General features: G+C 40.7%; 2 protein-coding genes across 2 annotated transcripts; both read left to right on the top strand.

Moving 5' to 3' along the window:
* Positions 1-5,300: 5,300 nt before the first annotated feature.
* On the top strand, positions 5,301-16,167 carry LOC308703249 (E3 ubiquitin-protein ligase TRIM39-like; the record flags this gene model as incomplete). The annotated part of the gene is made up of 7 exons (XM_081386569.1): positions 5,301-5,328; positions 6,174-6,730; positions 7,038-7,133; positions 7,729-7,959; positions 14,308-14,455; positions 15,468-15,494; positions 15,617-16,167. Exons 2-7 carry the CDS (start codon positions 6,176-6,178, stop codon positions 16,165-16,167), a joined length of 1,608 nt encoding a protein of 535 aa, XP_081242695.1. The 5' UTR covers positions 5,301-5,328; positions 6,174-6,175.
* A 27,260-nt stretch (positions 16,168-43,427) lies between these two features.
* Positions 43,428-65,139, top strand: LOC308703386 (E3 ubiquitin-protein ligase TRIM39-like). The gene is made up of 7 exons (XM_081386827.1): positions 43,428-43,640; positions 45,058-45,608; positions 46,450-46,545; positions 47,230-47,451; positions 54,908-55,058; positions 64,042-64,068; positions 64,191-65,139. The coding sequence occupies exons 2-7, from the start codon at positions 45,060-45,062 to the stop codon at positions 64,745-64,747; spliced, it is 1,602 nt and encodes a 533-aa protein (XP_081242953.1). The 5' UTR covers positions 43,428-43,640; positions 45,058-45,059; the 3' UTR covers positions 64,748-65,139.
* Positions 65,140-72,089: the final 6,950 nt, after the last annotated feature.

Raw genomic sequence — 72,089 nt, 5'->3', positions numbered from 1 at the left:
CTTTCTACAGTAACACCCTGATGAAGGCCCGTGGGCCGATATGCGTTGGTGTTTTAATGCTTTAGCCCCTTAAAATAATAAAGGCTTTTTAACTTTTGCATCCTACTGAGTGCCTGGACCTGGATTTTTTTCCAATTCTTTTGTATGAACATTTAACCCTTCCACAAGCACCAGAGGATACAAGGGATACCAGCAGCGCTCCAGTTCCCCTTTGTCTAGCTTTCTACAGTAATTGTTATGCAAATACACATTGGAGAACGATGAATATCTATTTATACAACAGACAGAAAGGATATGAATAAAACGGAGGAACTTTATTGTTGACTTACATCAGTTGTGAATGAAAATACTGAATTATTATTCAATGTAGATAGAATAGAATAGAATGAATAGAATGAGGCATTTATATAGCGCTTTCATATGTACTACTGTACACCCAAAGCGCTTTACAATCATATCAGGGGTCTCTCCTCAACCACCACCAGTGTGCAGCATCCACTTGGATGATGCGACGGCAGCCACAGAACAACGGCGCCAGTGCGCTCACCACACACCAGCTATAGGTGGAGAGAGGAGAGAGAGTGATAGAGCCAATTCAATGTAAGGGGATTATTAGGAGGCCATGATTGGTAAGGGCCAATGTGTGGAATGTGGCCAGGACACCGGGGTTACACCCCTACTCTTTACGAGAAATGCCATGGGATTTTTAATGACCACAGAGAGTCAGGACCTCGGTTTTACGTCTCATCCGAAGGACGGTGCTCTTTGACAGTATAGTGTCCCCGTCACTACACTGGGGCATTAGGACCGACACAGACCACAGGGTGAGCGCCCCCTGCTGGCCTCACTAACACCTCTTCCAGCAGCAACCTGTTTTTTCTCAGGAGGTCTCCCATCCAGGTACTAACCAGGCTCAGCCCTGCTTAGCTTCAGTGGGCAACCAGTCTTGGTCTACAGGGTGATATGGCTGCTGGCTGATGATCCTTAAATCTAGTTCATATTCTTCAAGAGAAGCGAGAGCATTAGAAGACTTCACAATGCCAGTGTTTTTGACTTTGGTTTGAGCCCAATATCAGTGAATCCGTGCACCTGAGTGAGCAGACGGCAGTCCATCGATGCCAGGAGCTTCTGAGAGCCGGAGACGGTGGGAACAAACTTCTCCATCAGTGTAACCGTCGCAAGCTTCTCCACATCACTGACAGACACAAAGACAATATCAACTCTCTGGAAGCTTCACTCTTTAAATATCATATTTAATGCAGTACAATTTATGTTTTGAAGCATATCTACAGTGCATGAACACGTCACAGCTGAAATTAAACTGCTGTTAAACACTGAAAGTCTTACCCATACTGGATCTTTCTGATGCTCTGCATTCCCAATCCCTCTATATGGAACAAAACGTTCCTCAACACTTGTGACAGCGGGTTCTGGAACGTGATCTTGACCGTCAACTCTTTACCCACCACAGCGCCCTCAGTGGTTCCCAAACTTTTTGAAAGCATGGCACCCCTTTGTGGCATTTTTTTTCCCCATGGCACCACAACCCAATTAAACTAAACGTACATGTGTACATATACATATCTTTAATATTATTTTGAAAATAGCATATAAATGGTCAAATTTACTTGATTTATCGAACAACTTACTGAGAAAAATAAGAATATTAAAAAATATATTTTAATTTAGTGTCATTTAACCACTTTTTACACTCACTGAAGTTAGCTGAGCAGAGTGTGGGACATGCCAAAGTCACGTAGGCATCCAATCAAAGAAAATGGTATAAAATGAGAAAGATAAAGAGTATTTTGTTAATCAGTTTTTGTCCTTACCAACCCCTATGCAATGATTCCATTTTAATAACGGTTTCTATCTCTGCGACGTCGCGGCTGGAAAAACGACATAAAGTATGATAAGCTCAGGTACTGTTTATGTGCTTTATTTAATGTTAAAAGCATCTGTATGAGTTTGAAAATCATTTTGTGTGTATTTTATAGCCGGAAAGCAACAATTCACCTCAGATCATCAAAATAAATAAAAGTGAACAAGAACGTTCAAACTGTCAACTCATTGTTAACAGACAAGTGTATTTTATGACAACAATTGTTTCAGTAAGTGATTTCAACCAATTAGCCTGGCTTAAACCAAAGGCTCGGTGTCTTTGTGCAAGAGTATTTGCCAAAACCCAGATGTGGCGTCTAATTTCGAAAACACAGCTGCTCCTCTAGCTGCAATTCTCTACACACACTCTTGTTCAATCTTGTTAGATCAAAGCAAAACCTGATATTGCCGTTAGGTTTTGACACGACTACTATTGCTGCGCACCACTCAGTAGGCTCTTCAATTCATCGAATGACTCTCACTTCTTCCATTTTTGCAGTCCCAGTTTTACTTTTTCCACGAGTGGCAGCTGTACTTGTCGTGGCCGACTGCTCCTTCCATCAGTTTGATCTCTTAGCTGCCCTCTAATTTCCCAAGTCCTGAGAAAACCTTGGAGAACATCGCCTTGTACTGCTCTCCAGGTTCGTGTCAGTTGGCTACTTGATGCAGTAACTGTAAACTTTGGATCACAGGCAGTCCCAGGAGCGGCATCACTAAATCCTTTACACCACATATATCCTGCTGGATCCTTTTGCAGGCATGCACTGAAAATACCCATCACTTATAAAGGAGAACTGTTAGGGCCCAAGATTGTCTTTTTGGAATCTTTCAGTTTCCCCTGTTTTTCAGCTGAATACATAGGAATCGGCGTAACTACTGCACCTGTATCTAGTTTAAAGGTGCTGTATGTAACTTTTTACATTTACATTTATTCATTTAGCAGACACTTTTATCCAAATCGAACTAAAAACAGTTAAACTATCAATAAGACAACAATATGCAAGTGCTACAACCCTTCCCATGTACTTTTTTATTTATTTTATTTATTTATTTATTTTTATAAATACTGTAGATATAGAATAGAAGATAAAGTTGTAGTATTAATGGATCGAGTTCATATACTAGTTTCTCTGAAAAACACTTCTACAGCCAGTTATTTTACTTTGAAATGTGCATTTCCAGGCTGGAATGTTTGTTTTTGTTTTGGTCTGTTTGATAGTGCACGTTGCCAGTTTTCATTGTCCATTGTGCTCGTTCTTAGAATTTGGTCTGCAGTACCTATTTTGACCACTAGTTGTCATTCTTACAGACTGCACCTTTAAAGGTGATCGGTTCTTTATTCACCAGGTTTTTCTGTTGCCACATTTTGTCTTGGTTTGGGGTCTGATGGCTCCGAAGAAAGCTGACTCATATGAGCTGTTGACTATTGCTTCTGGACATTGAGCTGACCGGCACAATGCAGCAAAATGTCCTTTCTTTCAGCATTTTCCTCATTCTGATTCTCTATCTGGACACGTTTTCCAAGAGTGCTGAGGACATTTCCCGCATCTCTTAAAGCAATCAATCTGATCTGTCCTCTCTACTCTCTGCAAAGTCGTTTTTGCTTTAGACATTCTTTGTCATGACTTCATCGACGTTCACTTCTCTCACATTCATATTATTGATGTTTTATTTCCTTGTTTTGCCTGAGCTGAGTTAGTCCAATATCAAATTTGGATCTAGTTGCAGTTTCTCCGAGAGCTTTGCATCTCTTATGCCCAAACGATATGATATGTGACTCTGATCATTCACTATAAAAAAAAAATTCTGTTAAATTTACTGGAAAAAACAGCAACTGTGGTTGCCAGGAATTTACCGTTAAAAAATACGGTAGCAACATTTTAGGTTTTACAGGCTTAACTTAAATTTACAGTAAAAAAAAATATTTCATTATCTGCTATAATGTTGATTTACCCACCTATTGAATAACTAATATCTGTTTTGTACCATTATAATACACTGACATCCACCAATCACAGCGGAGATGAAAGTCACATTATCAATCAAAGCTCATCACAACCAGCTTTTCCACAAGAAAGTTAATACTAATATATAGAAGCTGCACAGTGTCATTCACACACACACTAAACACACATGAAATAAAAAAAAATGCAATAAACATTCATTTAACAACATTAAATGTAACATAAAAGCCTAATGTACATAACCGATTAGAAAAACAAAGAAAAACTATGAAGAAACAGTTATTTCAACAAAAATGCATCAAATGTGAAGTGACACGCAAGGAATTGTGGGAATGTTAATTTACGGTTTTTCACTGTAAATTATACAATGACTTGCTCTTTTTCACTTCCAAAAACTATAAATGTAACCGTATTTTACTGTAAAATTACATTACATGTACGATTAGATCACAGTTATTCACCGTATACAGTGCGGAAACTTTCTGTTAACCAATTAACAGTCTTTTACTGTTAAAATCACGATCATTTTTTACAGTGTTTCCTCATGTAGATCGCACCATATCTGCAAAATTCCATGAGCTTATACACATTCGTGATGAAACTCTCTGCTGATTCACCAGGCTGCTGGAGTCTGCTGTTGAATTTCACTCTCTCGTAAATGACGTTATGTCTGCCAATAAAGTGCTCACTTCAAGCCTTCTTGACCTCTTCATAACTCCTTTTCTCTTCCTCACTTTAGGGGTAACGTATTTAGATTATCGTCTCTTTTCTCCCCCATTATATACAAGAGCGAGTGTACCTGATAGACTGAGTCTTCGTCTGCTAGACCCGATGCTACTCTGAATCGCTCGAAGCGGCTCATAAACTGTGGCCATGAGCTCGGCTCGGCGAAATTAAAACTACCTGGAGGTGTCAGCAAAAATATCCGATCCATCTTTTTACCGTTTATTTACTCTTTATCCCCGGTGCACTGCTCCGCTGTTTCCTTTTTTTTTTTTTGCACAGGCTAGATCTCTATCGATCTCTATTCTCTACCTATACACATGTCCCTCTCGAAAAAACTTTTTTTTTTTTTTTTAATTGTATGCCTTTAGGATAGGCTACATAAAATGCTAGTTATGAAATTAACCTTAACAAGACTGCATTTATGCAATATACCTGCCCTTTCCAAAATATACTAAATTAAGTACTCAATTATTTGTTACATTACAACTGTGATAACTCGATATTTTGCCACTTCTGTAATAAAAGGAGAAACTAAACAAAACAACACATGCATTCTAGAAAACACTCAGCTGTGATGTGAATTAGGGACTAATCAATATTCATGAAGGGCGGAGCTACTGTATGACATCACTGTAGTGAGTGAAAGAATTCAGTGAAGGTGACACTATATTAACCAGATGAACTGGAAGCTTCTTCAAATGAACACTTCTTTATTCACACACACTGAAACTAGTGATCACAGCTAATATTCACTCAGGTAAGTGATGGAAATGTAAGAGCTTGTCCAGCAGTTTTAAACAATAAAATAGTATCAGATTATATTATTCAATTTGCTGTAAAGTTTGATGTCTTCTGTCATGTTATACCACTATAAGACTTCAGAAACAGAAAGTACTTGAACTTCAGACAGAATGAAAACGGTCAAAAAATTCTACAATTAAAAATCATAATTGAACTACATTCAATTAAATACATTTTATTTTTGTGGTGGATTCTCTGGGATATTTGCTTGAAAAATAAAAATAGCTTTTTTTTGTGCGTTGTCTTTAATGTAAAAACTTGTGTTATGATAGTCTATAGACGAAAATCAATTACTTTGACTTTAATATAAAAAGTGGTTACTAGTTTAACTTTTATGAATAGGATCAATGTATTATTTTAACTCCAAACATAAAAAGTATCTTATTTTGTTACCTTTATAGATGTTTGTATGAGATAAACATGAGCATGATGACCATGAACTTACTTGAATGTCAGCTTTTTGAAGGGGAAATGCACAAGTTACTCCACAAGTTAGACCAGTTTACAAGAATGAATGAGTTTATCTGCTGAAGTGCTGTCATACATGTGTGCATAACCTAGAGTTAGGGTTAGTTGTTAAAGAACTGAATTGGAGTCCATGAGCCGTGGATGTCAAAAGAAGCAGACGGATACAATGAAATATTTGTGATTTACATGCCACTTGGAAAATACATATTTTGTCAGAATATACAGCTACTTTTGAAGGGCCGTCAATGGAGAAATACATAAAATATTTATTTACCTTAGTATTATCCTAATGCCTCTCTTCAGAAATTCCATATATTGTCATTGTTTTGTCAGCCATGGCGTCCTCCAGTGGCCCATCACTAAATGAGGAGCTCCAGTGCTCCATCTGTCTGGAAGTGTTCACTGATCCAGTCACCACTCCATGTGGACACAACTTCTGCAGAACCTGCCTGATCAAGTGCTGGACGAACTCACAGACCTGCTTCTGTCCACTCTGTAAAGAAACATTCAGCAGAAGACCTGATCTCAAGGTTAATACAACACTCAGAGAGGTTGTGCAACACTTTAAGGAGAAGCTCAATCTAGGAGAATCTGGGGTGTTGTGTGACTTCTGTGATGGAAGAAGGCAGAAAGCAGTGAAGACCTGCCTGATGTGTCAAAGCTCTTACTGTGACTCTCATCTGGAGCCTCATCGCAGAGTCCCACGTCTAAAGAAACACACACTGATCAACGCTGTGGAAAATCTGGAGGATTATATATGCCAGAAACACGAGAGACCTCTGGAGCTGTTCTGCAGAGATGATCAGACGTGTGTTTGTCTGTCCTGCACTGAAGGAGAACACAGGACTCACAACACTGTTCCTATAGAGGAGGAGAGTCGAGAGAAGAAGGTAAAGAGTTACAGACAAAACTCTTTAAACTCACTGTGAAATGCAGATGTCTTTCCTGTGTCATGTTTCCATGTTGAAGAACCTGTCCCTTTCATTTAAACAGCCAAATCCAGTAGTCTTTCATTACATTAAAAACTGATTTTGTTACCCTCAAAGCTGTCAGACATGGGCTAAAAGATTAAAACTATAATTTTGAATTCATATGGCCTTTAAATGGTTAAAAAAATCAATATTCAAATAAGAGTTTGTCAGAAGATGGAAAGCTATATTCAGTGATAAATGTGTCTGTGTTTTTCTCTGTATGTAGAATCAGCTGGTTCAGACACAGACAGACGTTCATCAGATGATCCAGGACAGAATGAAGAAGATTCAAGAGATCCAGCACTCAGTAGAGCTGAGAAAGGTTTGTGCTTCGATCAACCCGAGTTCAAATCCTGACTCATGGTCATTTCCCTCTCTCACATTTCACTTTCTGATCACTCTCTAACTATCATAGGAGTTGAATTACATTGTGAGGTCTGCCATCATCTAGTAACCCTTATGTTGCTCCAAACACACATGTTTTCCCCATAGAGCATAGGTCTTCAACCCTGCTCCTGGAGGCCCACTGTCCTGCAGAGTTTTACTCCAACCCTAATCAAACACACCTGAACCACATTCAGTCTGTGATTTCAAGTGATCCTGAAGAGTTTGACTAGCTGGTTCAGGTGTGTTTGATTAGGGTTGGAGTAAAACTCTGCAGGACAGTGGGCCTCCAGGAGCAGGGTTGAAGACCTCTGCCATAGAGCACAAATCTGGGTGTTTTGCACATGAGTTCTACTGGAGTGCTTCAACAGCTCGTCCTCATGAGCAGCACAAACATTTATTTTGTGTCCCACTGAAAACCACACATTAAGTGACATAAGGTTAAAAAGATGATAGAATTTTAATTTTGGGGTGAACTATCCCTTTAAATAATATTTAATAGATTATTAAATATAACTGTTCTCATTCATCAGAGAAACACAGATAAAGAAAAATCCTCCAGTTTTAATATCTTCACTGATCTGATCCGCTCCATTGAGAGATGTCAGTCTGATCAGCTGAAGATGATGGAGGAACAGCAGAAAGCAGCAGAGAAACAGGCTGAAGATCTCATTAAAGAGCTGCATCAGGAAATCACTGAGCTGAAGAGGAGAAACACTGAGCTGGAGCAGCTCTCACACACTGACGATCTCCATCTCATACAGGTCTGTCAACATCTGTCTCAGTCAATATGTACAATATTACAGGACAAACAGTTCTTTAAGGTCCACTCAATTGACGGTGTCCAATGGTGTGGCTGAAGGTTTCCTGTGTGTTGGTCGCTTGAGGGATTTAATTTCAATTACACTTTTATCTGACTCAATTTTATCTTGACCTCAAATTTAGGTTGGAATGCCAATGGATTGTTGGTCATTTATAATTTATCTAGATATTTGATCATTCTATTTAACTCTTTTCTTTAGATTGTACTTGTTTATTTGGATTCCAATGTTGTTCAGAGTCTCACACCGGCCGTTAACGTGAATCTCACGGTCACAAACTCGCCAGTCTGATCATTAGTCAGAGCAGAGGTTATGACTAATACTATTTAATAGGCTGACCATGCTTGCCATTATTTAAATAGTAATTCCGTTTAGTCCCTTACTGTTATGAACTGCTCTGAGACTCAAAAGGTTGGAGATCCAAACGCATCTTTAATAATAGGGACAATCCAAAGAGTAATTTGTAATTCAAAGTACAGACAAGGTCAAACACAGGCAGGCCGTCCACGCAAACAAACACAAGGCAGGGAACATGGGCAAAAGAGTAATCCAGAAACAGGCAAGAAATCCAAAATACCAAGAGACATGAAACCAGGGAGAATGCTCAGAATTGCAATGTAACTACTAACAAAACCTCACAGTGAATGAGGGTTATCAAGGCTATTGAACCACAGGTGGATGTAATCATGGCTGATTAGTCTGTGCAAGACGCGTAGGTAGGGCGGCCATCTTGGCCAAAGACTCAGGTGCGGCGGCGGGCATCTTGGCTGAAGACTCTGGCGCGGTGGCGGCCATCTTGGCCGAAGACTCTGGCGCGGCAGCGGCCATAAATGGACGAGACTGGTAGGGTGGCCATCTTGTCCGAAGACACCTGGGGGCCAATAGGGTTGGAGATGCTGGTGACCGTGGTAGGCCAAGCTCGGTGGCCATCAGAGCTTGATCTCCCTCCACAGTAAGCAAAGTATTTCTAAACTCTCTAACTTCTACCTTTTGGTCTATTTCTCTGGACATGAGACCATTGTACCAATCGCACTGAGACATTTCAATTGATACCAAACATGACTGTTAAGTCACTTGCATTGACAGAACATTATATTTTTCATGTAATCTTTCTGATTGAACTGAGTGAAGGGAAGAATGGGTGAAGGGAAGAAATAAATTGTGAAGGAAGGACAAGAGTGAAAGAAGCTTTCCCACATATTCACTCTGAGGGGTGTGGAGACGGATGCCTGCTTGTGTTTGTTTCTTGTGCTTGAGAGTACGTTTACACGACAACGATATGCTTAAAGGCTCCCTGAAATCAAAATATATGGTTTTTAGCTTTTAGTACGAATATGTTAGCCTTAAGGTTATGAATAAGCTGGTGTTTTCCAAAACAATGACAAAATTCACATTTAGGAGATATAAGCATTCAAAACTTAAGGTGATGATACACAGGGCAACTTTTTGAGCAATGTTGCTGGGCAATGTTGCCATCAATGGGCAACCAGATGAGACACAGGGCCCACGGCCAATCTAAATTATCCAGATAGAAATTTATAGTCCATTTTCAATGGGAAAGTGCCCAAGCAACAATCGCTCTGCAAAATTGCCCAGCAACATTGCTCAAAAACGTGCCCTGTGTATCATCACCTTTACAGTCTCTCACTTAAGCTAATATGGATCACGTATTTTTATGACTTCACCGCAGACTTCAGCTTCTCATCACATCTTCTGTTCAATCAAATGCTCTCTAAAATCTAACGCGTCATGCGACTCCCATCACCACCTGGCCAAAGCGACCGTGGCTGGCTGTACCTGACTGTGCGTTCGGTTGTACACGCATGCTCAGTATCAGCTGCTCAGTTCAGTGAACTGTCGGAGTTACTGGAGTAATATATACTCCGGGATATTGGTTTATTTCGAGTCAGAGTGACTGTCAGCCACAAACTGTTGATCAGCACTGACTCACGACACAAACTGTTTAGAATGATTCAGTTCGATTTGGTAAATTTCGTCACAAAAAAGAACCAGTTCAAATAAATTTCCGTTCACGAACCGGACATCACTACCTTTGACACGTCATGTAGCAATATGGGTTGGAGATGTGAGTTCGGTTGCTCAAACGCTCGAGTTTTATTCCGTTTTCCAACTAGTTGGTTAAGAATGTTAACCAACTAGTTGGTTAAGTTGGTTAAGAATGAAATGGCTAGAATTATTCACACCTCTACTATTGAATCCAACATACAGTATCATCAGCGCTCGGATTCGTTTCCATGGTGCTGTCAAGTACGACTCACAGTCTGTGAGACTGTCAATATGTTCCGCCTTAGCTTCCTGTTTTAGTGGAAATTACGTCAACGCATCATACAAAGCCACGTGTTTCAAGGCACTTCAGTGGGCCGTTAAAATGGAGAAGTTTTTCCTTTGAGTTTCTGCATACAGACGACACCATTATCAAAACAATCCCCATTCACATGGATCCGCGGAAACGACTGAAAACCCTGTATTCTGGCCATGAAACACTATAGACTGAACACATAATACGCATGTGCATGACGTCATTGTCTTCAGAGATTTGCATTTTTATTGTTTACACGGAGACCGTTTTTAAAAGCTTGTACTTTGAAACCTGTTTTCAAAAGTTTGCATTTTCAGGAACCCAAAACTCAGTGGTCGTGTAAATGAACGGCCAAAACACATGACAAAACGGTGTCATTAAAACAGCCCCTGAGTTCATATTAGTCTTTATTGCATCCTAGTTTGTCTCATTGGTAACTAATGTAGGGGTCTGTCAATTTAGCTCAAATGGAATTATGAATTAATTTATAGGGAATTCAAAAGAATCACTTATTACGGCAGAGCAAATGACTCGTCCAGTGTTCATTTGAACCGGCCATAACTATCAGCTCTGCAGCGGAAATAAATATCCAAACTATAGTGAAACACTATTTATTAGCAAGGTAACTTAGATAAGCAGTTTAAGACATTAAATTCGTAAGCACATAACACAAGTAACACTTCTCTTTAAAATACAAACAAGACTTTATTGATTATTCTAATACATAAAACTAATATCTAACACAAACACACGCACACACATTCATACGAGTTGCAGAAAGAAAGAGAGTGAGGAAAGAATGAGTTTTCAGAGTGAGATGATGAAATCCCAAGTTTCTAAATGCACTTATAAGACATGACCTGAACGAACCATCAATCATTAATTTAACCCTTCTGGGGATTTTTGGGGATTCCCTTTGTCAGTGTAAAAGGGGTTTCCCGGCTTTCCCGGGTTTCCCGGGTTGGCGGGCGTCTCCTCGTGCCTGGATAGATGTCTTGGACGGCCAATCACGTGGTGTGCTGGCGGATGGATGGAAAGTCTTTGAAGTTGGAAGCGGGTTTTGCAGCCGAATCGTGGACCAAAACTTTGCAGCTCTACATTTGCGCGTCTCTGTCAAGTCAAAGTTAGCCGCGGACGCTAGCTCTCGGCATCTCGAAAACGGCACGTAATATTGATCCTCGTTTTAGTTCTCCTTTTGTCCCAAAGTCTGCTTGCCATGGTCCATAATGTTTGAACAAAACAACAACAGTGTGAGCGTGCCGCTAGACGTAACGCAGTTGTCCACTTCTGTCGCCATGGTTACTATGGCAGTACGAGCGGAAACCAGGGATAACGCGGATATTAGATCATTGGCAGGCGACAAGTGAACAGGGACGAGCCATTATTTAAAATTGGAATTTCTCTGAAATTAAAAATCTTTGGGAACTTTTGTGATATTGTAAGTACACAACTGCAGGAACAGGAAGCTGACCCAGGCGGCCCTCCGTCGGCGTGCCAGCTCTTGGTTGTTCTTGTGCCCAACAGTCAGCTCCTGGCCAAGGTAGACGTAGCTGTCGACCTGCTCGATCTCCTTCTGGCCGATGTGGATGATGTTGTTGGCAGCCTGGGGGTTGCGCATCCACTTTGTTTCGGCCAAGTTCATCTTCAGGCCGACCACTGCGCCGGCCTGGTCGAGCTGGTCGAGTCACAGCTGCACGTCGGCCACTGACTCGCCGATTAGGACGATGTCGTCAGCGAAACGCAGATGGATGAGTCACTGGCCGTTAACGCTAATACCTTTGTTGTCCCAGTCGAGCTGTCGAAAGTGTGCTCCAGACATGCCGTGAACAGCTTGGGCGAGATGGGGTCGCCCTGCTTAACGTACTCGTCGGCGACGCCCTGTTGTTGGAGGGCGAACAGTAAGGTGTTGATCTCCACGCTGTCGAAGGCCTTCTCGTAGTCTACGAAGGCCAGCACCAAGAGTATCTTGTACTCCCGGCAGCGTTCAAGCAGTTGATTCAGCACGTGGATGTGATCCATCGTGCTGTAGCCAGACCGGAACAGCACCTTGTTGAAGACCTTGTACGCGGTCGGCAGGAGCCAGATGGGCCGGTAATTACTCAGCTGTTCGCGGTCACCCTTCTTGTACAGCAGCACTGTCTTTGCCGTCTTCCATTGATCTGGTGTTCGTCTCTGCACCATATAGAGGCTGAAACGGCTGGCCAATGCTGCCCAGAGCGTCGGTCCGCCCTCCTTGAGCAGATCGGCCTCGATTCCGTCCAGCCCTGGCGCCTGGTCTTTCGGGATGTTCTGAATAGCTTGCATGGCCTCACTGGTCAACACTGACTGGATGGCTAGTATGGCGTCATGCTGCATTTCGGGCAGGTCGACTGGCGTCTTGCTGGCGTCTTGCTGGCGAACAGATCCGTGTAGAAAAGGCTGCACTCAGCCTCGATGCCCAGCCGGGTTCTTGTCGTCTGCCCATCTGGTGTCTTTAACGCAGACACCCGAAAGTGCTTCAGCTGCATCAGCCGTCTCCACTTCTTTAAACTCCTCTTCTGCTCGGCCGCCGCTAGCTTGTACTGCTCCAGGTCGGTTTTGAGCCGCACCCTGACCAGCTTGCTCAGCAAACCATATTCCATATGGTCTGCGACGTCCGATCTCATTTGCCGCCTTTTCAGCAGGAGGGCTTTGGTGTTGTCCGATATTCGGCTAGTCTGGTCTTTTTTGCGCAGCTTTGCAGCAACGTTGCACGTCTTTCGCAGCTATTCTGTGAATTGGTCCCAGTCACTCATGATGTCCTCGTCGGTCTGCACCCAGTCGGTAATGTCGACATAGTGCCGGAAGACGATCGGGTCAATGGCATCTGCTGTTGTGCCTGGTTGCTGGCTGCCAGTGCACGCTTCTCCATCCTGGAGTCGATGGTCAGTTTGGCACGCAGTAGTCGGTGGTCGCTGCCTGCTGCCTGTGCAGAACGATTTGCCAATGATAGAAACATCTTGGAAAAGGCGACGGTGGCTGCAGAGGATGTAGTAGATTTTGTTTTTCGTACTGCCGTTTGGCGACAGCCTGGTCCAGCGACGGCCAAGGCGCTTCTGAAAGAAGCTGTTGCCGATGTAGAGACGACTGGACTCGGCCATGGCCGCCAGTCGCTCACCCTGGTCGTTCCGGTCGCCACTGCCGAAGGGGCAGACGGACTTCTCTTTGTCAAGCCCCCGCCTGACCTTGGCGTTGAAGTCGCCCATCAGGATGTGGTATGTTGCGTGGGGGGCGATGGCTGCTTCGACATCCTTGTAGAACTGCTAAATTTCGTCGTCCTTGGCTGCTGTAGTTGGCGCATATACCTGCACGATGTGGATGGTCGTCTTGTTGGTCAGCGCCAGGGTGAGCACGCCGACTTGTGGGTTGGTCACGTCGACCATGTCAATGGACGTCACCCATCGTCTGGAGACAATGAAGCCGACGCCACCGACAGTCCTATTCCCTTCGCCGGCTCCTAGTGCCACCGTTGACCCGTCTTCCCGTGGGGTCGTGGGGTCGTGGGGTCGTGGCGCCGCGTCTTGCACAGGCCCAGGATGTCGCACTGGATGTTGTCTTTCTCGGCGATGATGGTAGCCAGATCCGTTTCCCGGGCTATTGTCCTGGCGTTGTAGGTGCCATTGTAGATTTTAGTGTTGTTGTTCCGTGGTCAGTTTCCAGAAGGCGGCCTTCTACCTGTGATTCTTAGCAGCCCCTCGTCCGTGGCCGGGTCACTCTGCTGCCGGAGAGCGGGCGCACGGATGCGCAGGGTACTGGGGCCTGTGTTCGTTGTTGTAGTAGCTTGAGTTTCTCTTTTGTCCGGTCCATGGCTTGCTGGGCCATCATCGAAAGACACCCATTGCCACCCCTCCGCCACGTTGAGGCATAGGGTAGAATTGTTGGAGGGGACAACAAAATTAACTGCTTTAAAAATTATGATCAAATTTAACAGTCTTCTCTCTCTCCTGCTGTAGATGAGCACATCCCTGAACAGTCGTCCACACACCAAGAACTGGACTGAGATCAGGATTGACTCTGATGTGAATGTGAACTCTCTGTGTAGAGCTCTGACTAAACTGAAGAAAACTCATGAGACACTGAATGAAAAACTCAGTCAAACTGGTATGTGAATATCAAATACAGTGTATAGATCTTAGAAATTACATTTTTCAAGGAAAATTATGGGTTGAATAAAACCATCACCACAATTATTTTGTCTCTGTCTGTAAAAGATCACACTGTTTGAAAAATATAACCATAACATAACTTAAACTTGCCATGTTAGCATTAGACTGGTATGATAAAATCACTTACTAAACGTAGTCTATGTAAAGCTATATCCAAACTTGAACTGTTATAACCAGTTATTGCAGTATTACTTTAACTTACTTTAGAGACATGTAGTGATATGATGTACAATGATTCATGTACAGTACAAACACTAATACAAATCACCGTAAAAATTGTTACATGCTATTTAAAAAAAAATGATGGTAACAATATTACACATGATATTTTTGAGTAGTTTTTAAGGCTTGATTTCTTTAATGAAATCTACCTGAATAAATAATGTAAAATCTCCTAAATTATTTAATATATGACACAATTAATTCAATATTTTCTTTGTGAAATGTGCTTTTTTAATTTAAGTTGACTCTCAAAAGTGTGTGATTTTTAGTGAACAGAAATGACCTGTTCCAAATGGACTATATATATAAATGACCTAAATTATTAACTTTTTACAACAAAAATGAACCTTCACTGAACTTGCTTAAGCTGGACTGTGACGCTATTTTCTTCAGGAAACAAACTTTGAACAAAGCATCATATTATTAGTACATGCAGTTATTCATAACCTATCCATAAGCTCTACTCTTCAATGGAAACGATCAAAACATCAACATAACAGAAACTCTTTCACATGTCAAACATAACTGAACATTAAACATTAACAGATGTTTCCCTTCACTCAAAAACACATAAAATAACATTTAATTTCAATATTTACTCTCCATTTCCAGTCATGTGCAAAGCATGCTGGGAACTAACAATGGTGTATCTAAATAAAACTCACTGTTAGCCTGAAATTATTGCTATAAATAATTAATCATTATATTGTCATCTGTGTCCACAGGGTTGAAGTTTGTGCAGAAGTTTGCAGGTACAGTGTGACTGACACTATTTTCTTCAATACACTCACAATACTGTGTTAATCTATATTATATACTGTACATCTGAAAATGTTTGTTCTGAAGTTGATTGATAATGTCTGATCTCTCTCAGTGGATGTGACTCTGGATCCTGATTCAGCGAATCCATGTCTCATCCTGTCTGATGATGGAAAACAAGTCAATGAAGGAGACTCAATGTCTCAGGACGTCCCAGAAAACCCAAAGAGATTTGATGCCATGTGTGTTTTGGCAAAGCAGGGATTCAGTTCAGGGAGATTTTACTATGAGGTGCAGGTGAACGGAAAGACGAAGTGGAGTTTAGGAGTGATCAGAGAATCCATTAACAGGAAGGGGAGGATCAGACTGACTCCTGAGGATGGATACTGGACTGTGGCTCTGAGGAATGAGAATCAATATAAAGCTTGTGAACGTTCACCTGTCTCTTTATCTCTGAGAGTGAAACCTGAGAAGGTTGGTGTGTTTGTGGATTATGAGGAGGGTCTGGTCTCTTTTTATGACGTGGAGTCCAGATCTCATATCCACTCTTTCACTGGTCAGACTTTCACTGAGAAACTCTATCCTTATTTCAACCCATGCGATAATGATGAAGGTAAAAACTCAAAGCCACTGATCATCACTCCTGTCTCACCTTTAATGGATTAGAATATGTAAATGAAAACCAAAAAAGATTTTGCACTAAACCATGTTATGGAAAAATTAATAGTTTACTTTTTCCTTATTTATTTCCTTAGACATTGTGTGAGATTTCTTTCAATCCAATCATGTGTTTTCTCTCCTGGAATGTATGTGTGCACCTGGCAGGGACAAAGACACACACACAGTAAAACAAATGGTCAGATGAGCCTTTGAACTCTCTAGTCAGGAAAGACAGAGGGACTATTTAGCCACAAACAAAGACCTTTTGACCTCACAGGAGTGAGGACAGTAAAACCCCAGGGGGAAGGACCACTGTATTTCTTAAATCCAGCTAGATCTGGTTTACTGGGGGAGCGGAAAATTACAGGAGAAGAGACTATAGGTATAAAAAGACTGTCTGTTTTCTGTGTGATTAGGTCTTGCTCCTATCACTGGGTAGCTGCGGTGATTTTTGTGGCCAAGCCTCTTAAAGAGAATAAAACTACTTCTCTTTAATACAATTTGACTCTGATGTCTCTTATGCCTTGATGCTGTTTGTTAATTATTGTTTTTTGCCACAACAACCACAATCAAGTAGATTTTACCATAACACTTTATAATAATACAGTAATAAAGCACTTAAGTCATTTACAAACTACTCGTTTATAGTTAATTTATAGTTTTTATACCATGGTCTGTGTGAATACTCGATTCTGATTGGTTGCAGGGTGTCGATTAAAAAGTGATAGAGGACACCTAGTAAAGGAGTTCTGGTGAAACTGACTGTTTATCGTTCGAAATTAATAAATAAATATGCTGGCTACATCAGCTGTGAGTAACCATAGCAACAGGCAGTCAAAGTATCTATACGGACTATAATTCGAGCGGACTATAAATATCTCCGGTTGCTAAATAAACCGTCAGGCGTAACCAGGGAAACCAAGTTATTGTTTGTAAAAACTTTAGATTTGATTGTAAAACTAATTAAAATATAAACTAATGTTTTAAAAATGTGTTATTTGGCAAGTGACCTTGGTATAAGTGGGTTAATGCCCTTCGAGGTGTCCATTGTCAGGTATTAATGGACTTCGGCTGCGCGGCGGACGGTTCACGCCTCGCCGTCGTCCATTAATACCTGACAATGGACACCTCATCGGGCATTAACCCTTACATAAACTGTAGTTAATACATTAATAAACTATATACAAATAGTGAGTTCTTCATTCATTGTCACTTTAATAAGTGTTTAATTTGCTCATGATTATGCTTTGTTAAAAATGTATTAATCATAAATAGTTCTAACTTTACACTGTAAAAATAAAAAGTGCCAGGAGGAACCTTTTGGGGTTCTTCATTTTCCCACACCAGAACCGTCTGTAGATCCTCTAGACAACCTTTAAATATAGAATAGGAAGAAAACCTTCTTGAGTCTTCTCTGCATATTACATGTCACTTCTACACGTGCCTCAGCTACATTTTTATTTTCCATACTTTTGAATAACGACTGTATAGAGCAGTTTAAAATGACCCCAAGACGTAGGACTTTTATTATACAATTCTTAGACAAAATGGCGGATGCAAACAGTTTCCAAGGTAGGATTGGTAAAAAAATGTTTAAGGTGTAGTTTAGCAAATGTGTATTTGCATGCATGTATCTATAAAGGAATTTTGACTAGTCAGAATGTTAATTCCAGATATCTACATTGAAATTCTAGTCACAAAGCTAAATGCAGATATCTCCAAAGAAAGGTCTTCCTAGTGAAAAATCTGTTCGATATATCCATAATTAAATTGCAGATATCTTTACATGAGATTTGACTTGGAATACATTACTTTCAGACATCCTCAAATGTATTTTGAATATCTTTAAAAATTATAAATTAAAGATATCTTCAATTTGATTATGACTAGTCAAAAACCAGTTAGAGATATCTTGAATTATATCATTTTTACTAGTAATAATTCAGTTAGAGATTTAATTATCACTAGTAAGATATCTCTAGAATTATGCCTAGTACAAAATCAATTATAGATATCTTTAATTACAATTTCTAGTCAAAACTCATTTGACTTCAATGGAAGTCAATTTAAGAATATGACTAGTCATAATCACATTGTAGATACAGTACCCACAGCGAGGTGGAGGGTAGGGACCCGACTCGGGAGGCATAGCGTCTTGAAGTGGGGTGTGAGTGTCCGGTGTAACACTTACCTGACTCCACGGTTGTGCAGAGGATGTGTGAGAGAAGGCTTGAGAATGTGGGTACCGCTGACTGAGACACCAGAGATGGATCAGAATTGTGATTCAACAAAAGATTCTCCGCCCTCCGGGAAAAGAGCAGCTGTGTTCAACTCCGGGTCGCCCGTCTCAGGGGTGGCTGAGAAGGGTAGTGCCGTCTTCCTGCGAAGGCTCGACGTCACAGTAGAGCTGGCTGTGGCAGAGGTTTTTTTCTTGTTGTTAATTTCTTTTATTTCCACAGGGAACTGACACCCTTGGCGATGAACAGACTGAGGAGCAGCCCACGAGTGACTCTGATAGCACATCAGGGCAAGTTCTTGGTTACCTCAGCCTGCTTCTGAACTGCGGAGAACGGATGGGCACAGTCCTCAACAGTGTCGCCGAAAAGGCTATCTCGTGAGATGGGAACATCGAGAAAGCAAACGTTGACGATATCTCGCACCACTGCAAGATTTAGCCAGGGGGCGCTTCTGGACCACCAGGGTGGACACCGTCTGGCTGAGGGCCAACGCTGTGACTTTAATCACAGTCAGTCACCATATGCATCTCAACCCCGACTCAGAACTACCCTCGTGCATTATGAGTGTTTTGGCCTTCACAGACTTGCAGGGTCACATGCAGGGAAGAGGTGGTCTACAGCAGCACTGCAGCCCCACCACTGAGGGTAGTGAGAAAAGAAAAACTTTTTCTGCATATTTAGGCATGTTTGGCTTGCCATATTGGCACGAATATGCTTCCATAGTTCTTCACACAAATCCGGAAAGGATTCAGGGCAAGACGATTTATGCGTCACAGCCAGGGAAAGCACGGCTGTCAAGTCTGAATCTGATTCAGCATGAGCACGCACACCATTACAGTGGGAAGCTCAGCATCATCTTCATTTCCAGAGCGTAACAGCCCTCTCTCCGATGCAGCGATCGACATCTGATCCTCAGCTGGAGCCCCGAATGAAATGCTAGGTCCATCATGAGAAGGACCAGCAATCCCATCCGGAGGCTGCCAGGCATGCGAGACAGAGAATGTGGTCGTCAAACTCGACAGCACACGGCGCGCTGAACGCTCAAGCTCCTAATGTGAAAGGCAAGACGAACAATGTGCCGACATGGTAATGCTCTCATGAGAGAACATGAACCACCCACAAACGCAGTCTCAGCATGTTTGTGATGTGATAAGAGGAGTGAGGGATCCACAGGGATTGGTTACCGGGTGGGGAGGCCCTCACTGTGATCCTCAGGTCACCCTGGCTATTCGCCGAAGAAGCCCTTCTCTGGAGCAGCAGAAGAGGAACTAGATCAGGGCATAGGCAAGGGGACTCCACCTCGTTTGAGGAAATCCCCTCTTTCAAATGGTGCTTGACTCCCACACCTTATTAGCCCGCCGTGTACTCACACACTTTTTGAAGGCGCAACCTCTCTCTCACTCTTACCGGGCGAGGAGGCCCTCACTGTGATCCTCAGGTCACCCTGGCTATTCGCCAAAGTAGCCGTTTTCACGAGTTTGCGAGCAAGGTGAGGCGAACAATGTGCCGACGTGGTCATTGCAGTGGTCGTGGCAGTCACAGCACGTTTAAGCTGGGGCATGTGAAACAGTGATCGTGGCCATCAAATGAGGATAGGAAACGACCGCATCCAGAAAAAAAAAAAAAAGACCCAACGTCATACCCATGTTTGGTCTTTTAGGGAATACTCTCTCTAGTGCTGAAGCCCGCTGTGTACTCACACACTCTTTGAAGGCGCAACCTCTCTCTCAGGCTTGTAAAACTGCAACTCTTTGAAGGCGTAACAATCTCGAAGAACTGTGAAAACTGCTGTTTATGCAGCTCTCTGGAGTCCCGATCTCCACTGTGAGCGCTGTCACACCATCACCAACACCAACTCGAGAGGCTCCTACAAAAAGAACAACAGACTCGTCTTGGTAAACTCGTCTGTGAATTCACAGAGCAGATCATATGAACTGCTCAGCTCTGAAGCGAAAGGCAAATATGCGCGCACCTTCTGCTCATTATATACCCTCGCTGAGAGGCAGAGCAGCTGGTACAATTATCGCATATCAATGTGCATTGGCTTGTTTAGTTTACATGTGAAGTGGATTGGTCTCCCTGGCGTAATCCCAATTTCGTCTGTCTTACCCGACATTATGTCGGGAGTGACCGACTGAAAGGGAACACAGAAGATTTCACTGTGAAACATGTTTAGCGCGTTGTTTCTATCAAGCTGCAATTGTGTAAACTGTGATACATAAATGTGATAAAATGAGAATATAAACTTGATATTCTAAAACTTTCTTACGCTATTACAATCTGAGCATAACTCATATTCATGATTATGGGTGGAGCTATTAGTCCAGTCATTTTATGAAAAAAGGTAGGACAAATTGCAACAGAAGCAAACTCAACTGATTTTGTATCCCCAGTATGTCCTGAGTAAGGGGGAAAAAAAGCCCAGAAGAATCCCATTAGGGGAAAGTTTAGAAAAATATACACTGTTAGACTTTTCTGTAATTTCTACAGTTATTTACTTTAAATCCCCCAGTATTATACTGCTATTTCTCTTTACAGTAAATAACTGTGATTCCCATTGCATCATGGGAATTTTCTGTGATGTCTAACACCACATACAGAGACTTACTGTATTTTTTAAATTTGCTGTATACTACTGTATTTGTCTAACACCACATACAGAGACTTACTGTATTTTTTTTATTTGCTGTATACTACTGTATTTGACGTAACAGCCTCTCTGGCTGGCACCATTCCATCGTGCTTTTTATTTCCAAATATTTTGCCTTACACCGCGTGTCTACAACGCTATAACAGTCAGAGGCTGTCTATATTGGACACATTGAAGCGACCGGGCCAGACCATTAATGCAAAATGTAAACCTGTTTGTCCCTTGCCAGAAATAGCGCGAGCGCTTGGACTCGGAGTAACGTTACCGTCCGTACGTCAGAAATATAACGGCGCATCACTATACACTGTCTGGGATTTGTCGTGTCTCGCCGGAGCATCCAGTGTAATATCACTGGGACTGTCTTTTGCTGGACCGTGCCCAGTGGCGGTCTTAACATAGAGGCATAGGTAGGCGGCTGCTTGGGGCCCCCGTAGTAGGGGGGGGCCCAACCAACCTCAAAAAAAGAAAAAAGAAAAGAAAAAAAAAGCCCCTTATCATCATGAACGCTTCAAAAGAATAGTAAATTGTATTAATATTCTTAAGAAATACGTTGAAAAGTAGTAGTTAAAATGTCCAGTTCATGGTTATCCGTTTCTACACACCCCCGACTTTCACAATGAGATGGACTAGTCCATAACTGTGCGCGGCGCAAAAGATAAACACGCAGTGACAGGAGGACTGGGAAGTACACAAAAACAGAGACGAAGCAAGATGAGTCTAAACGAGAAAATGAAACCAAGTTACCCAAGCGGCTCAAATAAAAGAAAAAAGACGTTGATAAGTATTTGTCAACGCTGCCAAAGATGACAAACTTTTTTACAGCTACTGTTGGGGATTCAGACAGGAACAACAACGTCCAAAGTGTTGAACATGCCGCTACAGCAGCAGCTGCTAGCTGTGAAGTGGCGCTAGGTGAGGATAACGTTAACACACTCACATGGATATAGGTGGATTTGCTTAGAGCCAAATGCAACATCACCTCTCCCCAGTTCGCCCCTCTTACCCCCCTCTCAATTACTTACTATAAATACTGTTTTGGCGCTTGTAAATGTGACGTGAAAGATCCCTAGCGCACGTGAACTGATCATCTCTAACGTAACTAGCTAATAGTGAATAAACATGAATGACTATTGAAAGATACAGTACAACTTACCAAAATGTATATTCCTCATACATAATACCGATCAATCAGTGTTTTTTCAACAGCGGAAAGGGTCAATAAAACAGCTGGAGAACAATTGTGTCACATAAAATTTACCTCAGGAAAGCTGTTTTTTTTTTTCTTGAGAAAAATTAACCCTATCTTGTGTACCTAATATTTATCCAAATGAGTCAATATTGAATCAAATCACAAGAATTGAATTGAAATCGTGAAATTTGTCAAGCAATAATAAAAAAACGTAGCTTACCAGAAATTGTACCATGTAACGTTAAACATTGTAACATGTTTCTGTTTAGTTACTAAATGTTTTGACAATCACAATACACTTATTGTGATGCAAGATTTTTCAGGTGTTATCTGAAACCTTATTCTCTGTTGGGTTCCATCGTGACTATTAGTTTGTGTAGTGCTACACTTTGTGTGTTCTCTGCTTTCCATCTTCATTTTGGAGTAAAGAAATGTATGCAGGGTTTAAAGGGAAAGTTGTTTTTTTCTCCTCTTCAACCTTTACTTCCCCGTAGATTAGCTTTACCTGGCTATCCATCATTCAGTCTGTATTTTTTTTTTCGTTATCTTTTAAAAATCGGATGGGGGGGGCCCCATACATACTTTCGCCTTGGGCCCCCAATTTGCTAAATCCGCCACTGACCGTGCCGTTCGTGTCTGGCCCGGGGAAGAGACGGAATTCACTTCAACGAGAGAGAGACCAGCAAGCAAGGTAAAAAAACATTGTGTGTGTGTTGACAGGAATGTGCCCAGTTTAACCTGTTATACTCGTCAACATGGCGGTAATGAACTTTACCACAGTAAACTGCGCTAACGTTTCATTTTACAGACTTTGTTGTCGAGTTAAAATACGCCAACGAGCAACGCTTAGTTTACATTAACAATAAATTAACTATGTGAAATTCTGTTTTGGTTGTAGATAATGTTGGCCTACTGATGAGAAAATAACATTGTATGTTAGCTAACGTTAAGTTTTATTTGGCTAACTGCCACCTTTCTAGTTTTAGCATTAGTTTGCAAACTATAACATATTATAGTTTTTTTTAATGGAATTTAATATTTACTTCCATTTTTGTATGTGTTTAACGGCAACTGCAACAAAGCTAAATGTATTCAGGAAAGCACTGCACTAAAACACTCACTAATTCATTCATACCAAATCTAGCATTCTAAACAACTTAAGTTTATATTTTTGCATTATTTTGATATTTTATTAGGCAGAAGACTCTCTACCATTGCAGTCCCACCTGAACAGGAAGGTCCTAACATCAGCGCACAGGTGGGTTAACTACTGTAGGAAGGAGAACGGTCATCACTCAGTGATTTTTTGCATGTGTCTTAATGTATATTTGTCTCAGACAGGGACCCCTTCACTGCAGACAAGCTGGAATGGGCTAAAATCATCGATTTCAGTCTTTCTCTCTATGGATCTCAGCATTTTTGGACAGAATTTAGGATTTGTAAGTATTAAAATTTAATCTGGAATAATTTAATTTAGTTCAGTTTAAATGTTTGAATATGCTATTGCCAAAGCTGTTTACAAATATATATTCTTAAGTTATTGTAAACATAATAATAAAAATGTAAAAAAAGGAGGTTAAAAATATTTTTACACTAATATTTATTTCTCTCTCTCTCTTACAGTATATAGTGTTGGAACTGGGCTCTCCTCTGAAGGACTGAGTACATTTGTGTTTGTGGACACATACAGATCAGGGAACATTCTGATGTTGTCAGTCAAGTTCTGAACAGGAACCAATCTTTGGAGAAGTTCATTTATTCGCAAAGGTGGACAAAAACATTGTGTACACTTTTTAAAGATTATTTTGATGATGATTTTTACTCGTAGAAGTAGAAGTAGAAGTAGACTGAGGGGTAGACAGTCAGACATTGATTCTCAAGAAACATTTCTTATTATTATCAAAGAGACTTCATTAAAATACATTAAGACACTTAAATACTTCTTTTGGCCACCAGTGTACATGAATCCAACACATTTTTGTAAATAAGTGAAATTATTTTGAAGGTAGGGTTATGTGTCATGTATTGTGAAAAGAACTGTGTTTTGTCCTGTGTTGGACATTTCCTTTTTGACTGCTTAAAAATGTATTTATATTCTGAAGTTTTATGAATGTAATGGTTGATATTTCATTATAATACTTGTATAAGCTAAACAACCAATGACTCTACATTCATTTAGTCAAATGCTAACGTTTTGTTTATGTATGATTTTAACAATGTGTGCAGTGAAGGACATCACATAATGTGTTAATTTAACACGTTTACACATCTTTGTGCTAACCTTTCTGACATATTTACTTAGTTAAAATCATTAACACAATGAATGAGTTAAAATGAACACAAAAAAACGTTGTCCCTAAACTCACCCATTAATGTGTAAAAATTTCACACATCATTTCCAGCATTGGCAAACTGTATATTTAGTGATATATATGAAATGTTTTAAATAAAAAAAATGGTATTTTGTAATAACTTTGTCTAATTGGTTTGTATGTTAGTAGTATTTATGTAGGATAAAAATAAAATTAATTATATATCAAAATTATGAAATCTAATTTAGTACAAATAAAAAATAATTACAGTAGTGTACTGATTAGCTTCGTTTTTACAGTAATGCACTGTATTACACAATTACAGTACAATACTGTAAAACTGAAAACGGAAATGTACTGTAAATCTTAATTAAAGTAACTTACTGGCAACAGTGTTGCCAGTAAGTTACTGTAAAAAACCCTTGAAAAGTCTAACAGTGTACCCAAATATACCCTATTCATACGCCTATTCATTCTTTTTCTCACGTGAATAGGGTAAAACATTTAACATTTAGATATCACCATGAAAATTACTGAGTTGATTACTTACATCAAGACAAACATAAAATGTATTACAAGTCGTTAACATGGGCAAACGGTGCATAATATAATTACGTGTGCTAATTTGCATAAATACCAAAACAGATCTAAACATTGGGCATAGCCATTAGCCAGGTGAAAATGTCTTGTTGAATCTTGTTGACATTTAACAGTAAAACACTTAATGTTAAGGTCTGAATGGAACCCATTTAGGCGACCCATGAGCATTAATACATAGAGGCAGGAAGAATTACTTTAAACCAGCCTTTATTAATTATTATTGCAGAGATTATTTCACCAATAATAGTCGTACCACAGCTCAACACACATCCAGATGTTCCCAATAAATTGTAGTTGATCACCAGGTATGTTCTATTAATGTAGGTTGAATAATCCATGTAGGAGAAACAAAAGGAAATCTTTCTTACCTGAGTGACAGCTTAGTGACAGTTGATTGACAGTTGAGTGGACCTTGAATGAATTAAAGCTGCAAGCAGCATTTATCGGGGTTCAAGCATTTAATGCCTTTAAGCACATAAGCATCAAAAGACATTAAGTTTTATTTAGCAAGCTTTTAACCACTGACATCTGTAAGGCCCGTGAAATTGGTCCAATGGAGGTTTTCCAATAACACAGGGAAGGTCTCACGTGCTCCTGTCCTTTTCTCATGCGAAGTATTGGTTGGTTAAATTTACAATACATTTAGTTATGTATTCTCTCGTTAATTCATCTGACTCCATAAATGAAAGGTTTTAATAATATCTGTGCCTCACTAAAGGTGAGTGAATATTTGACTATTCCTTTTAGCCATTAAATGAACAATGTCAAGATCAGTTAGAATAATCGAATGTAACATTTTAATGTTTCAGATATCAGAAATTAATTCCACAATCAATTCAAATATCTAGAACATGGTTATACATTGGTTACACCAAAGAATCTTACCCAGCTTGTACCTGAGATAGGGAGAGAGAAAGAGAAAGAAAGAAAGAAAGAGAGAGAGAGAGAGAGAGAGAGAGAGAGAGAGAGAGAGAGAGAGCTACCACCTATTCCATTTCTCACCAGCCAAGTACAAGCGACCAGATAGAGCAAGCACACCTTCCTTTATACTGTTTGCCCAGGTGACATGGGGGATGGGGAAGACCACCCTCAAATGGCTTAACCAGTTTTCTCTAAACTTCTATAAACCTTATTACCTTTTATTTTATCTATCTGGATATGAGATATCTGTACCACTCACTTTGAGACCTTTCAAATGACACCAAAAACATAAGTTATTGATCAACATTCGCATCAAACCATGTTCTTGAGTGAGTTCTTTGTTGTTTCTGAGAGGAAGTCAGGCTGTATGGGGGAGGTCGAATGCTAATTAGCCAGCAAGGCCCCTTTGTCTCATAGACCAGGCCGCAACCAATATTTTCAGTCTTACAGCTCCCTCCTTGACCCCGTGGGTCACATTCCGATGAACACTTACGGGGTCACAGTAAGACGTTTGTTATTATCTTTGAAGATGTAGCACAAAAATTGTCTTTGCTATGTTGGCATCTGTAAAAGCTCAGTGGGCTGTGTTCACCAGCAGAACACCTGTTCTCACCAGTGTTTCGCTTTAGTCCAGCAGGTGGACGAATGAGTTCAGGTTCTCTTCCTGTAATCCTGTGACATGAGCAAAGTTCATAGAGTCAACCTGGACCTTTTGTGACTTGTTCAGTTGACGTGTCATTCCTTCATGGAGAAACTTCCGCTTCCCTGGCACCTTCTTCACGATGATGATCTGACCCTTCTTGACCAACCCGGTCACCTCCAGCGGTACGGTGGTCTGGGCAGACCTCAGTGGATGAAGGGGTTCTCCTTTGATCCACACTGCTTTGTGTGAGACACCTGAAAAGCATCTTAAATGTCCGCTTCACGATTGAGCACATATGAACTTACAGTCGTAAGGAAATGCATAGGAATGCATAGTGCAATAAAGCAAAATCATGTCATGTTCAATGTAAAATACCATGTTCATGTCAGCAAATGTGAGTGGTACATTTGGTCTCATTAATTACCTGATTTTAATAACCACGCCAATAGTACTCCTACAGAGGGTCAAGGAAGGACAAAGGAAGATCCTACAAGCTCTTACCCTATTTCTAGAAACATTTAAATAAATGTCATTCTAACAAAACAACCAGTGCTGGGTTAAAGAGTGTCAGCTAAATTTTGGTGTGACCAAACACAAAGATTCAATTGAATTGATGTCCAAAAACATTGTTGCAAGTAAATTGGACAATATACAAATAAGCAGAAATCAAAATAAGTTTCAGAAATTAAAATCAAAATAAGTTTTAGAAATGTTTTTCTGAATTATTCAAAGGAAAAAATGCAGAGTTTCAGAAATTAAAATCAAAAATAAGTTTCAGAAATGTTTGTATGAATTATTCAAAGGAAAAAATGCAGAAATCAAAATGAGTTTCAGAAATTAAAATCAAAAATAAGTTTCAGAAATGTTTTTCTGAATTACTCAAAGGAAAAATGCAGAAATCAAAATAGGTTTCAGAAATGCAGCAAGAGGTCAGTGTAAACCAATCAATGGTTTTGTGTGTTTGTGTTTAATTTTTTAGAATGTCAGAGTGTGTTTTTGTCTGTGAGAGTGTTTTTGTGTGTGTGTGTGTGTGTGTGTGTGTGTGTGTGTGTGTGTGTGTGTGTGTGTGTGTGTGTGAGAGAGAGTGTGTTTGAGAGTGTGTGTGTATTGATCTGGCTAAGTCACAGTCGATGACAGAGTTGAATTGTACATTTTTTGTACTTGATTGAATTGGTATTTATCCATTTTAATTCTGTTTCTGTTATTAGTAAGTATGTTGAGAAATCAGGGGCCCTCTGATTTTTCAACTCCCACCAACAATCATGGAGTTTGAAATTTAATGGCAGGTCTGCCTTAGAATTTGTCTTGATTTGTGACTGTAGCCATTCAGTTGTCCATGTGTGTTGCATTAGTTGGCAGTTTGTTGTGAATAGCGTATGCTATGTGTGTCTCATGACCATCCTATGTGTGTGAAGCTATCTGGATCTGTTTGTGTGAAAATGACACATCTTCGTATGATGTGTAGTGTTCAGTGTTCATGTCTAGGAGATGGGTGGAATATAATCTATAACAATTGTGTTGCAAATTTCGATCCAGTTCTAAACTGGGAGGCCATATTTATGCAGTAATGTGATGGTGTGACGTGTGAAAAGGCCTTTTGTAATATCTTTTCACCCATCTCCCGAGTCTCAGGTTATGTTCTAACAATTCCGCTGTCCTGGATTTGCTCCAGGTGTGCTCCTGGCATCCATCTTCTGAGGAATTTGCGGAAGTAAGCCTGAGACAGAAAACAGAGGAGAGCGAACCACAGACAATTCCAATATTTAAAAAACATTAAATTCAGACGTGTGGAATTCTTTTACTTGTTCCATTATCATGTCAGTTGGAATTTTTAATTCCAGATGTCACATGAAACCGAGTTTCATTGACCAAGTCTGAATTGTTGCTGTTGTCTCAGTGTGTTGTGACACCTGAAGCTGCTCTTTCAGTTCAGCCTTCAGTCTGCTGCATGTGCAATGCTCATTGCTTTCTCTCATTACAGGCAGATCTCTGGGTTGTCTGGTTAGCATTTTGCTGTTTATGGTGTCGTTCACACATTTTGGTTAGTGCAGATATTTTTTGACCTGCAAAAAAAAACTGTGGTACTTCTGTCTGCTGTTTAGCATTTCACACCCTCCTTGTAAATTTACTTCTCTGATTAGATTACATTTTAGTTGTTGCACAATTTGGTTTGCTATTACCTGTGCCACAATTCTAGCCGTGTTTTCTAACGGTGAAAAATAAAGGCATACCCCGCCCCTTTTGGCACTGGGTAGCACACAAATGAAATTCTGTTTTAGAAATTCAGTTTTAATGACGAAAGTCACACTTCTCCAATTATTATCCTACTCTGTGAGTGTAATATAATGTTGATTATAATTCAAGTTATAATATAATTATATTCTTTAACAATACAAGTCAAATTATATTGTTTTCAGTCTCTGAAGAGTCTCTGGAACAACTTACCGCATGGTCAAATCTCTACTTGTTCTCATGTCAATACATTTGAATATGTAAAAGGCTTTTCTGGCTCAGGGCTGATAAGATGTACATTTGCTGTTTCTCTTTTTTCTTTGCTAGGTTTCAAATACCTTTTCTTCTCATTTAGTCTTTTTAAATGGCCATTTTAATGTTTGATTATTCTATTTGCTCTTACTTTATATTTTCCGTTTATAGATAAGGAAACTATATCGCTTTGCAGTCCTTCTCCTAAGGATGCACGACACAATCTCGCCAGTCTGACTTACCAAAACAGAGGTAATTGGCTAAATATCTGGAATCTGCCGTATTCACACGTACAAAATAACAGACACTTAAATAGCCCCCTTGAATGCCACCTCAGGAACTTAATTCAATCGTTTCAATTAGTAGAGGTCAAGACCACCATTAAAAGACGTTAGCCGATCAACTTACTTTTCTTAAAATGGCTTTGGTTTAGTCAAGCCCGTGGGATATCCACGTACACTTATCTAAAAGAACATTAAATTAGAACAGAGGTTATGGAACGCACCCGAATCCAGGTCGATCAAACAGCATTAGCTGATTCTGGACGGAAATTAACTCGTCCCCCTCATTCAAGTACACTTGAATCTGATATTCAGTATTAGTCGTCACTAATGTCTGGCGCAAACTTGTGGAAATATACGAATCCGGTAATCTATTTGGGAAAAATAATTGCAGAGCAATCCAGAATGAGTTCAAACGTGACAATATTTAGTTCTCTGAAGCCTTAAATCTGAAAAGGTTTTTGTTTCAGGATTAATGAGATGCGTTCACTGTTTCTGATTTTCAGATTTGTTTGTCTTATGATTTACATCGTAGCCACCAAATTTAGCATAGACACACGTGTTTAATTCAGTTTTACACAGGACACACGGCCTAGAATACAACATCTACAACCCTTTTACCTAAGTGTTCCAAATACACTCACAGCAAAGCAATAGAATACAACATCTATATCACCTTTGCCTAAGTATTTCAAATACACTTACAGTAAAGCAATCCTGTGATAAAGAATAAACTTTAAATTAGCCTATGTGCATCTAGCACAAACAACTATAAAGTGTGTTCTAGCACAACGTGTTAAGCACGACTACAAATTTGAAAATCCAAACAGAATATGCATTGCTCAGAGTAGTATTCTCAAATATTTGAACAGCTTGACATCAAAATCAGGATGCGTGCGATCATAGCTAGTTATAACGGCGCCTTTTTATACTTGTATTATCCCAGCGTGTTACAATGTTTTAGAGTTTATTCTGCCATCGTTTTTACAGGCTCGCCACATTTAACAGCTCCTGTCAGTTGTGTTGGATATATTTTAGAGATTACTCTGCCATCGTTTTTACAGTCTCGCCATATCCCCAACCACCTAACAGTGATAACCAAGCAAAATTTTATAATTTTCCCGAATTTTTGACTAGATAGCATATCAAATACTTTAGAGGTTTACTTTTCAGAGGAACTGAAATAAGCCAAATTAAATTGAATATCTTAATTTAATTCCATCAATGTTAAAGTTTTAGCATTTAGCATTAGCCTTGAGCGCAGCATGGCTTTAGCATTTAGCGTAGCCTTGAGCGTTTTGAAAGCAACATGGACAATAGCATTTAGCATTAGCCTTGAGCGCAGCATGGCTTTAGCATTTAGCGTAGCCTTGAGCGTTTTGAAAGCAACATGGACAATAGCATTTAGCATTATCCTTGATATTTGAGTTTTAGCCTGTACATCATATCATCCTGTTTTCCCAAAATTTTCTTTCCATAAACAATGCATCGATCTGCCTTTTTATTTATAAAATCACGTGTTTTCCGATTGTTTACAAACGTAGATTTTTCTTTCTCTGTTTCTTGTTAGTTTGCTCATTCTCTTTACGTGTTGCTGGTTTGTTTAACAAGCCCAGATACAACAATGGCCGGAAAACATGCGGCTGATTTTAAAACTTTTTAGGCTTTACTTTTTTCAGCTCTTCATCGAGTTATTCAAATTGTTTGGAAGATGTTATTCTCACTTTAGTTTTCGTTTCTTGTTGCTTAGGCAAAACAAGGCGATCTTTAAAATCTAATACACAAGGTTTTTCATTCTTCATCTGGCTGCCACATCAAACATTTCTTCAACTAAAAATGCAAAGAAAATTGACTTACCACAACTGCAGAAGAAAGAGATGATTTTCAAACCTCTTGTTGATTTTAAGATCCCAATACTTGCTGGAAAGGACGTTTCTCGCCTGTGTTGTGAGATCACGTCGAGGTCACCACTTGTAAGGCCCGTGAAATTGGTCCAATGGAGGTTTTCCAATAACACAGGGAAGGTCTCACGTGCTCCTGTCCTTTTCTCATGCGAAGTATTGGTTGGTTAAATTTACAATACATTTAGTTATGTATTCTCTCGTTAATTCATCTGACTCCATAAATGAAAGGTTTTAATAATATCTGTGCCTCACTAAAGGTGAGTGAATATTTGACTATTCCTTTTAGCCATTAAATGAACAATGTCAAGATCAGTTAGAATAATCGAATGTAACATTTTAATGTTTCAGATATCAGAAATTAATTCCACAATCAATTCAAATATCTAGAACATGGTTATACATTGGTTACACCAAAGAATCTTACCCAGCTTGTACCTGAGATAGGGAGAGAGAAAGAGAAAGAAAGAAAGAAAGAGAGAGAGAGAGAGAGAGAGAGAGAGAGAGAGAGAGAGAGAGCTACCACCTATTCCATTTCTCACCAGCCAAGTACAAGCGACCAGATAGAGCAAGCACACCTTCCTTTATACTGTTTGCCCAGGTGACATGGGGGATGGGGAAGACCACCCTCAAATGGCTTAACCAGTTTTCTCTAAACTTCTATAAACCTTATTACCTTTTATTTTATCTATCTGGATATGAGATATCTGTACCACTCACTTTGAGACCTTTCAAATGACACCAAAAACATAAGTTATTGATCAACATTCGCATCAAACCATGTTCTTGAGTGAGTTCTTTGTTGTTTCTGAGAGGAAGTCAGGCTGTATGGGGGAGGTCGAATGCTAATTAGCCAGCAAGGCCCCTTTGTCTCATAGACCAGGCCGCAACCAATATTTTCAGTCTTACACATCATAGATGGAAAAGTCAATTTACAGCCAATACAGGCAATTTACCATAGGAAATATATGGTTTTCAATGTTTTTTGACAGTAATGGTGCCAGTGCCAGAAATAGTTCCGATCTTCATAAAAATGTTGCATGCTTTTTTACTGTTATATTACATATGCCCACTAATTTTTGAGTTTTTTGCTTAGGATTTATAGGCTTTTCTATACATTTCTGCACTGGTTTGCTTCCGATCGGGCGAAAAACCTAGGACTTGTTAGCAAAAGTAGGTTTTTGACAAAATTCAAAATGGTGGAAATTTATCATGGCGGAAATTAAATTTCTCTCTAATTTTTAGCATTGATATTGAGAGAGCATTGATTGATGACAATGTAGGAGCAGTTTTGTTAGATTTTAGCTCAGCTTTTGATGTACTGGATTATAAGTTATTGCTGGATAAACTGAAATGTTACAAATTATCATACTTTACATTGGTTTAAAAGTTAACTGTCTCATGGGACAATGTGCATTTATAATGGAAGTTATTCAGATGTGAAAGAGTTGCAATGTGGTGTGCCTCAAGGAAGTTGTTTAAGACAGTCATGTATGCAGATAAAACATTATATTTACTTGCAACATCAATTAAGCAGTAGTCTACTGCTTTGGATAAGGAAATTTTACGTCATCCAAAGAAAACGTTTTACCATAACACTGTGTAGCATGTAGCGCGCAATGCGACTTGACATGCTACACCTAGTTATAGTATTCGGTAGGGCCTAATTAAATCAGAAGCAAGGATCATCTACTGGAGGGAGGAAATGGTGCAACAGGTGAGCAAATAGTTGACAAATGCGTTCTGATTCAAAGAGAAAATTGTACTGATAAATGATAAAGTTCTCTTCGTAGTTTGTTTCAGAAAGATGAGTGACAAATAAGAACAATAGATAGTTAGTAAATGAAAACAGACATCACTGACTCGTTTCTTTTGAATGATTCAACAGCCTAAAAGCTTTGATTCAATCAGGTGAAGTTCCGCAGTTTTCATACAATTTGTGAAGAAAAAAAAGTCAAAACCAATACCACGTCTGTTTCTTTCACGTTGACCCAAAAAACATACAATAATAAAACAAAATAATACATTCTATTAGGGCTGTCGTGATAACCGCAATATTGCAGTACCGCACTTCTGACAAGCCAACCGCAGAGGAACGCAAGTAACCGCAGCAACTGCGATATTCGTGTTTTCTTTTTTCATAAGCCTATAGGCTACTGTTCTTGTTTTGAAATTCGTGTGTATTGAATGTTAAATAAGTTAATAATGATAACAAGACTGTTTATCATGGTGATTTGTAACAGACAGACAGTTCTTGAATCAGACAGTGAATGGGAGAGATCGACTGAGCACGTGCGATTACCTGCGTCTGTCTTTGAGGTCAAGTCATATATATTTGTTAAAAAGGTTGTTGTGTCCAAGGAAAGAGAAATATTGTATCGTTCTTTTAATGTTTAAGGGTATTTACCATAAACGGCATTTCACAGCGTGAGGAAGCCGCAAGAAAATAAATCAGTGAGTCACGCATTGAATCAATGCTATTGGTCTCTATTACATGAAGCATCAGCTTCAGCGTTGCCCATGCGACGCATTGCTGGTAGGGCTGGGTACCGAGTTCGATACTTTTTAGGTACCGACCGAATTGCCTCGATACTATCGAGTATCGAAAAATTACTTCTTGTTTGGTACCAGATTTCGATACCTAAGGGGTTAACTCGTCAACGTCAGTGCTCAAACAAATACATATGAAATGCACAACGACACACCTAAAACATACTCATATGAGACGCGCGCGCACAAACTTTCCACGCATATACTCATATGAGACGCGAGCACACACACACACACACAAACTTTAAATTTTAAATCATTAAAATTTAAATGCAAAAGAAAAGGCATGAGAGTTGGCTGTTTTTGTCAATTTTAAGTTTTAATTTAAAATGTTTGCGATTTTAATATAACTACACAGCTAAATATTTTACCACTTGCTTATAAATCTAGATAGAAGTAGTTCATTGAATAATACATTGTTTAAATTGTGCTTAAAAGTGAATTTCGTCTATTAAAGAGTATGTGTGTACAAAGAGAATCGCAATGCTGACAATGCTTTGTTTGTTGTCGTTTACGCTAACTCACTGCAGCTGCATCTTGTAATAATGCCGCGAGTGGGACTTGAGGAAGTGACGTCACCTGCGTCTGCGCAGTGTGACCTGATGCAGCCCCTGAAGTGAGACACGGGAAACAGAAATACTGCAAAATAATAATAATAATAATAATAATAATAATGCGACTAAACGAGACGAAATAACGTCATAACATTTTGTCTCGTCTTGTTTTGGTCAACGAAAATTTTGTTAACCACATTTAGTCTAGTTTTTTTCGTCAACAATATTAGCATTATACATTTAATTATAGTTATCATCACATGACCAGCATTTACGTTGCGTCTCGTTTTCGTCACGTGGTTCGTTGACGACATTTAGTCATAATTTTTGTTGACGTAAGAAACACTAATAATCAGATATTGGATTTGACTCAAAACACAATGTGATTCATAATTCCTTCCAATAAACCACCTTATCTTTCTATAGTAAAATAGTATGTTCAACAATATGAATTGGAAATGCTGGAGAGATGAATTGATTAAGTTTAACAAAGTTCATGAATCAAACGACTCAGCTGATCAGAGTTCGTGAATCAATGATCAATGAATGATTCAGTTTAAAGAGTTGTTCAAACTTCTCTCGATCAGTTAAAGTACAAAAAACAAAGTCTCTCCATTTAAGAAGAAAAAAAAATCAATCAATTCCACAAATCAAAGTCCTTTGAGTCCAAAAAACAAAATAAAATTGTATTTATCCTACCAGTTGATGTTTTCAAATTACGGTTCACAGGGGAAACAGGTCCATGAGCACTGGTCTGCTAGCCATTTGTGCATATTTCATTGCATTCAATAGGCAGATGATATAGCCAATAAACCTCCACAGGATTATTTATGGCACAAAACAGGATACACTTGCCGATCACGTTCACATAGGGAAAAAACAGAGAACAAGAAAATGCAGCCTTGGAAAACACAAGGCAAACGTACAATAATTAATTTTTGTCTCAACATTTCAGTAACAAATGATATACATGCGCAGCTCAAATGACACATTAATCCAACTTTTCGCAGTTATTTAACACATCGACACTCATAAAACACTCATTGTCTCAACTCAGGATACAATCTCATTATTACACAGGGTTCTCAAGTTTTATCAAAAGCTTGGAGTGAGATCACATGCGGTTGGGGGAGGAGCCCTAATGGAGCCCCGCCCCCGCCTGTCCCCGCCCCCCAATTTTACCCATTGTTCATAATTAACCTAGCCTAGAAATCTAGACGCACCCTAGCGGCAGCAAAATGTATTTCGCAGCCAGGTGGGTCTAGACACTCTCAATAGACCTTCTAGCTGCAAAAACCTGAATTGGGTCGGGCCAATCACGTCGTGTATAGAGTAGGCGGGGGCGGGCTTAACACATGACGACAGAGTTGCGACGGCTGCCACTTGAAAACAGAGAATGACGGCTGCTGGAGAACAGTCTTTCGAATCGGCTTTGGCCTCGACTCTGGAGGACTCTGAGTTAAGTTTTTCTTTGAGAAAAGAGCAAAGAACGGCACTTAAGTCATTCTTAAAAAAAGGAAGATGTGTTCGTCGTTTTGCCGGCCAGATATGGCAAAAGTTGAATCTATCAACTAAGTGTAACAGGTATTATTTATAACTTGTGTTTTATTTTAAATTCACACAAAATCCTAATTTGTTTGCTACATTATGTATGTTAGAAAAGAAAATACTTTATTTTTTTTATGTCTTTCTGAGTTTTGTGTTCGTCGCAGTTGTGACGTCATTTGCGCGTTGCGCGCGCTCTCGCTTCAGTCCGCGGGAGGTCTGAGCAGAGCGAGGTATGTATTGTGCGCACTCCTGTTCAAAAGAGTATTACAAGTGAAAATAATCTGATCGATTTTGTTAAAATGTAAATGAGTATGCACAAGTATGTGATCTTCCCTCTTGAATATGTTTTTCCTGCAAAAGTGAAAGTTTAACCGAGTGAATGCAGTCTCACGTTGTGTTGTATGTTAATGTTAGTGTGAAAGTTGGCCTGTGAAGCGTGTCTGCTGATAATCTTTTTTTATGTTCAAATGGTTGACAGGAGAAGGCTGACTAAATGCACTTCGTTGAATGCAACATATTAATTACTGCATTTTCCAACTCATACATGCAGGTATGGTTATGAATTGTATCTGTGATTTCTTTGTTATATGTGTTCAATTGAATTGGTTATATAAAATGCTGGAATCTGGGTGATTTAAAGATGTATATCATATGAGCTTAGTATCAATGTATATTAAGAGATATATATAAATATATATTGTGTTTTTTCACTGACTGTTGATACACCTGATGTGATATTATTACTATTTTCTTTATGTTTTTTATTAATGTAAATGAGATTGTGAATGTGCATTGTGAGCTCGCTTCAGTCCGCGGGAGGTCTGAGCAGAGCGAGGAGAAGGCTGACTAAATGCACTTCGTTGAATGCAACATATTAATTACTGCATTTTCCAACTCATACATGCAGATGCAGGAATATAAAGAACCTTTGAGCCAGCAATTCGATTCCAGTCTTTTATTCAACACAACACAACGCAGAGGGGTAGCCGAGTCGTAGGGACTAGAGACACGCAAGCCCGAACCGGCTACATAAGCTCCGCTGTTGGGAAAACGCTCTGGTTGGTTGAAGTGCTGTCCTATTGCGTGCAGAGGGAATTTGAAAGACAGCTGTTTATCCCGCCCCTCGGATTGAGCCGTGTCTATGGAGAGTTTCCAGACCTAACATCTTGATGTAGGTCTGGCTTGCCAGGCTATAATTAACCAGCACAAATTGAAAATATAACATTTGGTAAATCTGATAAATGACAGAGAAATTCATCACATCAAATATAGCCTACTCTTTAATGTTATATTTCAAAATTATAAATAAGTTATGCAAAAATTACAAAAATATAACAAATTGCTGCAAACAGTTTGAACAGTGTCTAGTTGAAATGGTATAATGATTTATTGTGTGGTGGGACATTGTGAACAAATGACATATTAGAGTATTATTAAGGTGTGTGTGTGTGTGTGTGTGTGTGTGTGTGTATACACAAGAGTACACACTCCAGCTTATGAAATGTGTTTTGTGTTGTAAGTGTTTGAAAAATACAAATGGCAATTAATATGTTTTGACAGGATATAAAATATTAGAGCACTCTGCTTTAATACATAGTCTTAATGTAACTAGAAAGACTATTAATACAGTATAATATATAATTTAAAATAAAATAAATAAATTTAAATTTATTTAAAATAAATTTAAGAAATACGTCTCCATTCCTTCCCATACATACCCACTAACATTTCCCTTAGTTTCAGATAACGTAAGCAAGCCAAACTGAGCCAAAGCTTCTGGCCTGGTTGCAAAGTAGTTTTTGACTGCATAATAATGTATGGGTTATATATTAAATGTTCTAGCCTAAAAATGTTAGACGAGCTTTCTTCCAACTTACTTTCTCCATCATTCACGACGTGTGTTCGCGCGATGTTGTTGGTTACCTAGTAACGAACGTACGGCGGCCGAGAATGTTCCGTCAACTTCCGTGTGTTCGCGCGCCTATTAACGAACGTAATCTGGCCGAGATACGTGCTGGCGGCAGGAAACTTCACTTTGTGTGCCCGTGCCTCGTATACAACGTTATATATAAAGCTTGCAGGACAACTTGGTTGGCATTGCCTTTTCAGCGTGAGAAATACACGGTGTGGCGTGTGAGCGTGTGAACTGGTTGAATTGCGTGTGTCTCACGGCCAATGCGTGAGACTTGAGAACCCTGTTACACGTGATAGCTTTAGCCCACGGCTAACTAGTTCAGCTCGGGCTGTGAGTGCGGCCTACACTCAGCTCATATCAGATCATTTCTGAAATGGACATATCTGTCATAAGATAACATATGATAAAAAAAAATGTCACTCACCAAAACGAGATTGCATCACATATTCAATTAAAGAAGATTATAGGGCTGGGCGATTTAAATCGTGATATTGTTATGTGCATCTCGTCAGTAAAGCCGGTTCCTTGATTAGTAGTAAATCTCCATCACCTGCTTTCAGATGGAGCGGCATTTACTACAAAGAGCCGTAGTTAACTGACAAGCTGAGCCATATCGCATTAAAATCGCGGACGTATTGCCAGCGATAATTAATGCGATGGCTCAGCTTGTCAGTTAACTACGGCTTTTTGTAGTAAATGCCGCTCCATCTGAAAGCAGGTGATGACGATTTACTACTAATCAAGGAACCGGCTTTACTGACGAGATGCACATAACAATATCACGATTTAAATCGCCCAGCCCTATAAGATTATTCAATAAAGATTATCACTCTGGGATACACTAAATCTTTACTCCGATTTCCACTTCACCTTTCTCTCTCAAGACTCACGACAACACTCCAGGTTGATGCATCCAAAGTTTCCAAGTGCACACAATCACAGTTTCCGATAGATTATGATTATCATTTAATACAAAGAGTTTCTGGAGAAATGCTCCGTGCTGTTGTCTCATCTGATCTGTTCTCTCATCATGCTGACAGCGGCTGCGCCGGCGAGAACAGTGGGCGGGCCTTAAGAATATGCCGCTACTGTTGGCTCTCATGGGTTTTCAGTCACTGCAGCACAATCAGTGATTGGATGAATCGCGTGTTATTTCCATAGACTGTAAAAAAATATGGACGTAGTGTCCGTGACGTCACCCGTAGGTTTCTGAAGAGCATTTTTGAAGCCTAAAGTGGGCGGAGTCGGCCATCGCCATCTTGGCCTTGCGTCACCTTGCGTCACTCTCGGATAACAGAAAATGGGCAAAGAGGCGTGGCGTGTGTGGAGCTGGAGGAGCCTGGCTATCTGAAACCACGCTCACCGCTCGACGTGATCGAAGGGCAGGCTTGGGAGGTAATGCTATATGCTACTGAAAGTACCCTATGGAAAGTACCAAGTCTGCGACTGCACAGGGCCTCGCGGCTAGCGCTAAAGTGACAGTTGATGATGTAAAGCCAATTAAAAGTTCCTGTTTTTGCCCTTCGAAATATTATTAAAAGACATGGCTACAAGTGAGACTGTGTATCGTGATTCTGTACTATTCTGCTAGTTGAAAATGTATTATGCAGTAACTATTACTCTGAGAGAGTGTGTGTGACAGTGATTTATGTGCATACATGTCAGTCACTCTTTTTTTTATAGTCTATGGTCCGTCAGCGCGGCATCGCTCGTCAAGTTCGTAGAGAGCTTATTCAGTCCATTTTAAATTCTGATTTTGGCCGCCTCTCAAATGGGTTAAACCATAGATATATTACCTATGAAGTTCAAGTAAATGCGCTAGAAATCTGCGCTCATTCAAGGATGCGCATTTATTGCATGGACGGAGAAAGCGCCGACACCTGCAGGATTTCACCTGACGGTACATAAGCATATTATAATCAATCTGTTCCGTGAGAGCAGAACGAACGAGCCTTTATTGACGTTTTTAAATCTGAAAACTCCAAAAACCAACGAAATTGTCAGACATCCATTAGTGCATGTTCACAGAGGAAAACGACTGAAATACAGCGCTGGTTGTTCTCTCGAACGATACTCGACGACAACGACGGAATCCTAAGCCTGGGGCGAAGTGGGTGTATTAAATTGTATGACGTAATCCCGAAAAAAGCACAAACACTGCAGAGATGGCAAGTTCAGCAGCTAAAATTTGCTGAGGTGAAGTGAGTAGTGACGCGGCTAACAGCAGACAAACGGCTAGCATTGACATCAGCGGGAATCCACCTGTCACTCAAAAGTGGACACACCCTTAATTATGCAGAACTTTAAATATTACTCAACTAAACGGATGAGTTATAAAAAAAATTCACCCCCCTCACAGTTGTTATGAAGGGCAAAATTAGCTGTATAGACCAAAGCCACAGAGCGAACCAGGCTGTAAACATGTTTTTTTTCTACTGTAAAGTTGGTAATTTTAACATGGGGGAGATACAGATTTGACTCACTTCTGCAGCCAGCCTCAAGCGGCCAGTCAATGAATTGCAGTTTAACTCACTTCCGTGTTGGTTTCAAGAGACAGACGGGGAGGTTGCCGCTTGGTTATTTCCCAGTGGTGTGGCAACCAGTGCATCAAGTAAAAAAAAAAATGATGTAATGAAATATTACATTTGTACAGAACAGAGCGACAAGACTGAATTTAAACTGTTATAGAAGAGCTAATATACTAAGAATGCACTGGTGAAGGATAGTTTCTCTGCTTTATTTTATAATAAATATTTCTGTGTCTAGAGTTCATAATGCCCTGTACTCTCAACTTTTGTATAGTAGTACTAGTCATAATTTTTACACCAGGCATGCATGAAAGGGGTGTTTTTTATTTATTTCCTGTTTCGCCAAGGTAGTGGCTAATGGGGATCCAAATAAACAAAAAACCTTAGATTTGTTGGAAAATACCATTTACAGCCAATACAGGCAATTTACTGAGGAAAGTTTTTTTTTTTTTGACAGTTATAGCAACACATCTTGCCTGATCTCCACCACTTTTATTAAGTGTCCTCAAAGTGTGCCCATACATGTCTGTCAAATTCGTTGTAAATATCTCATTTTGTTTTGAAGTTTAGACACTTCTATTTATGAGAGCATAAAAATAATCCATGGGTGACAATGATTTAAATTTTGTATTTATTTATTAATTTATTTTTGTCAGTTCCTATCATAATTTTGACATTTGGGTGTTAATGTTTAGCTATTGACCTATGTTTTCAAATTTCCTGTGGTGTTTTTGTCTCGATCGGACTAATGGTTTCGAAGATAATCGCAAGTTTTTTAAGTGCTAAATGACAATGATACACAAACTACAAGGCGAAACCTGGCATATTTGGTATCGTTGGACTCGGGAAGGATTCAGAATTTCAAAGGACTAACGGTTGGGTGCGTTTATAGCCATTTTCATGACTTTTTTCCATGTTGTAGCGCCACCACTTGGCCAATCTTCGAGATTTTTTTCAAGTAACCTCAGATTGAGCTCATGAACATGTGTCTTGAGTTTAGCGAAAATATCCCTTTCCATTCACAAGTTATAATTGTTTTAGTAAAAGTGGCCCTGGTGCCATCAAACATTTTGGTTTCCCTTAGCGACCGTGAATTTAAATTAATATTTTTTTTATGATTATTGATAATCACTGTCCAGAGAATATTTCTGCACTGGTTTGGTTCCGATCGGGGAGCCCGATCTCATGAAAGTGCGTATCTATAGCACGAATGATAATATCTCGTATCATTTATACGCCAAAACGAGTTTTAGCGTAAATATGGTACGCAGTTTTCGCGTGCATATGATACGCACTTTATGGCGTGTAATATGCACGCCCTCCTCACCCCTAATCCTACCCAAGGGGTTTGCAGTGCGTATCATTTGAACGCTAAAACTCGTTTTGGCATATAAATTATACGAGAATTATTTAAATAATTTACTTTAAAAAATGGCGCCGAGCAAATCCGAGGCATGTATCTTGTCCACCTCGAGCCAAGGATTCCAGCGATATAAGACACTTGAGCCTACGCCTCACGGTTGATGAGTTATGAGCCGTTTCATACTTTTGACCGCTGTAGCGCCCCCGTCAGGCCGATCGAGGCGGGCCTTGGTGACGCTGTTACTGTAGGAAAATTAACAATAACAATAGGGTTTCAGCACTTTGTGCTTGAACCCCTAATAAGTGGCTAAAAAAGGGCCACAAAAAGGCCTCTAAAAAAAAACCTATAGGGTCTAGGCACTTGCCGCTTGCGCTGCTGTGTTCCAAAAACTTTATCAAGCCTTTTAACATGTGCCTCGGAGAGGAAAAAGTAAGTTTTTTGCCCTTTTAGCTCATTTATCATGGAAATGTGGTGCATTTTTTTATTACCTTTTAAACTGTGACACCTCCAATGATGGCCCGATCTCCATAAAAGTTTGCACGCTTCTTTAGAATAATATGGCGCATGTGCTCAGCTAATTTGGTGAAGCTCTGCTCTTTTTCCCCCCATTTTTCAGTCATTTAATTGTCATTTTGCATAGGATAATACAGAGGCCTTCTCACCTTTATGACAGTTAAAGCGCCACCAATGGCCCGACGTCCATGAAAGTTTTCAAGCTTCTTTAGGATCATGTGACGCATGTGCATGCCCGATTTTCTGAGGCTATATGCAAATCAGACAGCAAGATGGCCGCTTTCAGCCATTTCATGGGATTTGCCATAGAAATACATCATTTTGACACCCTTTTAACAGTTATAGCGCCACCAAGTGGCCAGTCGCCGCGTCCTTTTTCACGCGACCACAGAATGAGCTCGTACATACGTGTGCTGAGTTTGGTGCAAAAATCTCGTTCCATTCACGAGTTATAGCCAATTTAGTATAAAGGACCCCTCCCACTTGGAACGTTTTGGCGGCCCTTAGGGACCGTGAGCCAAAATTTCCACTTTTTTTTATAATTATTGACATTCGGACTCCAGAGAATCTTGCTGCACTGGTTTGGTTCCGGTCGGGCCAAAAACCTAGGACTAGTTCGCGAAAGTAGGTTTTTGGAAAAACCCCAAATACCCGAAAATGTTCCCGGGTGACGAGCAAATGTTCCCGGGTGTCCGCCTCGAGCCAAGGATTCCAGCGATATAAGACACTTGAGCCTACGCCTCACGTTTGATGAGTTATGAGCCGTTTCATACTTTTGACCGCTGTAGCGCTCCCGTCAGGCCGATCAGGGCGGGCCTTGGTGACGCTGTAGGCGGTGTGAGTACTATCGGCCCCCAAAGTTTCAAGTCTCTACAACTTACGGTTTGGTCTGTCCGATCAGTTTTATGTCTGAATGTTGCATCATGGGAAAATTAACAATAACAATAGGGTTTCAGCACTTCGTGGTTCGTGGTCAAGAGAATGAAGAGGCGTATGAATAGGGTATATTTGGGTATTTTTCTAACTTTCCCCTAATGGGTTTCTTCGGGGCTTTTTCTTCCTTACTCATGACATATTGAGGATACAAAATCAGTTGAGTTTGCTTCTGTTGCAATTTGTCCTAGGTGGAGCCTCATTTTGGCTTAAAATCACTAGATTATATAGCATCGCTGCAAGTGTGTAAAGACTTAAGAGAAAGTGAAGCTAAACATATGAACAGGAGGCTTCAGCAAACAGCATTTCATTTCAGAAACTCTGACATCAACGACCAGATCTGATATTCACTCACAGGTAAGTGATGGAAATGTAAGAGCTAGTTCAGTAGATTCATCAGATTGTTGGTAAAAGTACTGTATGTATTTTTTTTTTTGTGGCTGTAAATCAAAGTGTGATTATTTGTGGTCATGTCACACTTTAGTGACTTTAGAAACAAGAAGTACTTGAATTGGCGGCAGAATGAACATATGAAAAATCAGAATGATGAGTAAAAGTCACGTCTATTAACCCTCTACAGCACAGCGCTGAAAGTTTTCTTAAGCCCTATGTTCAGTACTATATGTTTCTATAAAAGATTGCAACCAATTAGAATGGACAAAAAATAATCAAAGAGCAGTGTAATAACGTGTGGGAGTCAAGCACCATTTGAAAGCAGGGATTTGAGAAGATTTGATGTGAGAAGAAAGTAAGTTTATTTGCTTTAGTTATCTTATTTAAAATGACATGAACTGTACATAAAAACGTCTGTGTGAATGAAGGTATAGAGAAGGTTTTATGAAGGTTTTTTTTTTTTTTTTTTTTTTTTGCATGTTCATTTACTTTTTCCTTTCGTTGCCTCAGTGCAACATTGTGCGTTAAGGGGTACTTTTCAAGGATGTCTTTGCTAACAATGTGTTGGGATGTTATCACATATTATCATGTGTTAGTGCACAATATAAGCTCTAAATATAGTTAGTAGATTTCTTGAGATTTTTTAAAAAGATTTGTGATTTTGTATTGCTCTCTGACCATTTTCTTGTAATATGTCAATTAATCATTAGGCAACGAAAAAATATTTTATCAATAAAATGTTCCTAAATGAACCAATAAATGATGTGGAACACATTTTTATCATGTGCCATCAAAATGTGTGCAGTAGAGGGTTGAACAAAACTGACACGTGGTATTTACAGATGTTCATTTAGTGGGTTATTTTTTTGAAAAATACACTTTCACCCCTTTCTGTGTTTTCTTTTATTTATATACACATACCTTTTCATGATTGTATAATATGGTTTTGTAAAAAAAGTTACATTTGCTGTACTATGGCTCCCAGTGACACATTTAGTTTCTGTATTTAGATTCTTCTTCTGCAGCCTAATAGATCTAACTACAGCACATGGTCTCAGACTGGCAGTTAGAGGCGGAGCTTATAGGCTCAGTGAGGTTAGAGTTAGAGGCGGAGCTTATAGGCTCAGTGAGGTTAGAGTTAGAGGTGGAGGAACTTCCTGTCAGAAACTGCTGTCTCATATACGCCAGTTTATGGCACGTATGGCTGCTTTGACTGCTTGACAGTGTTTCATAGTACAGATTTTAGTTATAATCATTTTTAACCATGCAACATACATTTTAGAACACACACTAATTTACTCAGTGAACATTACTTGTATTATGAAAGTTGCTCTCTTCAGCAATGCAGATGATATATTGTCGTCATTACTTATCTTTTCAGCCATGGCATCCTCCAGTGGCCCATCACTAAATGAGGAGCTCCAGTGCTCCATCTGTCTGGAAGTGTTCACTGATCCAGTCACCACTCCATGTGGACACAACTTCTGCAGAACCTGCCTGATCAAGTGCTGGACGGACACACAGACCTGCTTCTGTCTATTCTGTAAAGAAAAATTCAGCAGAAGACCTGATCTCAAGATTAATACAACACTCGGAAAGCTTGTGCAACACTTTAAGAAGCTTAATCAAGAATCTGAGGTGTTCTGTGACTTCTGTGATGAAAGAAAGCAGAAAGCAGTGAAGACCTGCCTGACGTGTCCAAGCTCTTACTGTGACTCTCATCTGGAGCCTCATCTCAGTGTCACATGTCTAAAGAAACACACACTGATCAATCCTGTGGAAAATCTGGAGGATTATATATGCCAGAAACACGAGAGACCTCTGGAGCTGTTCTGCAGAGATGACCAGACGTGTGTTTGTTTGTCCTGCACTGAAGGAGAACACAGGACTCACAACACTGTTCCTATAGAGGAGGAGAGTCGAGAGAAGAAGGTAAAGAGATACAAACAAAACACTTTAAACACCCCATGAAATGCAGTTCCCTATCAGTCAGTCACGTTCGACGTTACATCGGACTGAACTGACGTATAGGGTTCTCGACTGAGAGCCCAATCACCATCGAGTGGTAACACAACAAGCCAATGCACATTGGCGAGCCACAAGCCTCTTCCAGCTTCCAGTAATATAAGGCAGTGTGCAAACTCACACATTAAGCTTTTGCTTCGGAGCAGAGCAGATGTTGTTTCACTCTGCTCTTCAATCATTGTTCAGTGAGTGAGTTCCTTGTCTCCGGAGGCTCCAGCAGAGGACCGGATGTCGAGTGGAATCCTCCAACCATGACTGGGAACGTCGAACGTGACTGACTGATGTAACCTAGTCACCTGTACATAATGCCTGTACCTCTGCTGAAACGGCCGGGACACCGTCTCAGCTCCTCCGCAGAAAGCTTAATGTCAGAGAGAGAAGCGGAGAGTGGATTGCAATGCAAATCTTACATTGTCTTGTTCTGTTACCACTCAAAGGTGATTGGGCTCTAATGCGAGATCGCAATACATCAGTTCAGTCCAACATAACGTCTCCGTTCCTTCCTTCAGGGAATAGGGGTTACATTAGTAGCCTAGACATTTTCTTTCCTGTGTCTTGACATGTTGAAGAACCTTTTATTACATCTGATAAAAGCTGATTTTGTCACTCTTACAGTCAGACATGGACTAAAAGATTCAAACTATCATTTTGAAATAATTTGATGTTTAAATGGTAAAAAAAAGACTGTAAGAAGATGATAAGCTAGTGATAAAGTGATAAATGTGTCTGTGTTTTTCTCTGTATGTAGAATCAGCTGGTTCAGACACAGATAGACGTTTATCAGATGATCCAGGACAGAATGAAGAAGATTCAAGAGATCAAACACTCAGTAGAGCTGAGAAAGGTTTGTGCTTTGATCAACCCGAGTTCATATCCTGACTCACGGTCGTTTCCGATCCCCCTTTCACTTTCTGTTCACTCTCTAACTATCCTAGCAAAAAAATACATTTCAAAAAATGATATGCATCATAATAGTTCAATCTATTTAATAAAAGCTTTGAATTAAATTGTTAGTTCTGACATCATCTAGTAACCCTCATGTTGCTCCAAACACATATGATTTTTAGCGCAATTTTCCACCGGACAAATTGCGATTGTTAACTCATGATTTCTGTTCTGTGCGTCTGTGCGCACCAATCTTGCACTTCTATCTACTCCTCAACCAGACCACCTAGAGACTTCGGGTTTTCGGCATTATGTTAAGGAAGGTCTAATCTCGGGAACACACAAAAAAAATCCAGGAAAAGATTTACTATCTCTTAGTGTTGTGATCCCATGAGGTGAGAAAATTGCGCTACAACACTCACTGAGTCCACAAATCTGTTGTATGAGTTCTATTGGAGTTCTTCAACAGCACGTCCTCATGAGCAGCACAAACATTTGTTTTGTGTTACACTGAAAATCACACATTTCAAGTAACATAAGGCTAATTAAAGATGATAGAATTTTCATTTTGGGGTGAACTCTCCTTGTAAATAATATGTGAATACGGAATAGATTAACAATTAGAACTGTTCTCATTCATCAGAGAAACACAGAGGAAAGTGTTGAGATCTTCACTGATCTGATCCGCTCCATTAAGAAATGTCAGTCTAAGCAGCTGAAGATGATGGAGGAACAGCAGAAAGCAGCAGAGAAACAGGCTGAAGATCTCATTAAAGAGCTGGATCAGGAAATCACTGAGCTGAAGAGGAGAAACACTGAGCTGGAGCAGCTCTCACACACTGAAGATCATCTCCATCTCATACAGGTCTGTCAACATCTGTCTCAGTCAATATGTACAATATTACAGGACAAACTGTCTGTTCTTTAAGGTCCACCCAATTGACCCAACGATGGTTTTCTGTGTTCTGTCTTTTCAGTACGCAAAGTGATTTAATTTCAATTACACTTTTATCTGACTCAATTTTATCTTGACCTTGAATTTAGGTTGAAATGCCAATGGATTATTGGTAAATTATATTTATCTAGATATTTTATTATTCTGTTTGACTCTTTACTTTAGATTGTACTTGTTCATTCGGATTCCAATGTTGCTCAGAGTCTCACACCGGCCGTTAACGTGAATCTCACAGTCACAAACTCGCCAGTCTGATCATTAGTCAGAGCAGAGGTTATGACTAATAATATTTAATATGCCGCCCATGCTTGCCATTATTTAAATAGTAATTCCGTTTAGTCCCCTACAGTTGCCTATATAACTTAGTTCAAGCTCAAACAATAACCAGAGGTTATGGCTAATACTATGAAGTAATGTTGCTTGCTATTATTTAAAATGCATTTTTAGAATTACATTTAGCATACTAGCCCCCTATAGTGAATGCAACTATATAACAACTTAACTAAAGTCAAGCAGTTAGTCAGACATCTAGAATCTCACCTGCTGTGCTAAATGCTCAATCTAACCCGAGATCTAGTATGTACTCAACCCTGGAGATTAGCAGAAACATGGATACAACATAATCTAGTAGATTCAATAATCTCAGGTAAATCAGGCAAATCTATAATGCCAATTACATAATTATGTTGAAGATAATCAATACAAACAATACAAAATGCTCATAAATAAAGAGTAAAATATGCATACCTGACATCTGAAAGATACATAATGCTGAGTGTATGGAAGACCTTCAGCATTACGGGCTGATCAGACTACAGAATCACCCTGAGCCTTTTGCAACATTTCTTTAAATATTCAGAACAAGACAAAACATCCTCCAAATGGAGGCACGAACTAACAATTGGAATTTGCATTAATAAAGCTCCCAGACTTGGGTTGTTTAGACCTTATTGAGGAGAGAAGGTAATTTGCATGAAAGACCCTGGTAAAGGGCTCTCCCTCCACAGTAAGCAAAGTATTTCTAAACTCTCTAACTTGTAGCTTTTGGTCTATTTCTCTGGACTTGAGACCATTGTACCAATCGCACTGAAACATTTCAAATGATACCAAACATGACTGTCAATTCACTTGCATTGACAGAACATTATATTTTTCATGTAATCATTCTGATTCAACTGAGTGAAGGGAAGATTGGGTGAAGGGAAGGGATAAATTGTGAAGGAAGGACAAGAGTGAAAGTGTTGTGGCAAATTCAAAGTCCTTCAATAGGGTCTTGGAAGAATTAACTTTACTGACAAGCAACGAAGTGAGATGCCAGCTGGCCATCTGTACATCTGATTTGCAATGGTCAGGCTTCAGGTTTTATACCCTTTTCTTATCACTAGGTAGCCAATCAGCTATCTTATTCTTTTTTGCTCCGCCTCGAGATCTCGTTACAATTCTAATGATCTTTCCCGGAGACATCTCTTTATTGGTGGAAAAAACTTTTGCCACACCCATTTAAAAAAAATATCTCAGGTAACATGATTCTCTGCACCTGTAGTGTCCTAGTACCATCCATCATTTTTTAAATTGGTTCTGGTTAAATTGGACCTGGTTTCTGTCTGAGACACAGCAATACAGACTTTTACATGAGGCAAAGGAAAATCTCCAACACAAGAAGCTTTTAGCACATATTCGCTCTGTGGGGTGTGGAGACGGATGCCTGCATGTGTTTGTTTCTTGTGCTAAACTTACGTGTCTTTGATTTAGGAAATTATTGAAGACCTGCTTTCTGTATTTCTCCTTGAAAAATGAAAAATAAAAAAATACAAAATAAAATAAAAACGTGCAATGAAAAACAGGAATAGTTTTAATTTGTCATGTCATTGAATCAACAGTAAGAGAGAATAATAAACCAGAACTTTAACTTTTAATTTATAATTAAAATGTAATATATAGCAGCTTTGGAGAGTGCCTCACGAGCTCAGCTTCTGGTTGGTCTTCTCACCAGAGCGCGCACAGCAGCGGAGTGCCGCGTTCAAAATAGCAGCTTGTGATTCGGTCCGCTGAAGAGGTTTTTTTCTTTGGCGAGCAACTTCTATGTTGGGCTTGTTCCAACGGTCTGAAGAAGAACGATTCAGTAATTGCCGTTCGTTGCCGCTTTATAAAAGAAGAGCGCTATCACTACCGCTTTCATGCACTTGAACGCAGTAGTAACGTAACGGCTGTATTTTTATTTATTTTTTTGCTGATCTCCCGCGCCCCCCCCCCTGCAGTAACCTTGCGCCACCCCCTGGGGGGCCCGCCCCACACTTTGAGAACCACTGCTTTAAGGGAATATGGCCAGGGAGTCCAAAGGAGTCCCGTCCAGTCACTTTCTGAAGGGGACATGGAGTCAACCCCACATGCCACCAGGGAGGCTGACCTGGTCTAATTTACTGACCTAGTCTTGCCAACAACCTGTCTGTTTCCTACAACAGAGTCTCTGTCATATTCTGCCTCATTTGTGGAGGCATCCGATAGGGAGGACTGCAGATAGTGGCAGTGATCGCTCACAGACCGGATCATGACGGATCATGACGGAGACAGGCATCCTGGAGAGTAGAACTCAGCATAAGGCTTTCTAACCCTTGAGAACGAGGGGAGTGACTCTACTCGATCCTGGATCTACACAGTGCTTCAGAGCCCTGTGGAGGCTGGGCACTCTGAAAGGGACCCTAATAAGGGGAGCGCCTCCAGCTCTAAGGTTTACATTGCCAACAGGCAGTGTACTCAGCAGAAGTGCTATCGACCCTTTAAAGCAAGGGGAGTACAATCTTGTAAGGCCACTGTAAGGCCTACAGCTTCGAACGTCACAGGCATCAGCCCAGACAGTGCTTCGGCTCTAAGGGAGCATACTCAACCATATCAAGTGAGAGGGAGTAACTAATCTGTCTCTACCTAAGCCTGGGTGGTGAAGGGTGATATCATACGAGCTATGGGTAGTAAAGTACTCTAAATAAAGACCCTAACAAGGGGAGTACCGTCAGCATGACCCTGAGGAATGTATCAGGGTTGAGGCCTATTGTCTTGTATTTTTTACAAGACAGATTTTACATACTCTACTAAACCCAAGGAAATGGAGGCAACAGTGAGCGGCCAACGACATTTCAACCTTAAGACTTTAATTATTTTATTCAAGGGGCTCAGTGGGAAAAAAAAACTATTTTAAGGCCTTGCTGGATATGCTAGCTACAATACTTAGCTCTAAAGGGCGGAGGCCTGAGCATACTGCTTCTTACGTTCTAGAAAGAAAAGGCCTACAACACCTATGAGATATCTGCATTAGAGGTCTTCACGGGTCCAAAAATTCGTGCCCGAACCCGAAAGAGACCCGTAATGTGCTAAACCGAACCGACCCGGACCCGTCTATTATTTCAAAAGCTGGACCCGGACCCGTGCAGATCCGAGAAATGCCTAACCGGACCCAACCCGGACCCGTCTGTTATTTGAAAGCTGGACCCGAAACCGCCGGGAAGACACAGACCCGACTGGACCCGATTGTCACATATTCCACCTTAAACTGCTGTCAATAAATAAACCTGTCAATAAACCTGTAACAAGTCAATAAACCTGTTGCGAAAAATACAACTATTTGTCTTACCTAATTTAAGGAGCCGTGGTAGCGTAGTAGTCTCCTCTCCCTTCCTTGTAACGTTAACGTTACCTGACTGGCTGTGATCATGCATTACAATCCTCCGACAAGAAAGTTATTCATGTTATTCCTCTCGTTATTCCAAGTCCAAGCTTAATCCACTCATTATTTCAGCTTCAAAAGTCCACTTGATGTCACGGTGACGGATGACAAATGCAACATTGCACATGTCACTTACATTCTGACTCGAGTTAACTCGCATAATAACTTTGACTGTTTGCCCTTTTGAACTAACGTTATAATAACGATTGCTCGTTCAGTGCCATGGCCGCTGACGTTATTTATTTGCTATCATCTCCGTGCTCTCTGCTCTGCATCGAATCTGAATCTGACCACTAAAACTTTAAGATTAACAAGACGGTTAATTTATATTGTAAAATCTAAAGCGCGGTTTGGCGGTCCCTCACTGAAGCTCTGGTAACTGGTTGCCATAGAAACATGACACGCGCTTGAGACTGCACATGCACGCTAGCTGGATCAACCTAAAATATGCTTTTTAACGCAATTTATTTTGAGTGTCCTAATTTTACAAGTTGCAAGTTACAAAAAAACACAAGCAGTGTCTAATCACGGCCGGGTTTTCTCCGAGTCTGATCTAATGACTCCGATCGCACGGGTATTACACACAATGTTAAACAGACCCGGGACCCGAAGTAATAAATTCGGACCCGACCCGGACCCGGCTGATCATTTAAAATATAGACCCGAACCCGTACGGGTCCCGGGTCGGGTCCCGGGTCGACGGGTCTCGGGTTCACTGTGAAGACCTCTAATCTGCATGGGTGGCTTTCTGAAGATAGCCTGCTACCTATGCTGCTGTCTATCCTGTAACACCACTAGCATTCTTACGCTTAGTGCAAAAGGCGGGTCTTGGCCAGGCGACTCTTGTAGTAAGAGGAGGCCAGTACTAGGAACAACTAGATTTACAGAAAAAAATTATCCTGATGAGCTCTAGCTCTAAGGAGCCTACACTCAGATACTGAGAGGCTTGAGGCGAGAATGCTTGGCAGGCCACCACGAATTTCCTAGTTATTAAGCCTAAGCCAGAAATCGAGGTGCCCCGGGAGGGCCGACGCACGAATATAAAGTGACTGAAGTTCAGAGCTATAATCTCAATGACTTTGCTGCTCTAGTATAAGGTGGCTATCAAGGTGGCCCAAAGAGGGCCAACGCTTGACTTTGTAGTTCTATCTGGAGCTTGACAGAGTGGTGGCCTCAGTAGAATAACTCCCGATAGGAAGGAAGCCATCTCACACAAAAAATGTCTATTTGGTGCTCGGATGAACAGTGGCCTCACTAGAGAATTTTTCCATGCAGCCAGCCGGTTTACTACTACAGATTGGCACTACCTGTTATATAAGCCTGTCGACTCTAACATAAGAGGAGGCCTATGGGAAGGGTATGCATAGCCAACCTATATATATGGGAACTTCTGGGCCCTAATTTCACCATCCTATGAAAACCATATCTGTCAGCAGATCAGCCTGGTATGCTTGCAATACCGTCATTGTGTGCAAGTCATCACCAGCCAGACCCGCCACCACGTATGCCCTGCCATTTAAGCATGCTGTCATATTTTAGTGGCTTAAAAGGCAGGGCCGGAGCACTTAGTGTCAATGCCTCTCCAACCGTGAGATAGTTCGCGAACATCTCGTCAATTGGGGCATCGACACATACTCGTATTTGTGCATCCCCTCAACATCAGCGTAGTTCGCTGATGGCGATGAATGTGCGCTGAATACGGGTTCTTCCATGCCGTTCCGATCTCTGTCACGAGTGGTCTCTTCCCTCACTCGCTACAATGACAGCTTCTTTTTGAAGCATGATACTCAACAGATTAACATACGCGGTGCAGGATGGCTGTGAAGGTTTGGGTTGTATATCCTCTTCACCCTCATCAGCCATCTCCTGTTCTCTTGGGCTGGTTGTTTTTATACACAGCAGAGGACTCGCTTCTGGATCAGAGGATGTTAGAGACAATACACATCCTCATCCTTCAGCTCACTCTTGCGAGTCTCTGTAGGGTGTGAGAGATGAACAACTCTCAACCTCCTTAGCGAACTCCCTCTGAAAAATCCCACAATTCTAGTCTCTGCTCTGCCTCAGCGCGAGCGGGACCTGAATCGCCTGGTACAGATGTCATTCCTTCTTCCCTCGAGAAGAGAGCAGACGAGAGTGGAGTTTTCTCAAGGGAAAAACTCTCAGTGGCACAAGCAGATCCCTCAGGAACTGATCGTGCATGCTCTGAGCCCAAACAATAAGCACACAGGTTGTGTGTCATCAAGTATCAAAATCTTAGACACGGATGCACACACTTCCTGAAGCGTTTTTCACGTCATGATTACCTTTTTGAAGTTTCAGGTTGGAGCGTACAAACAAAACAGTCCCTGAAGACGACAAACTTGTTGACATGTTCCCCAGGCTCCCCTTATGTACTTCCAGGTCGCAGTAGTGATGATGTCATTGGCTGTGGCCGGCCAATAGGATTGCCGTGATTAGATGAGCGTTTCAGACACCGGTTCACGCGAAGGCGTTCCCCATAGCGTTCTGACGCAGTGCGAGTCCTTTAGATGGCAATGAAACACTATAGACTGAACAAGTAATATGCATGTGCATGACGTCATCGTCTTCAGAGATTTGCATTTTTATTGTTTACACAGAGATCGTTTTTAAATACGTGTACTTTGAAACCCGTTTTCAAAAGTTTTCGTTTTCAGGAACCCAAAACGCTATTGTCATGTAAATGAACAGCCAAAACACATAATAAAAAAAAAAAAGCTTTTTAGCTTAAAATGGTGTCATGTAATCAGCCCCTGAGTTCAGTTTAATCTTAATTGCATCCTAGATAGTCTCATTGGTAACTGATTACGTTCAGCTGTCTGTCAGTATGTATTTTTCTCCTAAGCAGTTATTTTATTTATATTTTATGTAATATTTTTGCATTTTCCATTTTCATTTTAGTTAAAGTTTTAATAATTTAGTTTTTTTTTTTTTTTTGACATTTGTATAATTTTCTTTATGTTTTAAATGTCTATAGTTTTTATTCATTTTTATTTCAGTTGTAGTTTCGGTTAGACTAAAATGAGAAATCTTCCTGTCTAGGGATTGTGGGGGAAACCAGGGTGTTTTTAGTGTGTGTGGTTTTAGTAAAATAAAACAACCCTCAGTCAGAAATCTCCACGTCTGCAGATTTACACTTTACAGTTTTATTCCTGTCTATATTCTAAAGGTTTTTACTGAGGGGTTTGTTCATATATAATTCACCTGATTTATACAACATCTTATTCCTAAAAACATGATGAAAAGTCTATTATTTAAAAGTAAAAAAAAAATCCAAAATCCCCTCAGTAAAAACCTTTAACTCTAATATGTCAACAAAATCAAACAAGAATGTTGAACCTGGCTTTATTCAATATTCAGATTTCTGTTCTGGATATTTAATCAAATCAGTGCATATTCAATTAGACCATGCTTCATTTGCATATTTAAATATTTCAGAAATGTTCTAATACAGAATATATAGGCAATTCTTCATGCAATCAATCAACTAGAGGAAGTACGGTAATATCCATCCATATCCATACAGAGGTTTTGCCTCAACCGTGTTAGAAAGCTCCTGTGTAAAACATTGAATTAACTGCTTTAATAATAATGATAATATTTAACAGTCTTCTCTCTCTCCTGCTGTAGATGAGCACATCCCTGAACACTCGTCCACACACCAAGAACTGGACTGAGATCAGGATCGACTCTGATGTGAATGTGAACTCTCTGTGTAGAGCTCTGACTGAACTGAAGAAAACTCTAGATGAGACATTGAATAAAAAACTCAGTCAAACTGGTATGTGAATATCAAATACAGTGTATAGATTTTTTTGTTTGTTATTAACTTAGAAATAACGTTTTTCAAGGAATATTATGGGTTGAATAAAAAGTTGGTGATCACCACAATTATTTTATCTCAGTCTGCAAAAGATCACACTGTTTGAAAAATATAACGTCCTGGTTGCGTATGCAACCCACCGTTCCCTGAAGGAGGGAACGGAGGAAGTATTCGACGTCAACTGAATGGGGATCACGCTTAGGGAGCCTGTCTTCTTCGTGCTACTATTTAATCAAGCCAATTCAACATTCGCATGCGTGATTACACACTCCGCCCCGCAGCACGGGTATAAACACAGAAGTCAAGTCAAGTCAAGTCATCTTCATTTATATAGCGCTTTTAACAATGTAGATTGTCTCAAAGCAGCTTTACAGAGATAAATGTATAATTTAACGTAAGATTGTTTTGGCTTTATAGCGGTTCTTTAATAAAGTTATTTTCCAGCTAAAGTTGGTTTTGATTGATTCGCTTCCGTCGCAACGATCATTTGTCATTAAATTAGGGGCCGCTAAGACGACACCATTCTCTCTACACAGACTTTAAACGCGATCCTGTGAGAAACGCTGATGGCGTTCAGATGCGCATTAAGAACGGGTTCAATAGTTATGTGCGTTTGAATATATGTGTGCAGGTTTGGAATTCCCTACAAACCAAGCCTAAACAAATTACTGGTGTTTCCTTATAGTTTTAATTCAGAATTTTATTTTATTTTATCAATTCGGGGTAGATACGCAAATTGAGTTTTCCCGACGACGCTTTATCTGTATCGATTGCTCCTGTCTGCCTCGCTGCCTGCTGTGAGTGTGTTTGTGTGCTTCGGTGCTGTAAGCTCCGTCTTAGCCTTATATTTCTTTGTTTTGAACCATCATTTTACTACCATTTCTAGTTGTTTATACTACTACATTTTACCCAACATCTCAGATTAACCTGACATCGCTAGCTTTTGTTATTAGTACTACTAGCACAAAACGCTAGTAATTCGCTAGCCTGTTAACGCGTCACCCGTGCGCTCAGCTATTTTTATTTATTTATTTTTCTCTCGCGCGTCCGCGCCTTTGAGTTCATAAAAAGCTCAGGTGAGTAAGAATCAGTCAACAAACACGGTGAGTAATGTCTTGTCCTGTTATTGTCACTTGTACTTCATGTCACATGTTTAGTATAGCCTTCTCTGTCGACAATATAGGATTTATATGTGATAAATGTAAGGAGACAGTTAGGTTGACAGAGAAGATTTCAGAATTAGAAACACGCATCCAAACTTTAATTGAGGATAGTAAGAGTGCTAGTGCTTTAGATGTTTTGGATGCGCATAGAATAGTAAACACTTTACATGGCGTGGTTCCGGCTGAAGTAGAGCCTGCGCAGCCGGGCAAATGGGTGACAGTGAGGGATCGCTCTAGTCGCGGATCTAAAAACCACTCTTCCGTTCCGATTACCATAACAAATCGATTTGCCCCGCTCAGTGAAACACCCACTGAGAATGATTGTGCCCTAGTTATTGGCGATTCTATCACACGGAACGTGAAAATAGAGACACCAACCACCATAGTCACATGTTTGCCGGGAGCCAGAGCGCCTGACATCAAAGCAAATTTAAAAGTGCTGGCTAATGCTAATCGTAAATTCTCTAAGATCATTATTCATGTCGGCACTAATGATGTTCGACTCCGCCAGTCGGAGATCACCAAAATTAATATTAAAGAGGTGTGTGAACTTGCAAGTACGATGTCAAGGACTGTAATTTGCTCTGGCCCCCTTCCTGTTCGCAGGAGTGATGAGATAGTTAGTAGATTGTGTTCGCTTAACGGTTGGCTGTCTAGGTGGTGTCCGCTTAATAATATAGAATTCATAGACAATTGGAAAAGTTTTTGGGGCAAACCTGACCTGTTGAAAAGAGATGGTATTCATCCCTCCTGGGATGGTGCTGCTCTTCTCTCTAGTAATATGGCTCATAGTCTTAGAGCTCAAACATGACAATCTGGGGCTCAGGTCAGGAAGCAGACAGACTGGCTAAACCGACTGTCTGCTAGCGGCCTCGCGTCACCAAGGTCAGATAAATCCCATCACATAGAGCCTCTTTCACCTAGCTATCATCATCGTATAGAGACTGTGTCTGTTCCCCGAATTTGGAAATCCAAAAAACGTTTAAACCCATCTAAGGTTAAAAATTTTATTGATGTTCAACAAATAAAAAACAGCTATATTACAGATGAGCAAATGCTAAAGCTTGGGTTGCTGAATATTCGATCGCTTACTTCAAAAGCACTCGTTGTTAACGATATGATTTCAGATAATAACCTAGATGTGCTGTGTTTGACAGAAACCTGGCTAAAACCAAACGATTACATTACTTTAAATGAATCAACCCCGCAAGATTACTGTTATAAACATGAGCCTCGTCCGAAACGCAAAGGGGGTGGTGTTGCTGTAATTTATAGTAATAGTTTCAAAACCACTAAGAAATCAAGTTTTAAATATAATTCTTTTGAAGCATTGGTGCTTAATGTAAAAATATATAGTGTAAACGATAAATCACGTTTGAGATTTGTGCTGGCTACTGTATACAGGCCACCAGGGCACCATACAGACTTTATCAAAGAATTTGCGGACTTTCTATCAGAATTAATATTGACTGCAGATAAAGTACTAATTGTTGGTGATTTTAATATACACATCGATAATGAAAAAGATGCATTGGGATTGGCATTTAAAGACATTGTAAATTCAATTGGAGTTAGACAACACGTGTCAGGACCTACTCATCGTCGTAATCATACTCTAGATCTAATATTATCACACGGAATAGATGTTGATGCCGTTGAAATTCTGCAGCAGAGCGATGACATCTCAGATCATTATCTAGTCTCGTGTAATTTGCACTTAGCCAAGGCTGCAAAGCCGACTCCGTGTTTCAAATATGTGAGACCTATCACTTCTGCTACTAAAGATTGCTTTATTAATAATCTTCCTAATCAGTTTCATCATCTCAGCATCTCAGATAGCTTAGAAGAACTAGATATTACAACAGAAACGTTTAACTCTCTCTTTTCCAGCACTTTAGACACAGTTGCTCCGTTGCGCTTAAAGAAGATTAAAGAAAATAGTCCAACGCCGTGGTACAATGAGCACACTCGGGCCCTTAAGAGAGCAGCTAGAAAAATGGAGCGCAACTGGAAGAAAACAAAACTAGAGGTATTTCGCATTTCATGGAAGGAGAGCTCTATTGCTTACAGAGAGGCTTTAAAAGCTGCTAGATCTGCTTATTTTTCAACCCTATTAGAAGAAAATAAACATAATCCTAGGTATTTATTTGAAACGGTGGCTAAACTAACGAAAAATAAAGCTTCAAGCCCAGAAGTTTCCAAGCAACACAGCAGTAATGACTTTATGAACTTCTTCACTTATAAGATTGATAATATCAGGGACAAAATTATAACTATGCAACCGTCTACTACAGTATCACATCAGGCAGTGCATTGTAGTCTCCCTGAGGAAAAATTTGATTCATTCGTTGCTATAGGAGAGGAAGAATTTACTAAACTCATTAAATCATCTAAATCTACAACATGTATGTTAGACCCTATACCGACTAAGCTACTGAAAGAAATACTTCCAGAGGTCATAGATCCTCTTCTTAATATCATTAATTCGTCTTTGTCTCTAGGATACGTACCAAAAAACTTTAAGCTGGCTATGATTAAACCGCTTGTTAAAAAAACGCAACTTGATCCTACAGAATTAGTCAATTACAGGCCGATCTCGAATCTACCTTTTCTGTCAAAGATATTAGAAAAGGCAGTATCCTCACAACTGTGTTCCTTTCTTGAAAGAAATGATATCTGCGAGGATTTCCAGTCAGGATTTAGACCGTACCATAGTACCGAGACAGCTCTCGTTAGAGTCACAAATGATTTGCTCTTATCATCCGATCGTGGTTGTATCTCTCTATTAGTGTTACTCGATCTTAGTGCTGCATTTGACACCATTGACCACAACGTTCTTTTAAATAGATTAGAACATTATGTTGGCATTACGGGAATTGCACTAGCATGGTTTAAATCATACTTATCTGACCGTTATCAGTTTGTAGCAGTAAATGATGAGATGTCTCATCGATCACAAGTTCAGTATGGCGTACCACAAGGCTCAGTACTAGGACCGTTGCTGTTCACTCTGTACATGCTACCCTTAGGAGATATCATTAGGAAACATGGCATTAGCTTTCACTGTTATGCCGATGATACTCAGCTCTATATTTCTTCAAAACCTAACGAAACTTATCAATTCACAAAATTAACGGAATGCATAGCGGATATAAAAAAATTGGATGACTTGTAATTTCCTACTTCTAAATTCTGAAAAAACAGAGTTTCTAATTATTGGACAAAAAACGTCCTCACGTAATAACCTAGAATACTGTCTAACACTCGATGGCTGCTCTGTTAAGTCTTCGTCGTCGGTTAGGAACCTGGGTGTGCTCTTTGATACCAATCTTTCATTTGAAAGTCACGTGTCTAGTATCTGTAAAACTGCATTTTTCCATCTTAAAAATATATCTAAATTACGCCATATGCTCTCATTGACAAATGCGGAACAATTAGTTCATGCGTTCATGACCTCAAGGCTAGATTATTGTAATGCTCTACTGGGTGGTTGCCCTGCACGCTTAATAAACAAATTACAGCTGGTTCAAAACGCAGCAGCTCGAGTTCTTACCAGAACCAGGAAGTATGACCATATTAGCCCGGTTCTGTCAAAACTGCATTGGCTCCCTATTAAACATCGCATCAATTTTAAAATATTGCTGATCACTTACAAAGCACTAAATGGTTTAGCTCCGCAGTACTTGAGCGAGCTCTTAACGCATTATAGTCCGTCACGTCTATTGCGATCTCAAAATTCCGGCCAGTTGATAATACCTAGAATATCAAAATCGACTGCTGGCGGTAGATCCTTTTCCTATTTAGCACCAAAACTCTGGAACAGTCTTCCTACCATTGTCCGGGAAGCAGACACACTCTGTCAGTTCAAAGCCAGATTAAAGACACATCTCTTTGACCTAGCTTTCACATAATACATTATAGACTTCTATAATTTAATGTTAGGCTGCATAGATTAGGTCAGCCGGAACCGGGAACACTTCCCAAAAATCCTGATGTACTCGTTACATCATGAGAAGAATGGCATCTACGCTAATTTTAGTGTCTGTGTTTATCCCGAGGTTTTCCTGCAGCCTGCCGGATCCAGGCCGTATCCAGATCTGACGAAGGACCTTCGCCTGGACCGATGACAACGCAGTGCTGAAGTGCCAACTAGTCTCTCCCTATGGAGGATCCCACTACCACTCTACAGATAAGGCGTTGTCGGGAAAGTCCGTTTCGCGTTCCTACCCCAAAGCAACAAAATAAAATAAAATTCTTTATCAAAATTTATAGGGAAAGACAAGTACTTTGTTTAGGCTTGGCTTGTAGGGAATTCCAAACCTGCATATATTCAAACGCACATAACTATAGAACTCATTCTAAATGCTCATGTGAACGCCACAACGTTTCTCACAGATTCGCGTTTAAAGTCTGTGTAGAGGGATTGGTGTCGTCTTAGCGGCCCCTAATTTAATAACAAATGATCATTGCGACGGAAGCAAATCAATCAAAACTAACTTCAGATGGAAATAACTTAACTCTGCTGTAAAGCCGAAACAATCTCTGTTACCTTAAATTATACACTTATCTCTGTAAAGCTGCTTTGAAACAATCTACATTGTTAAAAGCGCTATATAAATGAAGATGACTTGACTTGACTTGACTGTAGAGTGGGAAAGGGATCCTCCATAGGGAGAGACTAGTTGGCACTTCAGCACTGCGTTGTCATCGGGTCCAGGTGAAGGGCCTTCGTCAGATCTGGAAACGGCCTGGATCCGGCAGGCTGCGGGAAAACCTCGGGATAAACACAGACACTAAAATTAGCGTAGATGCCATTCTTCTCATGATGTAACAAGTACATCAGGATTTATGGGAAGTGTTCCTGGTTCCAGCTGACCTAATCTATGCAGCCTAATATTGAATTATAGAAGTCTATAATGTATTATGTGAATGCTAGGTCAAAGAGATGTGTCTTTAATCTAGATTTGAACTGACAGAGTGTGTCTGCTTCCCGGACAATGTTAGGAAGACTGTTCCAAAGTTTTGGTGCTAAATAGGAGAAGGATCTACCGCCAGCAGTCGATTTTGATATTCTAGGTATTATCAACTGGCCGGAATTTTGAGATCGCAATAGACGTGAAGGAGTATAATGCTTTAAGAGCTCGCTCAAGTACTGCGGAGCTAAACCATTTAGTGCTTTGTAAGTAATCAGCAATATTTTAAAATTGATGCGATGTTTAATAGGGAGCCAGTGCAGTTTTGACAGAACTGGGCTAATATGGTCATACTTCCTGGTTCTAGTAAGAACTCGAGCTGCTGCGTTTTGAACTAGCTGTAGTTTGTTTATTAAGCGTGCAGGGCAACCACCCAGTAGAGCATTACAATAATCTAGCCTTGATGTCATGAAAGCATGAACTAATTGTTCCGCATTTGTCAATGAGAGCATATGACGTAATTTAGATATATTTTTAAGATGGAAAAATGCGGTTTTACAGATACTAGACACGTGACTTTCAAATGAAAGATTGGTATCAAAGAGCACACCCAGGTTCCTAACTGACGACGAAGACTTAACAGAGCAGCCATCAAGTGTTAGACAGTATTCTAGGTTATTACGTGAGGACGTTTTTTGTCCAATAATTGGATGCAGACCAGTTTCTTTTTCGCTGAGGAGCCGAGGTCCCCGGAGTCAGCGGTGGTGCAGCAGTAGTGGCGAGGGGACTGCGTCCTCTGTTCCCTCCTTCAAGGAATGGTGGGTTGCATTCACAACCAGGACGTTCCCTTTCAGTTGAGAACGTCAGATGTAGTCGACGTTGACTGAATGGGGATACATATTGAAAAAGCCACTAGAGCCACCACGATTTAAGGTGGAGAAGGGACAGGGCTTTAGGCCAGGGAAGTCACTGCTGTTCCTACAGGACCACTGGGAAAGCTTTCCCTGTACATGGAAGGAAGGGACGCTGCGGAAGCAACATCCTGCTCACAGGGAGGTAACATGTGGAAATACATACATGAACTGGGCGAATTGACGGGCAGTAAAACAAATGGAATGTCACTGGGGAGGCTCCAGCCTATAACCGGGGGGAGCTACTCACCAGACAATGACGGCAGAAAGCTCTGCCAAGGGAAGACACGGGCTCGCTGTAGGGAGCCGTATTGTGGAAGAATACACATATGGGACCACCGTGGGGATGGCAACATATGGACCCAGCCTAGCACAAGTTCCACCAGTGCATACGAGTGGTAGGCCTGGCTTCGGACGCTCCGCCATGTCCGTCGCAGGAGGGAGTGGAGGAACTCAACAGGTTACGGTTTAAGAAGGAACTCTACTGGAGTAAGAATTGTGCACGTATCAAGTCCATAGGAGGGGAATGGTGCAGCAAGCCGACACTTCGAACCGGGCTCAAGTGAAACTGGCTTCATGAGAAGGAAGCCCACGAGAAGCAGCGGTTCGACTATAGGTGTCGCCCAGCCCCCAACTCTAGAATATCTGTCAGCAAAGCACTCTGTGTCAACGCCTAGGCGGGAGCATACAACACTGACTTTAGAGGAGCTCACCACCTAAGTGGACACGTGCATCTCGGGTTTTTACACCAAGATGAAGGCAGCCACCTATATCAGTGGGCCAACGTCACTTGGAAACAGCCTGAGGTCCTAAGCCTTGCGTTCTGTGCAAGTATAACTGCAGTGAACCTGACGGACAGAGAAAGCCAGGGCTGGGTCTGCCTCCTCCGGGGCAGCGCTTGCAGGTTCACCACCTGGTCCCACCTTTTAGGGAGAGGTAGGAACCTTGGGCACACATCCAGGCCGGGGTCTCAGCTCGTGAGAGTAAGCCGGCCATCACTCCAACCCATCTTGCAGGAAAGAGAGCACTGAGATAACCAAACGCCTTCAGGATCTCCTCACGGAGAGAAGACTCACTCAACAAATAGGTTCCACTTCTATTTGGCATAAGCAACACTTCATCTTAGGGGTGCTATCGCAGAAGTGATGGTGACTAACACATGATCCTGCGGTAGCCACCTGTACCTCTGCGTCCTTTTTTAGGACCGGTCTGGAATCTCTCCAGGGGTCTGAACGTGGGTGCCATCATGCCCCGTCCCTGAGAATGTATTCGGGGGAAAGTCAGGAACGGCTGTTGAGGGGAACTAGGTCTGGTTGGGCCAATAAGGGGCAACTATCAAGACCTGCTCTACTTCTGACCTAGCACAGTATGTGCAAGCGACATGCGCGCACAAGACAGGAGAACTGCGCAACACTATATGTGAAGAAGATCACTGAGCTTCAGGAGCATCTCTGCTCAACAGCGGGTGCCAAGCGACAATGAATCGCATAGCCAATTTTTTAGAAGGCTCACTGGGCAATGGATTTCTGTGGGGCCCCGGGGCCAGCTGAGAGCCAGTGTCTGTCCAAGGGTTGTCCGCTCAGACAGCAATAACACAACTGGCAGAGGAACAAATCCGGAGAGGCAAACAGATGTAACTGTGCAGCCCCGAAGTGGTCCCTGCCAAGCTGGACCGCCTGGGGATGGAGTCTCCACTCTCCCTGGCCATAGGCTGTCATGAGGCTCGTCGGCAGCATGATTGAGCAGGCCGGAAGAAATAGTGGAATGAAGCGACCTCATTCTAGGAGCGGTTGGCTCAGAGAAACGAAAGGTCTGATCACGAGCTGAGGGTTTGGCGGCAGGCCGGGATGATCTGTTGTCATGCCACTGATGCTGCCAGTAGAGAGAAACTCACTGTTTACCTGAAATTATTGCTATGAATAATTCATCATTATATTGTCATCTGTGTCCACAGGGTTGAAGTTTGTGCAGAAGTTTGCAGGTACAGTGTGACTGACACCATTTTCTTCAATACACTCACAATTCTTTGTTAATCTGTATTATATACTGTACATCTGAAAATGTTTGTTCTGAAGTTGATTGATAATGTCTGATCATTCTCAGTGGATGTGACTCTGGATCCTGATACAGCGGATCCACATCTCATCCTGTCTGATGATGAAAAACAAGTCAGTCATGGAGACATTGAGCAGGACGTCCCAGAAAACCCAAAGAGATTTGATAAGAGTTTGTGTGTTCTGGCAAAGCAGGGATTCAATTCAGGGAGATTTTACTATGAGGTGCAGGTGAAGGGAAATACTGAGTGGGATTTAGGAGTGATCAGAGAATCCATTAACAGGAAGGAAGAGATCCCACTGAGTCCCGAGGATGGAGTCTGGACTGTGATTCTGAGGAATGAGAATCAATATGATGCTTGTGAAAATTCTCCTGTCTCTTTATCTCTGAGAGTGAACCCTGAGAAGGTTGGTGTGTTTGTGGATTATGAGGAGGGTCTGGTCTCTTTTTATGACGTGGAGTCCAGATCTCATATCTACTCTTACACTGGTCAGACTTTCACTGACAAACTCTATCCATATTTCAGCCCAGGGTTTAATGATGGTGAAAACTCAAACCCACTGATCATCACTCCTGTCTCACCTTTAATGGATTACAATATGTAAATGAAAACCAAAAAAGAATTTGCACAAACCATAATCAAGTAGATTTTACCATAACAGTTAATAATAAATACAGTAATAAAGCACTTAAGTCATTTACAAACTATTAGTTTATAATGAATTGATAGTTTATAAACTGTAGTAAATACATTAATAAACTATATACAAATAGTGAGTTCTTCATTCATTGTCAGTGTAATTAAAACATTTTTATTGTTTAATTCACTCATATTTAAAGAATTAGATAATGAAAAATGGAAATCTCTTAAGCCATTTTCTCTCTCTCCTCTCCAGCTGTAAACATTGAATTACTTGTGAAATATTGTGGTTCTTGTTTTATATTGTAATAACTGCATCATATGAATAAAGACAGTTCTATAACTGATATTGAGTATAATCTAAACTGCTTGCTAATATCTGCTCACAACAGCATTTGCATTTGACATTGCATTTGTAGGGGAAAGCAACCGTTCCGGGAAAGCTGTAGTTTTAGGTTTGACATTCGCTGCATATTCGCCTAGGCTGCTAAAGGGACCGTCTGCAAATTCCACTCACAGTCCAAAAATATAAACGTATAATCATTTATTCCAAAGAACGATATTTACAAGGTTATAGTAAATGCCTACAGACTGACATACTGCATGAGCTTCTGCCAATATATCACGTGTAAATTAAAATAATAATAATAATAATGAATTTGAAATAATGTTTTCCCCATGTTCCAAAAGTTGTAGTCAGGGCTGTAGACATGGTTTTATAATCACAGAGGTCCCAAATGTGAGCTAGTTAGGGGAGTTCGGGGGCATGGTCCCCCGAGAAAAGTTTATTTCTCTGACCTATACAGTATGTGCAATTTAAGACTTTTGAAGGCCAAAAGAATTTATACAAAATAGCTTTAAAACCATCTCCATTACTCTTTCTTTTTCTCTCTGTCTCCTTATCTTGTCCCTCTTCCCCTCTTAAGTTAAGAGTCTTAACTTAAGTTTCAGATCGTTAAAATAGGGCCCTATGTTTACTTGCTAAACTGACACAGACTAAAATACTATCAGTCAAAGCTCAGCTTTAACTGATAGTATTTTAGTCTGTGTCAGTTTAGCAAGTAAACATAGGGCCCTATTTTAACGATCTGAAACTTAAGTATCAAGCGCGAAACGCAAGTAACTTTGTGGGCGAGTCTATTATACCGGCGGGATAAATTACTCTTGTGCCCGACGCAAATCTAAAATGTGCTGGTCTGAAGTAGCTTCATTACTCATAGGTGTGGTTTGGGCGTAACGTGAAATAAACCAATCAGAGCGTCATCTCACATTCCCTTTAAGAGCAGGTGCGCTTGTTCCATCAGCGAATTTGCCAGGCGCACACCAGGAGCGGTTCACAGCCGAGGAGACCGACGTTCTCGTCAGGGCCGTAAAAGACGTGACATTGTATGGGGATGGAGAAACACACATAAATTAGCTTCGGTTAAACAGGCGTATAAAAATTTGGGTAAATGTGTAAGCTAGATTTATATTTTTTCACATCTTCATGGACACCACAATGATTTCCCTCGTGTGGTAATATTTTTCCTTGTAATAATGTATGGTTTTCTAAAAATGAGAACTGCTGCGTCTGTGTGTAGATGAGAGAAGCAAAGTGCATGCGTGTTGTGCACACGCTACATTGATTATGGCCAAGCATGCGCCCTTAAAATAGCATCTGAATAACATGCGCAACGCGCCACTGACTTTAGACTAGGTTTTCCTTGTCTGTGGCGGAATTGTTTTCTAAACCTGCAAAAAAGCACCAGGGAACGTTTGTGCCGGAACACGCCGCCTCTTTTCGCTGAAACACTCCCGGGAGTGCAAGTTAATTTCCTAATTTACCGACGTGCATCTGTGGAGGGAAAAGTCTGCTGTGTGCGGGTGCAAATTAGGAATGATACATGCGTCAGTGTACAAAGTCAATTGCGCTGGGTGCAAGATAGGGCCCATAGGGTCAACTGATACTTATATGTTTTGTGAATAATTTTCTTAGACAAGTTAATTTTCTGAAGGCTACCAGGAAAGCTAACAAAGTTTATTAAATTCATTCACAATATGTATACATTCATTATTAATCTCATGCCCAATATGATTACAAAGAAGGCTTCATTAAGGTTTCTTGTTGTCTCATATTGACAGTTTCTAAAATTATTACATACATGGATGTTACCTAAATCATATAGGCCTATTTTTAATCCATAATGGTGAAATTAGTCAAAAGTTTATTAATTTGCCTGATTATTTTTGTTGGTCTTTTAACATTTCTATCTTAAAACAGCTGTCAATTATGAAACGTTTACTTTAGCTACTTGCATCTTACCTCACTTTATGACCATTAACAAATGATCTTGATGCTTTGCAATATCCTTGCAGCACTAAAGTCGAGTTAATACTATATGAGGCAATTATTTTACAACCTTAATTATATACATCATTATTATTCAGACCTCTGTGAGCTCATACATGTCTACAGCCATGGTTGTAGCACGTTCCCAGTGACCAGAATGACTTACTACTTGTAAATAATGCAAAATCTCACCTGTAGTAAATCAGATTCAGATTCAGATTCACTTTATTAGCCATTTGCAGTGTAAAACCACATTGGAAAAAAATGTGCAAGGAGCCTCAAAGTGCAATGTCAACACATAAAAAACAGACAAGCAAGTGCCACATAAAAACTTAAAAGTAAAATGCTGTACATTAGAAGTCTATACAAAATTTTTAAATGCCTGGTTTTAAAGTGCTTTGTTTAAAGTGATCACAGCTTGGGGAAAGAAACTGTTTAAATAGCGATCAGTAGAACATTTGACAGAGCGATACCTTCTCCTTGAGGGAAGTATTTCAAAAAAGGCCCCTGCAGGATGGCCTGAACCATCATTAGCAAGTTGTAAAGCTCGGTTCAAGAGTCTAGCTTTATATGTGGCCTCCAGAAACGCTAAAGTGCAGCCAATGGTCCTGCTGGCTGAGCGAAACACTTTGTTCAAAGCCGCCTTCTCTTTCAGAGTGAGATTACCAAACCACACAGTAATACAACTGGTTAAGACACTCTCAATTACACAATAGTAAAAGTTCAAAAGAATCTTAGTATTTTGAGTAAACTCTCGAAGCCTATGTAATAATAATAGCTCAAAGGGGAAATATTAAAAATAATCCATAATTACCAATTATGATTAATTATTAATATTTGGGTCGGTTAATTAGATTACTTTTAGATAAGCTAAATTATTTATTACAATCAATTTATCAGTTCCAAAGAACTCTTTGATTATTCATTTATTCTAAGAAAAGTGTATCTTTCATGGTCACTGAAAAATAATTATTCCTTTTATATTAGCCTTTTATTATTTTATTCCTTTTATTATAGCGTGTACAGCACTTAAAGCATGTAACAGGATCAAAATCGTAAAAGGGACTTTGTATGCAAACAGAGAATCAGAAAACAAATGCATAATTGTGCACAAGTTTTAATAACTAAATCACAAACATGACTAAACTAAACAAACACACAAACATAGATAGATTCATCCATACATGCATAGGTAAAGGGGGTGAGTGATGTGGAACCGGAAGTGGGAAATAGAACTATGGAGCAAGATCTATTTTAGTATGAAAAGAACCATCAGCTGATCATTTTCAAAACACCTCATTAAATACTTGCATGGTCAGTTGCAATCGTGGACAATTCTGGAAGTGGTTGAAAAATTAGTCCGTTGATGGGTCCGTGAGGGTCAAAAGTCATGGTGCAAGTTGCCATCGTGTGGTTCCGACGCTGTTGTGGGTCGGAGTTTGCATGGTGGCTTCGAGCACATGGCTGTGGTGAGTCGAAGCCTGCTGTCCTGGCCTACTGAGTGCACGCTGGACGGTGCGGCCTCCTGAAGTACCGAGAAGGCCAAGAGTTGATCGTTGTCCGTTCCGTGATGGTAAAGTTGCAGTTTTCCTGGATTGACGAAGAGTCTGACTCCCTTTTGGGAGTATGAAAGCAAGGCAGATGGCATCAGGCCTGTTGGGTCCTGGGCCCCAGTGGTGGGGGAAGGCCCCCACCCTTTTCCCCAATAACAGCAGAAACTGCGTTGTTGTCGGATGAGAAGCGCTGAGAAGAGGGAAAGGCTAGCGGAGAGGCATCTGTCATCTGTCTTACCTCTTTTCTGTTAATTAGATCAGGTTCACCGGGGTAAACTGTTCTGTTCCTCCCAATCACGCCCCTCCAGGTGTCACTGTCGTTGCCCACGTGGGCATTAAAGTCCCCCAGTAGAACGACGGAGTCCCCAGTCGGAGCACTTTCCAGCACCCCTCCCAGAGACCACAAGAAGGCCGGGTACTCTGCACTGACGCTTGGCCCGTAGGCACACACGACAGTGAGAGACCTATCCCCGACCCGTAGGCGCAGGGAAACGACCCTCTCGTTCACCGGGGTAAACTCCAACACATGGCGGCTGAGCTGGGGGGCTATAAGCAAACCCACACCAGCCCGCCGCCTCCCACCATGGGCATCTCCAGAGTGGTGAAGAGTCCATCCTCTCTCAAGGAGTGTGGTTCCAGAGCCCAAGCCGTGCGTAGAGGTGATCCCGACTATCTCTAGTCGGAACCTCTCAACCTCAAGCACAATCTTAGGCTCCTTCCCCGCCAGCGAGGTGACGTTTCTAGGGATCGTGTTCTCACGGCCTCTACCTTCGACTGCCGCCCGATCCTCTCAGTACCGGCCCATTATGGTCCCTCCTGTAGGTAGTGAGCCCACGGGAAGGCGGCCCCACATCGCTCCTTCGGGCTGAGCCCGGCCGGACCCCGTGGGGGGAGGCCCGGCCACCAGGCGCTCGCATACGAGCCCCAACCCCGGGCCTGGCTCTAGGGTGGGGCCCTGACTGCGCCATACCGGGCGACGTCACGGTCCTCGATTTAGTGTAACTCATAAAGGGTTTTTTGAACCACTCTTAGTCTGACCCGTCGCCTAGGACCTGTTTGCCTTGGGAGACCCTACCAGGGGCATATAGCCCCGGACAACATAGCTCCTACGGTCATTCGGGTACTCAAACCCCTCCACCACGTTAAGGTGGCAGTTCAATGAGGGGAAAAAGTCAAAAAATTAAAAATCCATTTACAAATGGCATCGTCAAGTCCAAGACATTTCAGTTTATGGATGAGCTTTGTTGGGACCATTGAATTAAAAGCTAAACTGTAGTCTATGAATAGCATTCTAGCATATGATTTATGTACATCAAGATGCTTATAGACAGAGTTCAAAGCAAAGGAAATGGCGTCCTCAACACTTCTGTTCTTCCTGTATGCAAATTGTAGTGGGTCCACAGACACAGGGATTTGATCTCTAATAAAGTCCAACACCAACTGCTCAAAGGTTTTCATCGGGACAGATGTGAGGGCCACTGTGCCTTCTTGGGCAATCTTTTAAAGCTAACTGGAACAGTGCACCTCCCAAGTTTTTTTTTTTTTTTTTTTTTTTTTTTCAGTGCACCTCCCAAGTGACATGTTGAAAAGATCTGTCAGAACAGGAGCGAGTTGCCTGGAGCACAGTTTAAGGACGCGCGGAGGAATATAGTCCGGTCCAGGGGCCTTCCTAACCTTCGTCCTGAACAAGACCCTCTGGACATCCTCCTGAATGATGGTAAAGCTCTGCTCATTACAAGCAGTAAGAACAACAGGTTCAATCACCAAAAACCCTTTTGGTGAATTACAGTATTTTTTTATAAAAATAATTGTTTACTGTAAATACATGAAAGGTGTCTCAGTTGTGTTCTGTTTAGTTTGTTTTCATTGGACTTGTCTGCCTGTCTTCATGTCACATGTCATCATCATTATCAGTTTATATGTATCACCTGGGTTTAGTTCATCATCACCATCATCTACATCACCTGTGTTCTGTAAATCAGTGTTCATCTAAGTTCCTTCACTTCAGTCTTTGTCCGTTCTAGTTGTATTTGGTGTGTGTGCACCTTCTACCCGTTCTGTACCAGTTTAAGTTATATTATTATAAGTAAACGTTTTTCATTTTTGACTCCTCATCTTCTTCTGCCTGCACCGCACCCTGACAAAAGGAGGTATTAGGGTGTCTGTTTTTATATGGTAAAAGTAATTTTAAATAATACAAACTATAGGCTACGTTTAACGCAGTTGGTAGAATTGGCAGACGTTCCCAGCCTGGCAAGCTAGACCCACATCAAGATGTTGGGTCTGGGAACACACCATTGGCAGGGCTCAATCCGAGGGGCGGGATAAACGGTTGTCTTTCAAATTTCCTCTGCACGCAATAGGATAGCACTACAACCAACCAGAGCAGCGAAGAAGGTGACGTAGTCAGAGAAAGAATGACTTCAGTGCCGTTCTTTGCTCTTTTCTCCAAGAAAAGCTTAACTCCAAGTCCTCCAGAGTCGCGGCCAAAGCCGATTGTAAAGACCGCTGTTCGCCAGCAGCAGCAGCTCTTCTTTGTTTTCAAGTAACAGGGAATTCACACGGAACCGTCGCAACTCTGCCGTCATTATGTTAAGCCCGCCCACCGATTCTATACACAATATGATTGGCCTGACTAGAGTTTGTTTTTTCCAGCTCGAAAGCCAACGGAGAGTTGCTAGACGTAACTGGCCGCTAGGGTGCGTCTAGATTTCTAGGCTAAGTTCCCTTAGGCATCATGCGCTGTGGTAGCACGTCAAAGCATTCTTTGTATAAATATGCAGCTATAAAGCACATTGGTGATTTTGAATGAATATTTCCTGTCGATATACAATGGTTACATGATTTTAATACTAATTCTGCTATTGATATCTTTGTAAGACTGCCGACCCTATAGAACGGTGGCAAGGGAAAACAAATGACCGGCGAATATCAAACCTAAAACTAACTTTACTGCGTTCAACCACCATGCGTGCATTTCAGGCATTTGTATTTTGAAAATCGCTCGCGTTCGGTGGGGGGGCACAGTAACTTGTTAGGGTGGGCATGGCCCTTGAATGCAGATGTGTCTTTAATCTAGCTTTGAACTGACAGAGTGTGTCTGCTTCCCAGACAATGGTAGGAAGACTGTTCCAAAGTTTTGGTGCTAAATAGGAAAAGGATCTACCGCCAGCAGTCGATTTTGATATTCTAGGTATTATCAACTGGCCGAAATTTTGAGATCTCAATAGACGTGAAGGACTATAATGCGTTAAGACCTCGCTCAAGTACTGCGGAGCTAAACCATTTAGTGCTTTGTAGGTAATCAGCAATATTTAAAAATTTATGCGATGTTTAATAGGGAGCCAATGCAGTGTTGACAGAACAGGGCTAATGTGGTCATACTTCCTGGTTCTGGTAAGAACTCGAGCTGCTGCGTTTTGAAC

This window comes from Scardinius erythrophthalmus, assembly GCF_964197995.2.
Source record: "Scardinius erythrophthalmus genome assembly, chromosome: 15".
NCBI classification, from domain to species: domain Eukaryota; kingdom Metazoa; phylum Chordata; class Actinopteri; order Cypriniformes; family Leuciscidae; genus Scardinius; species Scardinius erythrophthalmus.
This window is presented reverse-complemented; position numbering and strand designations above follow the sequence as displayed.

Coding starts and splice junctions, on each gene's coding strand:
- LOC308703386 (XM_081386827.1), top strand. CDS start 45,060: ATGGCATCCTCCAGTGGCCCATCACTAAATGAGGAGCTCCAGTGCTCC. Junction 55,059..64,041: donor TAAAAAACTCAGTCAAACTG/GTATGTGAATAT, acceptor CTGTGTCCACAG/GGTTGAAGTTTGTGCAGAAG. Junction 64,069..64,190: donor GTTTGTGCAGAAGTTTGCAG/GTACAGTGTGAC, acceptor GATCATTCTCAG/TGGATGTGACTCTGGATCCT.